Genomic DNA, 72,089 nt, shown 5'->3' with positions numbered 1-72,089 from the left:
TATGGTATAAAATAAAAATACGAATTCATGCATGCACGGCGGAGGTGAAGACAAAATAAAAGCAATTAATGTCGAGAATGAAAACGTTTAGTTTACGACAACAATCCGAATAAAATAAGACTTTCTTGTTTCTTTCTTACGGTGGTAGCTACTTTTATTTTATTTTATTATTATGATTATTATTATAATTATAATTATTATTTTGTCCTGATATGGAATTGTTAAGTTGTGGTGCATATTTTGACTCATTCTTCTTCATCAACCACACCTCTCTTTCTTACCACTTTCTCTTTTCCAATCTCTCTTTATCATTAGCTATTTTGGTTTTAGTTTCTTTTGGCTTTTTATTAGGGTTTAAAGAAGAAAAAAAATCAATTCTCATATTGTTAAAATATTAAATAAGTTTAGTTTATGGTTTTGGACTTATTTAAACTGGTTTCATATAATATTATAAAAACTAATACATGTCAAAAATTTTGGTAAGGAATGATGTGTCATGAGAGTGAATGAAAGTCTTGTTAGATTTTCAATCAACTTATTTATGAATGACATAACCTACTTTACAAAAATTATATTATTACTTTATTATAAATAGCCATGTTAATATTGTTTTCTCTCTTCTACTAACTATTTTATATTTATGTTTTTTTTATTTTTACTAATTAAGAAATCCAAAGAATTATAAAAACAATTGAAAAGAGTGACAAAAGAAAAGATAATGTTGACATGTTGTTAATGTCTTGTGATCACACAAACACAAAATATATGAATTGGATGAACAATTTCCCAATACAATCTTGAAAATTTTGACAAATTACTAAAACTCTTCAAAATCAATCTTGAAAATTTTGACAACCAACTCTTATGAAATAATTTCGCTTCATTGATAAAATTTTACTTGCAATATAATGTCTATTTCGCTTCATTGCTTCATAAATATTTTAATATTTCAATTTAATAGTTAAAAAAAATAATTTTGAAAAACAAGTTAATATATTCTTCTCATATTCTAAAGTATGACATAAACACAACAATTATATATACTCGCATTTCTTATAACCAATTAATCATGTAGGAGTCAAACCGTTTAAACTATTGTCTTGGAGACTGTTTTAACTCGTACAACAATTTCTTTATTAACTCGTACAACAATTTTTTTAACCTGTACACTAGATGTTCATGTCCAAGTTGAGTGAACCCTTTTGGTTGCTTCATGTAAATTTGCTCCTCCAAATCACTATGCAAAAAAAAGTTTTAACATTTATCTACTCTAAGTGCAAACTGGCTACTAGCGCTAGCACTACCCTGATTGAAGTATGTCTAACCACCAAAGAAAGGATTTTATAAAACCCTTTTGTAACAAGTCGAGCCTTGAACTTTTTGTTGAGGTGTTCCTTGTCATTGCGGACGTTTTTAAATTCTGGGTAAATGGGTCAGAGTTTTCTGTTATAAAAACGGGTTAAAGTATAAATATTTTTTTTGGGTATTTTTCTCATAACACGGTAAGGTTAAAAGAGAATAAACAGATCTAGGGTTTTTCTACTTCTTCTTGTTCTTTGGCTGATCCAGAGTGAGAGGTTGGGGGAGCTTTTGATTGTGGAAGATTCCAATCATTCCTAGTGTAATCACTTCTTTCATTTGAGAGAAGGGCATGTTTGATTTCTAAGAAGATCTATAGGCCATGTAAATGATACAACAACTGATCTTAGTGATAATATTGAGGCTGATTTTGAAGTTCAGCAAGAAGATGGAAATCAACAGAATCAACAAACAGAAGTACTTAGGAGGTCTACTAGGGAGAAAAGATTAAGTTCTAAGTACCCTGCTACAGAGTATATTCTTCTAACTGATTGTGGGGAGCTTATATTCTATAAGGAGGATCTTGAGGATGCTCATAAGGAAGAATGACTAGCTACCATGGATGAAGAGATGAAGTCATTGCTGAAAAATGGCACATATGAACTAGTTAAAAGACCAAAGAACATAAGAATATTACAAAATAAATGGGTGTACAAGATCAAGTAAGAAGGTGATGATAGCAAGACAAGATACAAGGCTAGACTGGTTGTCAAAAGTTTTGGCCAGAGGCATGGAATCGATTATGATGAGATTTTCTCACCGGTAGTGAAGATGACTTTTATCCGGGTGGTGTTAAGTCTAGCTGCTTGTATGGATCTTGAGGTTGAACAAATTGATTTCAAGACTGCATTTCTCCATGGTGATTTGGATGAAGATGTTTATATAGAGCAACCTGAAGGTTATAATAAGAAAGGTGAGGAAAACAAGGTGTGCAAACTTGTCAAAAGTCTGTACGGTTTGAAGCAAGCACCAAGGCAGTGGTATCTTATGTTTGAGTCATTCATGACCATCCATGGGTACATGAAGACATCTACAGATCACTGTGTCTTTGTGCAAAAGTTTTCTTCTAATGATTTTATTATACTTCTCCTATATGTTAATAACATGCTGATTGTTGGGAGAGACAAGCTCAAGATTGCCAAGTTGAAAAAGGATTTGGCTAAGTCTTTTGAGATGAAAGAATTGGATCAAACAAGACAAATTCTTGGAATGCAGGTCATTCGTGATCGGGTGAAGAAAAGGCTATGGTTGTCTCAAGAGAGATATATTGATAAGATTCTAAATCGATTCTGTATGGACAAGGCAAAACCAGTTGCTTGTCCATTGGCTACACACTTGAAAATAAACAAGACAATGTTTCCCAAGGATGAAGATGAAAGACAAGAAATGTGCAGTGTTCCATATGCTTCAGCAATAGGTAGTCTGATGTATGCAATGGTCTGTACAAGACCGGATATAGCTCATGCGGTTGGAGTAGTTAGTCGTTTCCTTTCAAATCCCGGTAAGACACACTAGGAAGCGGTTAAGTGACTAATGAGATATCTTCGAGGGACCTTCAAATACGATTTGTGTTATAGTACTGGAAAGCCACATGTTGATGGGTTTTCTGATTCAGATATGAGTAGTGATATTAACATAATGAGATCAACTTTAGGATATTTGTTTACTTTTGGAGGAGGAGTTGTATCATGGCAGTCTCGTCTATAGAAATGTATTGCTTTGTCTACAACAGAAGCTGAATATATTGTCATTACTGAATGTTGTAAGAAAATGAGATGGATGAAAGAATTGTTAAAAGAAATAGGCATTACACAAGACAAGTTTGTGGTGTTTAGTGACTCACAAAGTGTTATACATGTGAACAAGAATCCAAGTTTCCATTCACGTTCAAAACATATCCAAAGAAGGTACCATTGGATCCGTGAAGTGCTCGAGAAGAAGGAGTCATACTTGGAGAAAGTGCATATAGATGAGAACGGGTCAAATATGATGACAAAGGGCTTGCCAAGAGTCAAGCATTAGATATGTTGTGCCAAAGCCCCACATTCAATCTCAAGCATCTTGCCTTCTTATCAATGAATCTATTCATCATTTCTGCTATACCATTTTGTTGTGGTGTCTTACGTACTATAAAGTGTCTCTAAATACCATGTTACTCGTAAAATTTCTTAAACTGTGTGTTTGTGTACTCTATATCATTATCAAGACTCAAATATTTGATTTTTTTTACATGTATGGTTCTCTATCTCTGTTTTCCATAGCTTGAATTTGGCAAACACTTCAGATTTATGTTTAAGAAATAAATCCAAATCTTTCTAAAATAATCATCAGTAAAGGTCACGTAGTACAAAGTTCCACCCAGTGACGATTCTCTTGTAGGACTTCATACGTCGAAATGCACAAAATCAAGAATTCATTCTATATCGTGCTTACCAGTTGCAAAACTAACTGTAGTCTGTTTTCCAAAAATGTAGAATTTGTAAAAGTCTATATTATAGCTTTTAACACATTTCAACATATCTCTTTTATGTAATTCAATCATTCAACGCTCGCTCATATGCTCAAGGCGCATATGTCATAATTTTGTGTTATTATCATTTGATTCAACAAATGGACTCCATCTACAATTGTACTCCCCAACAATGAATATATATTCTCTTTGGTTCTCTTTCCTTTCATAACAATCAATGCATCTTTATGAATCTTAATGGTTTTCCGATCCTTATTCGTTTTATGAGAATGCCCATTTTTATGTAAAGTACCTAACGAGATCTTCATTTCAGGTATATGCTTAACATTACAAAGAGTTCTAATAGTACCATCATACATCTTAATTTTAACTTCACACATGCCAATAATACTACATCATCTATCGTCACCTAAGTGAACAAAACAAAAATTACATAACTTGTATGAACTAAACCACTCTTTATTAGGTGTTATGCGATGAGAACATTTCGAATCAAGGATCCATGCATCCTTGAATCGACTGTTCGTAATTGAAAATACATCACCATCGTTCTACTCTGAGTCGTCTTTCTGGACAACGTTTACCGACTTGAAAGATTCAACATCATAATCGTTTTTAGACAATTTTTCTTTATATGTCTCGACTCTCTACAATTATAACAACAAAACGTAATTTTGCTCATTGACTTTGATCTGAATTTTTTCTTGCAGAACGCTTATTTTCATGTCTTCTTCCACACCCTTGATTTCTCGTAACATATAAATTGTCGAATTGAGAATTTTCCTATACATTTTTTTTTTGTTAGTATATATATATATAAAAGAATATATGGTTTTAATACACTCTTAGTGTATTTAATTTTCTCCCACGTTATATATATGATTTTTCCATACTAGTTAGAATGATAGTTAAATGAAATACTTATATAAAATATATTATTTTCATATAAAATGAATTTATATTCACAAAAGGATAGTATTTAATAAATAAATAAAAATTGAAGAAGAATCCAAATTTTGTTCCCAAACAAGGACTAGACTGATCCGTGTGCATAATGCAATGAACATATTGACCAGTTATAACACGTGGACGTCGTCTAGTGGACCATGCTTCATGCCGACGCACCGTCATACTGTGAACTTTAACGTCTATTCTTTTAACATTTTTTAACCCATCTCAAATTTATTATTATTATTTTATATTCATAATTAAATTTATAAGTCATTTACTCATTTTTATATAATAATACTAGTAAGCTATATATTCAAAATAAGATATAATTAAAGCTTATTTGATTTTTTTTTTTTTGAATTGTATGTGTTGTGGATTTTACTTTATAAAAAAATTAATTTTTTTTAATATATTTTTGTATTATTTAAAATTTAGTAAAACTAAATTATTTGATGATTAGAATAATACTTATAAGATAATATTTTGAAAATTTTAATTCTTTAACGAAGTTCAAGAGACGAAATAAATGGTTTATAATAAATCAAATATTAAGTTTTAATTTACTTTAAGATAAAGTAAAAGTCTAATGAGTTAATCACTTCAAGATAGATTTTAAATCCTTAAAATAAAATGTTTTAAGAGAATTAATTTAATATAACTGGTTTCATGTTAAAAAATTAAAATAAAATATTAAGAATGTCCTTTCATTGTCTACTTTTCAAAATAACGAAACGGGACACTGAAATTTTGGTTTTTGTTTTATATTTTTATTAAGGTATTTGTATTTTTCTTTTGTTAAGGAATATATATTAATTAGTTTTATTAAATTATTTTTAAATATTTTGTTTTTTCATGAACTCATTACAATGAAATCACGTGTTGAAATAGAAATATTAATATAATAATATTCACATGCTAATATATATGGGCGGTTTGTTGATATTATATGATACCAGTTATAATATATATATAAAATCTAGATAAATTTGTTATGTTTTTAGAAAATTATGGTGATCTAAATTAAATTATTATTTTTGATAGGGATTATTATTCAGAAAATTTGATTTAGAAAATAATTTTGCTACATGAAATAAAGTAACAATTTTTCTAGAAAATAAATAATAAAAAGTCCTAAAATTGAATTCAGATCCAATTATTATTGTGAATTATAAATTTTTTTATATCAAACAAAAAATATATTTTTTTGGTTGAAAAGGTGTTTTTTTTTCTTACAAAATATCAAATTTTAAAAAAATGTTAAATAAACTAATTAGCTTTGTAGTGACAAATACATTTAAATAATATTAGAGAAAATAAAACATATTAGTGTACGTATCTTATAAATATAAGAAAATAATAGAAGACAAAAACTGGTTTGTGTTTGTTATGATCATAGGAGACAAAGCACAATTTGTTTTATAAGTACTACCTAACTACCTATATTCCCTAAACAAGAGATTCAATTAACAATAACTATTTTTTATAGCTCGTGTAACACGACAAAACGGAAGTAAATGGAAGAGAAAAAAGACACCGTCAAAATTATATGAAAGTTGAATGTATTTAAAAGTGTATAAAAACCGTTTAATATTTGTAGACATCCAATCCGCAGAATATTAAATCGGATGTAAAATCTTAATATAGTATGTAGAACCAGCATAGGAGAACCATATATAAGTTTATTTAAAAAATTGAGTTGTTATTATACATAATTTGCTTAAATTTTGGCAATTTTGAGTTAACCTAACTTATAGGTAAATTAATGGAGGAATCTTTGTTAATGTGCACATAATTGAAGTTGTCAAGCTTTGCAGAGACATCACTTAATTGTTTGTTTAGGTATCCAAAAGAAACATAATAAATCCAATTTCAGTTAGGCTATTAAATTTTGCCTTTCTTTTTTAATTCTTATGGTCATGAATGTTTTATTTGTTATTATTAATTTTACTTTCTCAATAACTTCTAGTATATTTTAAAATTCAATAGGAAACAAATACAAATTAATTTGAAAATGGTAGTATGTTCGGTTTTAGGTTATTCAAATAACTCAATAAAATCAAATATGATTTCACTCCTCTCTTATCCATCAGTCTTTCTATATGTTAGTCAGGGAAGTTTTCTATACAAGAAACTTAATATATCACTTAATTCATTTACTAAAATATTAAAATAATCACTATTTTAAATTATTATTTTTTTATTTTACTAAGAAAAACCATACTAATCGGTTCGGTTCGACTCGGTTTCAGCGGGGCGGTTTCAAATTGCCACCCCTATTTGTTAATGTGCACATAATTGAAGTTGTCAAGCTTTGCATATATAGACATCACTTGTTTGTTAATTAGTTATCCAAAAGAAAATTAATAAATATAATTTCAATTCGGCTATTAAATTTTGCCTTTCTTTTTTAATTCTCATGGTCATAAATGTTTTATTTGTTATTATTAATTTTACTGTCTCAACAATTTCTAGTATATTTTAAAATTCGATAGGAAACAAATACAAATTATTTGAAAATGGTAGTATGTTCGGTTTTGAGTTATTCAAATAACTCAATAAAATTAAACAACATTTCACTCGTCTCTCATCCATCAGTCCTTCTATATGGTAGTCGGGAAAGTTTTCCTATACAAGAAACTCAATATATCACTTAATTCATTAACTAAAATATTAAAATACTTACCAATTTAAATTATTATTTTTTATTTTATTTATATATATTAATATCATTTAAGTATTTTTATCAAAAATAAATTTTTATTTCTTCAAAATACTCATCATTTCCTCTTCAAGTTATTTAAATAACCGCTACCACCGGAAAAGGTATTGGTGTCAACAAGTATAATTGTTGAAGTTGCAACCAATTTTTCTCTTTGACTATTGCATTGTTTAAAAATATTAAAAAACGAAAAGAATGTTATGAGAAAAGGATTTGTCAAAGCAACAACTAAATCATCGTACACAATATCCTTATTTTAGTGATTACATTTTTGGTGACCCCTATTTTTAAATTTGATTGAGTAGTATGTGTATAACTTAATTATGTCAAATATTATTATAACTTAGTTTTTTTTTAATGATTTTTTACAATTAAACAACATTGAGATAAAGATAGTTGATTAAGAAAAAGTATTTAAAAAAAGTAGTTTTCTAATATATCAATTCCAAATTCAAATAAAAAGTATTTACAAATATTATATCGTGCAATGTTAAAAGTCATATTTTTTACTAAAGTTAAAAGTAATTTCAGATAAGAATTTCAAATTAAAGTTTCTTGGTATAAAGAGAACATTCAGTACATTGTACGGGTGGTGGGTTAGTTTAGGTCTTTTTTAAATATAAGAGATAACCTACAAATAGTCTTTCAACTCATTAATTTATTCAAGAAATTCTTTTGAATTTTTAATGACTTTCAAAAAAAATTTAAATGTGATTTTTTTCTAATTTTTTGAAAAATAAAATAAAATCTTTATTGAATGAGATGTCTAACCGCACCTATTCTATTCCCGATAATAACATTTCATTTCTTATAAAAAAAACGAAAAATCAAACCATTATGTTACGATTATCATAATCATAAACTACGAAGACTTATAATGAAAAATGATAGAAACTCGCATTTTCAAGAAGACACCAATTCAATTTACAATTGTTTTCTAAATTCATTCTAAAGTTTATTTTGATTCAACATATAAATTTAAACAAGTCACGATTGGTGTAATAAGTTATTTTAGTGATGTCAACGAAGGATATACAATTAAACTTATCAAACACACTCAACATTAACGTTTTGAGGTATTTAAACATTTAACGAATAAGCTAGATCAAATAACATATTATATACTAAATCAAACTTGTATGAATGTCAACTTGATTGAGTTTGAAAATTTAAAATGTATGATGGTGGAAAGTGTAAGGTATAATAAACATGAGGGTAAAATGTTGAATAGTAAACGACGATAATTCTGAGGTAAGCCAAAGATTGGCCATAGAATGATATTGGTCCCAACTGATCACTGCCAAATAACCCGTACAATTTTTACTATTTACTGCTACTGCAGTGAATAGTTATTAATTGATATTCGAGCTCTTTCTTCTTTTTAAAATAAATAAATAATCTTTTGAAATAAATTAATAGTTGGTTTAAGATATTAATAGGTCACGAGTTCAATTAATCAATTAATTTGAAAGTTATTTAAATGGAAACGGAGAATTATGGAAACAGGGAGGGAGTTATGGTAGTGTGATGTGATGTTAATTTTCTTAATTTAAAAGTAAAATTTTAAAAATATTATTTTGAAATAAACTATCAATTAGAAAAAAGTGATATTAAATATCTTTGGTTAAATTCTACTTAATAACAAGTTTACAATTATAAATAACCCTAACTCATTCTTATTCATGACATTAATAAACTATAATTGATATATATATATATATATATATATATATATATATATATAATAGTACAAATAATTATATTATTATGTTTTTACAGCCATTAACTTATTGCACCTGCTGGCTGCCACTGCATGGCAATTAATGGGACCATCGATCAAATACATACTGTTCAAATGAGTACAAAATTACGGGATGATAAAGAGAAACAAGATCAGAAGGTTATGATTTTCTTCTGGTTCATTTATTTATTTATTATTATTTTTATTTTATTTTTTTGTAGAAGGGTAGGAAAATAATTATTTACCTGCTATTTTCCTTTTATTTAACTATTGTTTTGTGTTATAATATTTTTTATTTAAAAAAGGTTCATTAATATTAAAATTTAAAAAAATCGTTTAAGAACAACGACAAAATTCCTATGAAAAGAAAAAAAAAATTGTACTTCATAAGTTATTGAGTTCGTAAATCCCTGTGAAGAACGATTAACCTCGACAGACTCAATGTATCTCAAAAAGCGTCATAATAATAACATTATGAATAATACGATTACGATTGAAAGTTCGACGATTTGCTCTCCAACCAGATAATTCACCAATAAATAATTTGAATGGTAACTCAAATATGTAGGTTTATCATATTAGCTGCATCAATCAAAACTTTTCAGCAACTACCTAAATACTCATGCATCACCCAATTAATCCCGGTATTACTCCATAAAAGATTCTAAATACTAATCACCCCTCGACAATATTGTTACAATGTTATTTCTACTCTCTTAAAAACAATTCAATTCATTCAAGTTTAGGTTGAATTCTTTAATTTAAATATTTATTTTTTAAATCAATACTTTTAATATTGTATGTCAATAAATTAAAATAATTGTAGGTAAAGAAACATATTTAAATATGTAATGAAAAACAATTTATTAAGTTATTTTTTCAATATTCTTTAAATATTTTATCTCTTAGTCCTGAATCTAAATTTGGACTTAGATGGAAATGTCTAATGTTGATGGAGTTTAAGTCTTTTAATGTTTAAATAAGCATATGTTCACATTTGTATTCTAATATATCATTTTAATTGTGTTCCAGTCTTTATGATAACAATTTAATATATCATTACTAATGATATATATTTAAATGTTTGGAATTAATTCCAAATAACTTATTAATCCAAAACTTGCATTATAAATAATAAAATATAGGGAAAAAAATACTTTAATAATTAATTCAAACAAAGTCATCATGAGAGTTATTGTAACATTTTTTTCTTAATATTAGTTCTATTAATACACATAATATATATATATTATAAAATAATTAACGATGAACGATCATAGTAATAAATTTTCGGGTAAAAAGACTACAAGAGTATTAATATATATAAATAAAATAAAAATAATAATTTATAATATTTGATATTTTAGTATTTTAATTAATGAATTGAGGGATTTGATTAATGAGAGAGTGTAATAATGTTTGATTTGTTTGGATTATTGAAATAACACAACCACAAATAAGGCCGTTAAAAAAATTGTATATTTGTGGCCATGACAAACAAATATGTTATTTTTATATTTATTTCAATTATATTATTAAATGTTATATATTCAATTCTCACTAATAAATTGAGAATTAAATATAAAAGTGTTGTTTAGATCACCAACCGATTTGATGGGACGTTGAAAGATGGAGATAACATGTTGACCATTTAAATTTGAAAATAAATGATTAATCAAAATGAACTTTATACCGCGTGTGAAATCATGGTGGGTGAATTAGTCATCGGTTGGTTCTTCATCGAGTAATCTTTTTGTGAACTTAAGGAATATGCATAAGCTTATCAAAAGTTTGTTCATGAGAGATCTTGTTTTATTTTGTGCTAAAATCAATGACTTGTGTAATGAAATTGATGTTATTGATGAGGATGAGAAAATTTGTGAACTCTCCGTTGAGGAGGCTAGTTATCGGATTCACATTATTAATGAGTTACTCGATATGTGTAAGGAGAAAGAAATTGGAGCAAATCAGCGAAGTAGAGCTACATGGTTAAAAGTCGAAGATAAAAACATCAAGTTTTTCCATTGAATCTCTAACGCTCAAGCAATAAATAATGTGATTACTTTGATCTCGATCGAGGTGGAAGTTCATGATAGTGAACCTGAAATTTCTACGAGTATTGTCAAATTTTATAAGTGTTTGTTTAAGAATCCATTTAAGGTCAGACCTAATTTGAATGGTATAAATTTTGATTTAATTAGTACAACGCAAAAAGATATGTTGGAGGCTCGTTTTGCGTTGGGGAGGTTGAGGAGGCCATTAAGGAGTGTGGAAGTGATAAAGCGCCAGGATGTGATGAGTTTATTTTGACTTTTTTAAAGAGGTGTGACATTTCCTTAAGACTTGAATTATGAAAGCAATTGATTATTTTTATCGATTTTCATCATTTGATAAGCGTTGGAGCTCTACTTTGATATGTCTCATTCGTAAAGTTCCAAAAACTAATGATATGAAGAATTTTAGGCATATCAGTTTCGTTTCATCATTCTATAAGATTGTCGCAAAATGTTTAGCCAACATGCTACAGAGGGTGCTAGAGACAGTCATATCTAGTAATTAGATGACATTCATTAAAGGTCATCAAATCTATGATGTTGTATTAATAGTCAATGAGTGTATTGGTTTAGCTAATTCAAGAGGTGAAAATAAACTTTTGTAAAGTTAAACATCGAAAATTTTATGATCATGTCAATTGAGAGTTTTTTTTTATGTAATGGACAAAATGAGAATTTGTGCGAAATAGAATTGTTGGATTAGATTTTGCCTCTTGCAGTTAAATTTTATGTCATTGTTAATAGGAGTTCTTAGAGATTTTTTTAGAGCTCTAAAGAGATCAGACATGGTGATCCACTCTCTCATTTTTGTTCTTCATTGTTATGGAAGCTCTCTAAGAAATGATGGCTTTTATAAAAAGCTCGAGACTCATCCGTGGAGAGAGTTGTGGTCAAGAAAATATCCATTTATTTAGCCTGTAAGATCAACAAATTGAAGAATCAAACAAGATTTGAAGCAGATGATCAGATTGAGAATGATTGAAATTGTTTGATACTTTTGGGGCCATGAGATTGCCAAATGGGGATTGGGGATGACAACCGACAAGTTACGCATGTAAAAATCGATGGAGAGTCTTTTGTATCATATTAACTATAATATATATATTACTATTAAAAAAATTGGGCCCCTTGTTAGGCGGGGCCATGAGGCAAGCTCTGGTCGAGGAGTGACTAATATTTTGAGTATTTTGTAGAGTATTACTGGGATTCATTGAGTGATGCCCCGAGTCTTTGGGTAGTTATTAGAAAATTTGGATTCATGTGGTTATATGACAGACCTACATATTTGAGTTATTATTTCAATTTTTTTGGTGGACTATCTGGTTGAAGATAAATCGTCAAATTTTCAATGACCGTAGTCGTCCGATGTGTATCATTCATAATATTATTATTATGGCGTTTTCTGAGATTCATTCAGGAAAGTCGGTAGAACCATCAGGGAGTTAATCGTTCTTATCGAGAATTTACGAGCTCGATAATTTATTGAGTACGTTTTTTCTTATTTGTTCTTTACATGTTATGTTTTGTTGTTTTGCTTAAACAATTTTTATTTTTATTTTTAATATAGTAACCTTTCTTTAAAAAATATCTCACTCAAACAAAATCATATTAATAATAAGAGAAGAGTTATATTTATTTAAAAATAATAATTTAAATTATATATATTTCTTCAATCATACATACATTAGGATTAGGCGGATCCACGTTATTGTGGAACAAGTTTCATCTTGAATCAAATAATTTCAAATTAACATTAGCTAAGATCATTACTATTACTGTTACAGCCTTGAATTGTTTGCCCGTGTGACAATTACCATCCCGAACATTGGTATCCGCGAATCAAATAATTTCAAATTAAAATAATAAAAGTATTTTAATTAATAAATCAATTAATTAAAAAGATAAAATGTTATATGAGAGTAATTATTAGTAAAACAAAACAAAATTCATCATTAAAAGAGGTGATATTAGAATATTGGGAGGATCTCCTCATATCTAGAACATTTAAAAAAAACATTATTTGATCAATATACAATCAATTTGAGTAGATATTGTAGATAATATGAGACATTTAATTTGATAAAAATGTAAATAAGACTAAAAATAAAATTTAGACAAAAGAAATACAAAAAATAAGATAAAAGTCTTCATCCATTCCCCAAAACATGCAAAAGTTATTCTTTTTATATGTATAATGAATAATGATTATGCTAGTTTATCAAATTTTAAGTTAATTAATGTTCAATTATCAAATCACCAACAAGAAACGTCCCTACATAATGATAAACTCAATAAATAATCCTTCAACCACCAAATTGAGGTTAAACATTTTAAGGTATTAATTAACATTTAATGGGTAGTTTAAATAAATACAATCCCCTCCTCTAGCTATATAACTCAAGTGTTAAAAATATTATATAAAAGAGTAAATGTTTCTAGTTAAAAGGTCACCGATTCGATTAATCTAAAAATGCTTTGAGTTGAGGTGGAGGCCACGACGGTAGGTGTCACGAGGACAACGACGCAGCGGAACCGAGGCCAGCTAGTTAGGGTCGTAAGGAGTAATGTTAGTTCTACTTAATTCAAAATAAAATAAATGTTTCAAATAAATGTTTTAGATTCAATTCCTATTAAAATAAATAATAATAATAATAAATAATTTTTAACTCTATCACAATATCAATCAAAACAATTTAACAACCAAATTATAATACTTTAATAAGGATGTTATATTTATTTTAAGTAAGAATTTGTTTAATTATCACCATAGATCAAAACAAAAACTAGAAAAATAGATCACATGGCTGAAATAAAAAGAGACACTAGGAAGATTTCCCAATAACTTAAACTTGAGCTATGAACAAATATGATGGCCAAAATAAACATATTTAATTGCTAAGAAAACAAATAATAATAGTAATAAATTATTGATACTAGACAAAATGGGTTGAAGTATAGATTTGGTCACATATAATGCAAAATTAAGACCAAGTTGAATCAATCTATGTAGACAATGAAGTGGTGATAATCTAGGTAAATGCATGCATGATTAAAGTGTGTACATTTATTTGCCTAAACTTAGTAGAAAATTAGAAATATTCCCACCAAAACTGAGTAAATTAAAATTGGGAGTGTAATTTTAATTTTTTTTAATTTTTAAGTTTAGTAGATAATTTAATATTAAGAATTTGAATTTGAATTTGAATTGAAAATGAAATTAAAATTCGAACGAATTCAAACTAATGTGATTTTATAATTCTCAATTCTATTTTTAGTTCAGAATTATAATTCAAATATTTATTTTTTCTATATTTTTCAAACAAAATATCTTATTATTTTATCATTTAAAATACATATAACGCGTTGAACCCAATTCGTTTTTTGAATTTAAAAAGTTAAAATTTCAAACCTATATATATATTTTTAATTTAATAAGATAACATTTTAAACTATTTTTTTTTAGTTTGTTGAGTTAATATATATATATTTGAATTTAGGAAAATATGATTGCCGAACCAATATTTTTTCTTAATAAAAATCGAGTCATATACAAAATTCTTAATACTTGAGTGGTACCTAATAGGTTGTGTCAACTAATATATTAATAATATAGATTCAAAATGTTTTTATTTTATTATTTTACAAACATAGAAATTAAAATGGTATTACGATTCTACAGTTTTTTCAAACATAAAAAATTAAATTAAAATTTAATGTAATGTCAATTCTTGTGTAATTACAATTAGAATTACTTTGCTAATTTCATTTATTTCAATAACACTTATCCACAAACAGACCTTAATGAAGTAATCAAACAAACAATTTACATGTATTGGCCATGGTAACATTATAATATTTTTTTCATAAACAAGGAGAAGAAACTACGTATAAATTTGATATCATGGGAAGGGATTGAAGATCGTCTTACTACATTTCAAGATAAATGAGAAACAATTAATTGTAGATGTGTTTTTTATAATATGATTGTATGAGAAGTACAATTGAAATGGTTGTTTGATAGTGACTAGTGATCGGTTGTACATTTTTTTCATTAGTTTCGGAAATTGTTTTGAATGTTCTACTAAATAAATGACAATAAAATGTTTGTTATGAGTTACGATGGGAAATGAAGTGGTATATTAAATGTCTTTCATTGAAGAAAATAATCATAATGTTTAGACGGTTGATTTGCTTAATATTGTTAATGTGAACAAAAGAATATTGTAGGATAAAATGATGAATCCTTTATTGATTGATTGGTATATGTTTTCAACAAGTAAATCTTTATTAAAGTTTAAAAGAGAAATAAAATTGAGAGCTATATAAGTATGATTCTAATATTAACAAATCACAAATTTTATTTTAAAATGATGTAATTTATTTCATTAATTCAATTAATTGTGAATCTCAAACGAGTAATAAACTCATAAAAACTAATATTTATCAAAACAAAATACCAACAAACATGATTAAAAAACAACTTAAGAGTACACACCTAAGAATATAATTTTTTTTAGAATTAATTCCCATTAAATCAAATAAAAAGTTACAAATAAACATTTAAATTGCAAATAAAAAAAATAACAATTGTTATATAATACAAATTTACAAATATTAAAATTCTAACAAAAATCATCTAACAATTATTTATTTTTTCAAGGTAACTCTAAAAACGAACTGAAGTGAATTTCATAACAATGAGGGATTGAAAAAGAACAAGCCTACAAACCAATTAAGTGGTGTCTTAAAAATCTCTATCCAAAATTTAGAACGACAGTGAAATTTTGTCTTTGCTCGAGTGTAGATAAATAATGCCAAAATGAGTTTGGTCAAATGATAACTGAACATTTACAAATATGGTCAAAATTGCGAGAAACCCATATAAATTATTAGATGATACATATAAAAGGGCCTCCAGATGAAAGATAAATTTCAAAGACTCTTTATTAGAAAAAAAACAAATCTAAATTCAATAATAACATTTTCTGTAAAAAACAAAATGAGACAGACACGAACTCAATAAATAATCATTAATATGATTGGATGGTATAAACAACAAACGACTCACCCACCAAAGATTGAAAATTATTTTAATTACAATAATCCAAAACAAAAAATCTTATCTGACTAAATAAAATACTGTATTAAACAAAAACACAGCACCAACTTAAATCTAAATGGAGAAAAAAGAAATAAAATATTCTTTGATACTAGAAACACTATTAAAATAATCACCAAGATACTTATTTTTCAAATTTCTAGAATTTTTTAGAATGAGAATTATAAACCTGACAAATTATATATAATATAAATGGAGGGACCGATTTAATCTCAAAAATCGGGAGTGCTTTGGCATTTTCAATCTAGTCAAGTAGATTTATGTGCCGCTTTTACATATGGGTGTTTGATTTTGTGAATTGTAGGCATGTTTGTGTAACAATATTTATAAAAAAAAAAATCATATAAAAGTATCTAAACCAAAATGGATATAAATCACAAAATATTATAAATTTTATTTTAAAGAAATTAATTAATTAATGATCATTAAAGTCATAATAAAATGTCTATTAATATTAACAATTCTAATGAGCTGTTGTATGGATTTGGGAAATATAATTTAATTATAACCCCAATTAATTATTTTACTATTTCCAACCATAGAAATCCCCATGACCCAATATTTAATTTTATTAATTATAAATATTTCCATATTTAAAAAATATAATAAAAATTCAATAATCATCTCTCACTACTATTTCTACTCATCTTCTTCTCCATTCTTCACTAATTCCAAAGTTTTCTCTTCTTCACTTTTGGCCCCCCCTTTTCTCCATTCCATGCTTCAAAAGCATCTCAATTTCAATTCAAACTTTTCATTCTGATTTCTGATCAATGATGATGATGATGATGGCTCAAAAGAATTTGCATGAGTTACTTGAACAAGATCAAGAACCATTTCTTCTCAAAAACTACATCGCCGATCGCCGTTCACTACTCAAAAACCATCTCCGCCGGCGACCCAAAGACGGCGGCGTTCTTCACATCTCTGAACCAACTGCAGCCTTGCTTCTAGAAGCGGCGACGAGGATTCATAACCAATCTACGAAACCCAAATCAAAGGTGGGAATATTTGATTCAATCTTTAAGAGATTTGGAAATAGGAGTCGGAAAGATAGAATCTTTGTGGAGAAATCTAAGGGAAATGCTGCAATTGTTGCCGGAAATAGTACTGTTTGGTCGGAGAAATCTTTGGATTTGGAAACATGTTGTAGTAGTAGTTCTTCATCGTGGAAAGAATCGGGAGAGAATATTCCGGCGACGGCGAGGGAAGGATCTGAAAATTCTATTTCCAGTCCTCAAAGTCCTTTTCGTTTCTCTCTCTTCAATACGCCGGAATTCTCTTCGCCGGAAGTTTCACCTGGCCGGCGCTCAAAACAGGTATCTTTTTCTCATAATTACAATTTTGCCACCACTTTTATTTATTTTATTTTATTTTTCTCTATAAAATCATTTTAAAAATTACCTTTTTATTTTTTATATTTTTATTCCATAAATAATCCCAAACAAATAAAATTTAATTAGTTACCACAATTGGGCAGCAATATTTACTGATTTTATTGTGTTTATTTGACAAATATTAAAAAAATATATTTTTTTTCTAAATTAGAAACTTAACCCATAAATTATAACAATGTTGGAATTATTATTATTGTTATTATTTTTTATATATGTATTAAGATTCTAAGTAAACTGAAAGGTTATTGGTTATTTTATTAGATTTTCAATAAAAACTAAATCTTGAGGTCTTATGGTGAATTATTTATTAAAATAATTGTCATTATCATCATAGATAAATTGAGGTATGCAGAAAAAATGTTCATATTATTGTAATCACTAGTGCTTTCAGTACATATTTAATGGAATGTAATATTTAATTTATTGTTATAATTAATTTTATAAAAAATAAAGTAACTGGGTTCTTATAGTAAAATATTTTATGTGATTTTTATTTTATTTTATAGTTAAATGTAAATGAGTGTCAGAAAAGAGAAAAAGATAAGTTATTGAAATTAAAAATTCTTTTATGGCAAAAAAAATATTAATTGTATTTTGTCATAATCTTTGCCACAATTACAATCTTACTAATAATATGGTGAATTTTAAATTGATTAGATTTGGATTTGTTTTTCTAGATAGAATTTTAACATATATAATCATGAATATAAGTGAATACTATCTTTTTCCAGATAATAACTGGTTTATAATTAAAGAAAATAAACAAATAAATGTAGAATCGATAAGAAAGAAAGAAAGAAGAGAAATTGAGTTAAATTGAATGTCTCCTTTTATTATATCTTGGCTGGTTGGTTTGTAATTGTAATTTGTACTTGAAAAGTAATATTTTGATTAGAAAGAAATATATATTTTGAAAAGGACAAATCATATTTTTGTGTTTTTCAGTTGGACCCCATATCCGACAAACTCTCTCTTACCAAATGAAGTAGTGGTTGAAACACATAATCATTGAAAACATATAATTAATGGATCAAATCCATGATGAACCACTCTATATTTGTATTTACATCTGTAAATATGAACTGAAATTTTGTTTTCAACTACTTTTTTTATGGTGGGTTATTTGAAATGTTATTGGGTTTTAAAAAACAATATTTGTTCAATTGAATATAATGATACAAGTTGAAGGCTTTTGATTAAAAATGAATTTTGAATTTTTTTCAATAGGGAAATGAAATTCATGAAGCAAATACCATAGAAAATTATGATCATCAAGTTCAAGTTCAAGTTGAAGTTGAAGTTCAAGAAGAAGATGAAAAAGAACAATTTAGCCCCGTGTCGGTATTGGAACCTCGTTTTCAAGACGAAGAAGAAGATCAAGAAGAAGATAAGGTCGATGATTATGACCCGGAAATGGAATGCAGTTACGCTATAATGCAAAGTAAGTATAATTATTTAAGTTTTGGGTGATGAGTGGTCATTATCAGCTTTCTGGTTTTTCTATTTATGTTTGGTTATTAAAGTGTTGCTTGTTAAATTAAAAAATGCCATCTTTTGAAAGGTTAAGAGAATGTGAGTCCCACCAAACAAACAAACATTTAGGTGGTGATGATGATCATTAATTGTGTATTGATTAGATCTGAAATTAATATTCATTATTTTGCTCTGCCCCACTAAGAATTTGAAATGCAATTTTACAGAGGCCAAGCATCAACTTTTAGAAAAGTTGAGGAGATTTGAGAGGCTGGCTCAATTGGATCCTTTCGAACTCGACAAGACATTGTTTGACGACGAAGATAATGAAATAAACGACGTGGTGGAAGAAGAAGTAGATGATGAAGATTGTTTCTTTATGGATGTCATAATTGACAAATCGGGCATAGATGGAATCAAGAGGCTCGTGTCTGACCTAATCGTGGAGGAAGAAATGGCAAAAGAAGAAGAGGTGACGAAGAGGGTTTGTATGCGTTTGGAGAAATGGAAAGAGTCGAAACGAGAGAGTATCGACATGATGGTGGAGATGGATTTGAGAATGGATCAAATCGACGGTTGGAAGAAGATCGACGAGAAACAAGTGAAGGAGGTTGAGAAGGAGATTGGGCTTGCAATTCTAGGGGATTTGATAGAGGAATTATTACAAGATCAACTAATTGTTCTATGTTAAGGTTCTATGTTACATATCTCTTTAATTACTATCTTAGTCTAATTTTAAAAATTGAGTATTTTCATGGTAACTTTAAGACCTTTGCAAAAATATGGATCAATAACAATTTTTTTTATTTTTTATTTTTAAGGCTTTTTGAAGAAGGGTCTTATAAAAGTTAAAAGCCTTAATTAAATATGTAAATTTTAATCAAATGAAATAATTGAAGAGTATCTTCATAATATAATAAAGGTAATGGGGACATAATGTAGGGGTGATGAGGCATATAACTTATATTAAAAAAAATGCAAATTAATAAGATAGGGACCATTCCATCTAACATTCTCTAGGTGTCCAATTGATAAAGAAGTCTCCTCTCTTTTTTATTTATTTTTATCAACTCATTAGGCAACAACTAATTATGCATTTTAATAATAGTAAATATTGTCAATAAGTGTAGCTTAGTAAATAAAAACTTAAGTATCTAATTTTTCTTTTGGGTTATGTTTCACTCTTTCAAACAAAATAAGGGTAAATGTTTATAGGATAATAAAGATAATATTATTGAAAATAACTCACCTCCATATAACAATTTTCTCTACATTTAGATATGAAAAACAAATAAAATAATAATTTTTAAATTGTACAAGCATGCCAAATTCTCTACTAATGATCCATTTCAAATATTTCTTTTAATAATTAAAATTTAAAAATATAACATTTAAAAATATGTATAATTCAATTACAATGAAGAGTTAATAACTAATTATTTTTTTATTAAATATTAAAAATAATAATTGTAGAAAGTGTTTTTATTTTCGTATGTTTATGTTAAATTATTTAATATGTAAATATTATTATTATTTTTAATAAACAAATTTTAGGCATACATGTATTGTATTTTTTTTACGAATAACCCACTTAACCACGACCACCAATAAATCAAAATCGACAGTTTGAGTTTTCAACGACTTCAACTATTTGGTTATCATTTCAATTTATAAACCGATCAAACTAAATCACTCTGCCATTCATTTCTTTTATGTAAGCCAAATTAAGATTTGTGTAATTTTATTTGCTACAAAATTGGTGTAATTTTATTTTAGTGGTTGTAACTTGTAACATATTTGTGATCTTTTTCATTTTTTCTATGACCAATATCTGGGCCCAGACCAGGCACAAATTTGTACCCATTTGTTCCCCTTTTAATGGATCGGCCCATTAGCCCTTTTCCATTCATTCATGCCTCCCCATTTATGAAAAATAAATAGGGTTTGAAATCTTATTATACGGGTCTAATTGGAATTCTTATTTTTTCAAGTATTGATTATGGGCCTAATAGTGATTATGGGCCTAATAGTGATTATTGGTCTAATTTTGATTAACAATTTCTTAATATTGAACAAACTAAAAAATTGTCACAGAATTTTAATTTTAAAAAAGTATTATATATTTTTAATTTAAAAAAAGATAAATAAGTATTGATTATGGGCCTAATAGTGATTACTGGTATAATTTTGATTAACAATTTCTTAATTGGAATTCTTATTTTTTCAATGACTCATAGTATTATATATATTTAATTTAAAAAAAGATAAATATATTTTAAAATTTTAATAAATAAAGTATGAAGTAACTTAATCTTAAAACCCATTAAGAAATAAACAATACCTTAACCATATTTTTTATTGAATATTTATATTTTCTTATGATTGTGTTACCATAAGATAATTAAATGTATTTCAAGAGTAATTCAATTGATCGACACGTGTAAAAACTCACATCAAAATATCACGATCAAATTACTATTTCGAAAATAAAAAAAAGTGACAATCCTTGCAAAACAACAAAATAAAGTTGAAAAAATATCTAAATGAAATATGATTAAGCCTTTTTATGTTGACAACTCATGAATAATTAAATATTAAGACAAATTAAAAGGATTGGACAACTTCTAATCACAATCAACGAACAAAACTTGCTTATCCTGGTAGGTACCTTTTCCAATCATCAATCAATGTCCCTCTTGACTAAATTGGATTTTCTTTTTGTTTGCTAACACTTTGGACAAATATTCGAGTTTACGAATAATCTTCGACCACAATAATCAAACCTTTTTACGACAAAGTCTATTGTTTTACGAATTTACTATGTTATATGGTAGTTAGGGACTAATCCTTAAATTATAATTTGAAGGACTCATTAAGCTTATGTTAAAAAAAAATAGATTTCCTAATTAAGGAAATGGTTCTTAGTGGCTTGTTTTAGGGTTTAAAATATATAGGTTTAGTGTATTTAAGTTTTGGTAGAATTTATAAGTTAAATATTGGGATATATTTAACTTATTTGAATAGATAAAGTGAATATGCATAATTATTTTAATTTTAATTATAGTTTAGTTTAGGTTTTTTTTTTAATTTCAAATTATCTAACTTATTTGTTAAATACTCTCATAAAATATTCAATTTTTTTTATTACACTAAACTGATTATACAATTTCTACATATGCTAGCTTATAAGCCAAATACTTTCCTTGTTTTTTCCTACTAAATTAAAAATGAGATAAAAAAATTTTTATGTAATATTTAAGAAAACAAATTTTTTTTTTATTAAATTGTGAATTTTAATCAAAAACTCATCAAGATAGTCCAGTGGTAAATAGAGTCACCCAACACCATTTAAAATAAAGAATTGCGGCCCACCAAATTGAAAAAAAATATACTAACTATTTGGGGTTAGTATTACAAAATATCAACACTTTTAATTTATGATGCAACAATCTCAATATACTTTAGAATATACAACTAGTTAATTAGTATGAAATTTAAAGAAATGAAATCCATTTTTTTCCATTTTTCTTCCTTTTTCAAAACATGAAAAACTACTTCAATAATATTTTATTTTATTTATTCATTATCCCTTTCTTATTCTAAAAATATAATTTATTTTAAAATATATATTTATATATTTTATTATTTGATTTATTCATTCTTACTGTTAGGATCAGTGACAACAATAGAAGAGGGTTGAATATTGTTGTACTAATTATTACTTTCAATTCAATTTTAATCCTATTAGAGATGAAAATTTGTTTCTATTATTCACAAATCATCGCAAACTCTTGAACGAATTTAAGTGCGGAAATGTTTGCTAAATTTGAAGCGACAAATTACGAATGGTTAAATGCAGAAATGAAATAACACAGGAGTTTTATGGATGTTCGGAGATAAAACTCATGCATATCCCCTTCTTCTGTTTCTAGAATGATTTCACTAGAATGTTTGATTTGTATAATGACTACACAAACTCAGTCAGAACTCATGACTTAACAACTGCCTCTTCTAAACTCATAGCTATCACTATGTTGAACAAACAACGTTCTGTTCAACTTACAATACTGAAAATACACTAAACTAGAGATATAAACTATAGTTTAACTTAGTGAATTAAAGAATAATCTTAGAGAGAATAATCAATGAACTAAGTAATTCACAAGTCATTTAATCAAGAAGAGATCTGGTGATCAAGTGAATCAAGAGATTTGTCGTTGTACTCTGCTGCTTTTTTATATTGAAGCGTAGCAACGGTCGAATCTAATTCTTGGATACGTGTCATCTTTCTAATGGATGTACGCCAAATGTACGACAAATATACGAGATCGTACGCAGGAATATATCCGTTAGATCGTGGCGTACGAGATGGTAGTGCGTGGAATATTCGTTGGAACATGGTATACTGGAAGGTATAACGCAAGCTAGTGGAATATTAGTGTACATGGTAGTTGAACATTTGTCGTATTAAGTTGACTTGACAGACTGCTGATAACGAACGATGTTGTTCGTTATGCTGATGAGCTATGCAGATAAGTAAAACGCTTTTTCAGACGGTTGCTGAAACAAGACTATTGCTCGCGCTTCATCAGACGGCTGTTGAAACAAGGCGTCTGCTCGCGCTTCTTCAAAATGTTGTTGAAGCAAGACGTCTGCTCGCGCTTCTTTAGACTTATGCTGAATAGAGACGTCTGCTCGCGTTTCTTAAGTTGTACATGCGCATTAAACATTTGCACAACTTAATTTTATTCACTTGTGAATACATAATTGAAACTATGTCGTATTGATTAAACTTATTTTTATTCATCTAAGTTCATTTTAATCAATTAAAACATTTTTTATTTCAACTTAATTAATTAATTTTATTTTAATTAATTTTCCCTTTTTCTTTATTTAACTTAATCTAACCCTTACTTTTTATTACTTTCCAAAATATATTTACAAATAAATTAATAAATCGGAAAAAATATATAAATTTATTATTATTTTTTTTAAATAAATGAGAGCTAGAATGACACACTTACAACCATGACTCACGCTTAAACTCAAAACGCTTTCAGAATAAATTATATAAATTTATATTTACTAGTTAATAAATAAAGAGAATTTTTTTTTTAATTTCATTTAGTAAGTCATAATCCTTTTTCATACCATTGCAATTTGTTTCGTTCTCACTAATTATTTTCTTAATATATATATATATATATATATATATATAAATTAAATATATAATTATAATATTAAATATATAATTTTTTATAATATATAATATTAATATTATTGAGAAAAATGTTAATTAATTTATAATATATATTTTTTAATTAATTAAATAAAAAATAATATCATATTTTTTAAAAGATCTGGGGCCTTTAAAATTGGGAGACTATGAATTGCATAAGTTGTATTACCTTATGACTGTGTCGGGTGGTAAGAGTCGGTGTATCGTACTACAATACGAGCCTTACAATTAAGCTTTTGGGTGGCCATACCAAGTGATGGGTGATTGATCACCTCTCTCCCTACCTCCCTCTGCTTCTCTTGTTTTCGCTTACGCATCTTTTCGTACTTTTGAAAAAAGAGTTCACTAAACCTCAAGACCAAGGAAAAAAGCAGCGTGATGTTCTGCGTGAATCCACGTTTGAAGGACATCATACCAAAGTAGTACAAGACTTCGATATGGTTTTATTCTATTTACCGTATCAGAGGTTATGTTCTTTTTTGCATTTTTTGGGCTTCTTCTCATTCTTCTTTGGCACTTACGGGAGAGATCGAAAGTATTTGGCCTCCAAAAGGGATTTGAGTTTTCGATCATTCGGAAATCCCTTTTCTTAATACCTTTATTCTCCTTTCATTCGGAGCAGCCGTAACTTGAGCTCATCATGCTATACTCGCGGGGAAGAAAAACGAGCAGTTTATGCTTTAGTAACTACCATTTTACTGGCTCTATTAAGAAATGCCATCATTAGGGCAAATGGGGCAATTGTCTCGGTTAAGGAAAAGCCTAAAATTGTATATCCGAATAATTGTTTAGCTTATAAGGATGGATTTCGCGCTATAGAATGAATAAAAGAGCGGAAGACATGTTCAATCCCGACAACAGCTCATTGGGTATCTTTAGAAGGTCGGAACCACCACCTCTATCTATCAACAAATTCATTAATTTGAACATAATTTATCCTTGCCCACATAATGAAGGAGATATTAATTTGAATAATAATAATTCCATTATCGAAACTAAGAGCTTACCTTAATGCGTGAAAAAGACCTAAGTCCAAAAATAAGAAAAGATGAGAAACTAATATCGAGCGTATTGTTAATTATTACAATGAGTATTATATGACTGTCCAGACCAGAGAGACCAGAGACGGTTTGAAGGAATGACTGATGGGAGATGGGAGGTGTATATGAAGAGATAGGAGAGATTCACTCAAAAAATATAAGGAATATATATTGTATACATCATTAAATTATAAAATATAATCAATGCACAACAAGATTTAGACAAAATAAAAAATCTTAGTTATTAAACCAGTAATATTTTTCAGTAGAAGAAGAATTTACGTATCATATTCCACGTCCTAGTAAAATAATAGCTATACACAAATATGAAAAAACCTTTACATATCATATTATTAACAAAGTTCAGTATACAAAATTAATAAGTCACGGTTCAATTTCAATTGAAAGAGTTTAGTTAAACGGGGACATGAATGTGTGTATCTTTATTAAATAAATAAAATAAATAAAAATAACACTTTGGGTCAACATAATTATTGAGCAATACTAAAGGGTGGATAGCAATCCTCATGCATGGCCATGGGATGGGGTCAGAATTACAATCACGAAAAAAGAAGTGGATCCCATTCATTTCCAACCAAATCATTTAATTCCAGATTTGGTCACAGCCATGAATCAAATTCATTTTCTTCTAATTAATCATCTAATTAATTAAGTGCATTAATTACTCATCTCACCTACAATGATATATATATATATATAAACAATTCAATTATTTATTTTTAAGTTCATTCATAATAACAACTATATATTGGAGAAGTGGTAAATATTTGATTCACTCACAATTGAATAATTCAAACTTTTTTATAACCCAACCCTACCCAACAAATAAACTGACTTAGTACTTGTTTGAGGAAAGTTTTTTTTTTTAGTTTTATTTGAGTTTTATCATAAAAATCTTTGTTTGGTAAAAATTAGAAAAAAAATAGTTTTTAAAATTAGAAGACTAATTTACCTTTTGACTTTAGAGGATATAGTGTAGATGAGAGAATGATGGTTTAAAGATAGAGTATAAAATTAGAAAGTAATTTTAGTATTTAAATAATAAAATTATTTAATTTAATGGTTAATAACATATTTACGTTTTAGAATAAAAACTAGATTTTATCCTAAAACTATTTCATCAAACACAAGCTGAGCTCTTAACTCTTAATGAGGTTTGAGTAGTCATAAAAACTATCAATCCGCCCGACCCATATAAATTTCTTTTATTTTTTTAATAGCTTGTGACAGAGTACTATAATGTTATTTTAACGTTTTACATTGAAAAAATGAATAAAAATAAAAATAAAGTAGAAATGATTATTTTGAATCCACGCTCGCTAGCTTTGAAGTTGCAGGAGAAAGGCAGCACCTGATCAGGAGATTCTGCGCCCATCCCATCCCATCCCATACATCACTCACTTCTGTCTCCTAATAAAAATTATTTATTTACTTTTTAATCATAAATAATTTAATAAATAAATATATATATTAATTTCGTGCATGGACAGGACGTTCTGCACTGTCCTACTTATTAAACTTCATTTCGTACAAGTCCTTGTTTGTTTTTATTATTTTTACAAATGATTTGATTTTATGATTTTCATGGTTGAATAATGTATATATATATATGTTGTGTTTGTTGGTTTATGTGTGAATTTTGGTCTTATAAATTGTTTTGAGTTAGTTATGTGTGCATGTTTATGTAAAACAAAATGAGTAGAGAAGGATTGTGGAGATTCAAAACTAGAGTGTTAAGAACACATAAATTCATATTATCAAAATAATGAGTTTCAATCTTTCTTTATACACGGACCATTTTAAAAAGGAGTAGAGAATGATTCATTGATTTTTGTTGAATATTTCGGGTCTTGGCCGGAATCAATTAATAGTAGTAGTTAGCTAACGACCAAATCTTACATTTGGATAAAACAATTTGTGATGTCTCGTACCGGGAAATCATATTTAAATATGAACTCTTTATAAAAGTGAGTCTAATAACTATTTATAACTTTCATGGTTACTTTTTAAACTTGAATGTGGTGACCCAATTGTTTGTTTGATGGTATTTGTGGCCTATTGTTTTCACGGTAATGTTACTCAAGTTTGGGGCGTTATAGGTTATAGAAGAACCGGCCGGTGGTAGGAACACTTCTTGAATCCCGCGAAAATAAAGTGTCATGTGAGTCACTTCTAAAGTTCTAATCGGTGGAGTCTGGGATTACGACGAGGACGCCGCGTGACAAATTAGGGAGATCTTGTTGTCCCACATTTAAAAATCATATGAACGCTTTATAAAAATAAGTCTAATACCCATATATATATTCATTAGTATCTTTTGAGCTTAAACAATGTTTTCAAATATAGTCAGTGAACTAGTGATTATAGGTTTTGATGGTGCTCTATAGATCCCATTGTTATTAAGAATCGTGAATTTTGCTTCAATTATATTTGAAATCTAAGCAAAATATGCTAAAATTTTAAATATATGTACTTTTCAAACTTATCCATCTCATAAATTATAATAATGACAGCATATAGTTTCATATTATAATATAAATAATAATGTACAAAATATTCTTTGAGTCCTTACCTTTATATCATTAAAAAAATAATAATATAAAAATCAATATGTAGTTTGTAGAAGACAAACACCGACATGTGGAGCCGGAAGTGCATGTGGGTTAATTAATCATAATGGCTAAATCAATATATTATTAAGTTCAATGTAAGTTTTGGTAAAAAAATAAATAAATATCAAAACTTATGCCGACATATTAAAATATCATTACAATCATGAATTATTTAATTTATTAAATAAAATATATTTAATTAATTTTTATTTAAATTTTACATAAAAATAATATTTTAATAACTTATCTTACACAAATTTCAAATTATCTATTTTTATAAACAATCTTTTTTTTTTTAATTCATACAACCCAATGATAAAACAAACACTAAGATGATTGTTGATGGATGCATAAATTCAAATCTTTTATATAAGAGGCTATATATATACAATTTTATCAAGGATAAGAGCTTACATAATTAAATATAACAAAAAAAAGAGAGTTAATTAGTTATTGGATTTTCAAAATAAAATTACAAATTTATAAAAATGTTATAAGTAAGATATGACAAATATTCCAGTATTTATAAGTAGATAATATTTGCGGTATAAAAAGAAATAGAGAAATTACCAAGGTTTTAAAATACGCGGTCCGACCGGTGGTCCAACCGGTCCGACCGTGAAACGGTTTGGTGAGCGGTCTGGGTTTTACCTTCAAAACGGTCACCTTTCGAACCGGTCAAAATCCGGTCCGACCGGCCGGCTTAACCTGAAAAACAAACCGGTTTTTTCCGGTTAGAAAGGTAAATTATATAAATTTTATATAATTATTATTATAATAATATTTTTTTTTTTTGTCTGTACTCAGTACTTTACTAGCTGTGAGTCTGTGAGCCTATATTTATTATTACTTTTTTATTTTGTTTTTGCTTTTGCTTTAACTTATGTTTTGCTTTAACTTATCACAGTAAACACTAAATAGAAACACAGAGAAAGAAAGAAATGACGAAGGAGAAAGGTTGAAGACTAAGGAGAAAGACGATTATCTACTTTAGATCTTCGGGCTGTTCTTCAGATCTACATTTGTTTGTCAAATTTTCGGCTGTTCTTCACATCTTCAGTAAGTATGAATTCTTGTAATATTTCCGATATTATATTGGTTTATCATTGATGAGCAACAAATAATGAATATGCAATTAGGATTCATTGTTTAATTAGGGTTTAGAAGAGAATGTGCAGTAAACAATGAATATGCAATTAGGATTCATTCTTCAATTAGGGTTTTTTAATTTAGGTATTGTAATTAGGGTTCTTCAATGTGATGTGTGGGTTTATTAATTTGCTTATTATTTAATGGATTTGCTGACTGTTGATTGCTTCAATTTAGTTATTGATATTGAATTTGTTGACTGATTGTTGGATGTGGGTAAACTGGTTTTAATTTAATTGACAATTATTAAGTTCAATTAGTATTTATTTGATTATTTTTATATGTCTAACTAATTTATATATATAATTTATGTATTAATATATTTAAATTTATTTAAAAAAAAAAAAATTCGGTTCAACCAGCGGTTTAACCGGTCGGACCGAAGTAAAGCACAAAAATCGGGTTGATGAACGAAATGGTTTTCAAAACCTTGGAAATTACACATGCTAACTAATTTATTTTAAAAAAATAACAGGTATAACTGATAAACATTAATATATATGTAATGTGTTGGGTAATGTCTATGGTGTCAGCAAGTTGCTTGTAGTACACCACATGCCTATACTGATCAATTTAGGAGTTGTTTGTTTTCAAGTTATTTGATATTTTTTTTTTCAAAAATATTAAATTTGTTGAGTAACGTAATGTTAACCGCAAAATAGCCATGAGAACTTTAAATGTGTAACCCAACAGGTACAAAGAAAATGCTAAGTTATTAGTATTAATTATGTTGAAGTAAATTTTATTTTATCAAATATAATGAGCTAGTTTGTATTCATCTTATGTATTTAATGTAGAAAGTTAGTATGATCCGCATTTATAAATCACTCCCCTTTAAGGGGGTTTAATGTAGGAACCAATATTGTAATTTAAATTTCTTTAATGAGTTAATAACATAGAATATACATCATTTCCCTACTTTTGCACACTTTAATTAAATAACTATAAGTCACCCTCTATTAAAACAAATATCACCACCATAACTGTCAATTATGTTTTCAATTGTTCATAATATGCTACAAACCTGATATTAAGTCTTTGAATTAATTTATACATGTGAATTGTGGGCATATGGTCTCAAATTTTTTTAAATAACTTTTTTTCTTTTCAGCCTTCCTTCTCTAATATCGTAAAAAAAAAGAATAATGAAAATACTAACCTCTATTAAGAGTTAACACGAAGAAATTCAAATTGTGCGGGTGTAAATATTTTTGAATTTTAAAATAATTTGACATATAATTCTCATTAATTATAAGCCAAAAGTAAGAGTTTGTTCAAATTGAATTTAATTAATTTTTGGTGATATTGTCACATGAGTTGAGTGTATTGTATTGTAGATAAAAAAAGAGAATTTTATTTGTAATAGGCTTTGAGTGTTAAAACAATTTCTACACTAACCTAGTAGGACTTAAAACTACTAGTTACATTATTTTATTCTTATACATTTTTGTGTGTAACACCTTTTTATACCATTTATGAACCTTGTTCAGCTGTTCAAATTGATATCCAAATTGCACCATTTTAATGAGAGAAAAATATTAGTTTTTGTTTGACCTTTTTGGACCATCTTGTGAAGTATGAACAGACTTTGTTGACTTTTTGTTTCTTTTTGTCTCCTTGCTTTTATTTCTTTTGTTTGTGTATTCAACATCTTAAAAATTATATATAACAATTTGTCCCATAATTAATTATTAGTTTAATTTTACTCCCTTATAAACATTTTCATTTTCTCTAATAAAAGAAAACATATACATTTTCTTATAAAATATCAATAGCAAATCAATCAAATATTATCATTGTTGTACTATATATCCTCAACTTTATTAATCTCAAAAAGTTATTAGAAAACAATTCACTAAAATCAAAAAGTAAATTCTAAGTGGCAGTAACAATAGTAGCTTTATAGTACATACCTGCAATTAAATAATGATTATTTCTGTTTTTCTTCTTTTTATCTCATCTGTACAATTTCTTTCAGAAATTAACTTATCTATTTTTCATGTTGGCTTATCTTTTTACAATCTTTAAATTACTTCATATCTATTGTTTTGATGGACCAATAATTGTCCGGGCTACTATTTTATGACAGGAAAATGCAATTTGGTTTAAAAATGATTGTAATAAAAAATAATAATTCAATAAGAAAAAATAAAAAACAAATTTAAAGAAAGTAAAGAATGAGATGGATAAAAATAAATAAATAAAAACAACCATCCACCTCATGCTTTAATGAGCAAGGTCAAAATATTGAAAGTTAGTTTTTTTTCATTTAATAAAAGTTTATTATTATTATTATATAAATTTAGATAATTTTATAAATCATAATTCAGACTAACATGTGATTTGGTTGTTATTTTGGTATATATAAATTAATTTCATATAATTATTCAAATCAAAATATATTTTATTACGTATTTTTTTCGATTGATTCTCAATTTCGATCTTAAAAACATTTTAAAACCCATTTTCAAATGCGTTCGTGCGATTCGAAATTGGTCGGCCCTACGTCTACCTTCCACACGTGCTCCCGAGGTAGGAGACAATGATTTTATGGTAGGCTCAATTCGTGCACTTTTTTAGAAAAAATGTTTTTAGTTGATTACTTTGTTAAGTCTCGATGCTTACCTTCCTCTCGATGCTCGTAAAACTAAACGAGAGATAACGAATCTCTTGGGACTCGTCTCGTATAAAATTGAGATAAGAAATTGAAAATAGAACTTAGCAATTGTTAGACATACTTTTGACTCTTTTTTAAGAATCTTCACTTAGTTTACTTCGAGAGAAACCAAGAAAAAAAATTAGAAATTCTTTTGGGCTTGGTGTTTGGTTACGTGTGGGAAAAGACTTTTCGCCTCTATGTCCCACATGCTCGTTCAGATGGTCAGTCTCTACTATAAAACAAATTTGGCCTTTTAGTTTTAATCATGATAAGTTACACATATTTTATTTAATTTAAGGGAAATGATACAAAGTTGTAAATTTGGGCGAAATAACGTAGGGAATGACATAACACTAGTTACATGTCAATTTTAATCAGATTCTGTCTTCATCCTCCGTTAATATTTCTCTCTCCTCAACCCGGTTATATCTCATAGACTTTTTCTCCCTGCGCATACAAAGTCATTGCTCAAACCCACAAACTCACTAAAAATCGTTTTTGATTCATTCTTCGTTCGTTCGTTTTGACCTATCTCTGTCGTTTATTCTTTCTCTCCGACTTACGCTTTTGACCTATTGAAAATCTTCATCTACCGATCCTGCCGCTTCTATGTCTTTCTGCGTCGGCCGATCAGAAAGGTAAACTTTTATTTTGTAGATCTATTGTATTTGTGTGGATTTTCTGTATAAATCATTTGTTTTTCTTTGTTTTGTGTAGATTTGAAAAGTGTATCGAATGCATTGATTATCTGAAGTGATTGACTGTAAAGACTTAGCCTCTTCCATTAGAGGGCATTAATGTTTTTTTTAAGAAAACGGTTAAAACCATTTCATTAAAATCCTAAAAGTTGGAGGGTTAGAAATCAAAGCTAGACAGACCCTAACTATGATTAAGGATGACAATCAAAAGACCCTAAAAAACTGATTAGTAACATTCATACATTCTAAAAAAACAAAAATTACAAACATAAAATACTACATTCAAACCTAACCATCCCAACCTAGGATTTTCGCATGTCATCTATCTTCATTGAGATGTCTTCTTCCCCTTTCTCTTCCTCTTCCTATAACGATAAAAAGAGATTGTATTGAAGAGGATGATGAGTATTGTTGTTTCTCATTTTGAATTCTCTCTTTGTACGAGTCTATTCTGATTTGATATAAAGATTTGTTTCTAAGAATTTCAGGGCTTTTACCTTTGTTATCTTAAACTTGAATTTTTATATTCTTGTCTTCCTTATCTTCACCTTCAGCTTCAGACTTCACATCGGTTTTGGAATCTTCTTTATCGGCTTTAGAATTCTTTATTTCAGCTTTGAAATTCTGGGTGTTTTCATTTTGAATTTCCTCAACAACAACTTGAGGTTCATCTTTCATTTTAGGCCCAATTCTTTGCATTATAGAAAATTTTCTTTTCCTCTTCACCTTAATTCCCTTTACTTTCTTAGAGGGAATTAATGTTGATATGTTTGAGAAGATGATACTCCTTCATTTTTAATGTATTGATTGAAAAATATTGTATAAACTTCACCTTAAACCTTGGATATTAGATGAGATTATAATTTAATTTTTCTTCAATAATTATTAACTTGTTTCAGAAAAAATCACAAGAAATTGCAATAATCTTTAATCAAATCTAGTAAAAAGAAAACAAAGAATCATATGAATAAATCGATAAATAAAGCAGGCCTACAAGATTTGAATAATAGAGAAGAAGCCAACATTAAGTAATTCTACGGTCGGTCAATCCGAAGGATTCAATGTAGCTCCGACCAGCAACACAATATCAAGTGTTAAAACTCAATAGAGAGATTAAAGTAAAAAAAAAAGATGAAAAGATACTACTAAAAGGTGGAGCAGTAACAAAATGTTTTTTTAATAATTTGGTTTTGAAATTGATCTCACTTGTTGTTGGTAGAGCTTTTTAGAATCCAATTGATAAATAGCATTGCAAAGTACATGGCCCTTAAGAAGAATACAAGATGGAAGAATCCATATTCATCTTGTATTTGGCATGACTATTAAACGTGGAAAACACTACCTATTATTTGTTCCTTAACCTCAATCTCAACAAACAAATAAACAATTACAAATCTTATGAGAACATTAGTCCAATCAACGCGTTTATTGTTATGTTCTTTCTGAGGGTTGCATTTCTTGCATGAGCCAAGGCTCACTGAAACAACCAATCAACAATTTCATTTAAATACATGTTTAGTATAGTGTTATGTTCCTTTCGAGGGCTGCATTTCTTGCCCACTGGCTCACTAAAATAATCAAACAACAATTTTATTTCAATACATGTTTAGTATAGTGTTTAATTCATTCATGATGGACATTCAATCTTTAGTTGTTCTTTTTTGCTTTTCTATTAGTCTCAAGTGCTTCTCTTTTTGACTCAAGAACTATAACCTTTAGTTGTTCTTTTTTCAATGTCTTCTCTTGCTCCCTCCACTGAAATTGACTTCCACCACGCAAATCTCCTCTAAACTGGGTGGGCCTCACGCCATATCTCATTCCAATGACTCTCTTGTGCCATTGTCGTCCAAAATCGTTCTCGGTCAGCTCATAATTGGACATATTGGGATTTCTTTCGAGCGTCTAACGAAATATGTGAAATATGAAGTACACTTACAGTTTTCTCTTGTATATGGGGATCCACCACACAAGTCGAGTCGTCACATATTCCTTTTTTACTGTATGTCTCGTAGAAAAGGTCAATGTATGATGACGCTATACCCGTAGTCCTCTCCTATAAAGATTAAATGTTAGTATTTTTAATTATCAAAATATAGTTAACATATTATAATTACTCTTGAATAAATATACTTACCATTTTTGCCATCACTTGAGAGAATGACACCCTCCCTACATGATGTGTCATTCAAAGATTCTTCATATTTTGTGAATTCCGCTCACTTCTTACCTATTTTTGAAAACATGAATTAATACTTAGTTACATTATAAACAATGATGTATAAAGTTTATAAATTAAAGACTCACCTAGAAATCGTCTTGGAGAAAGTGACGATACAAAATGTAATCCAATCATCTTCTGTATATTCATTCGGTTTGTGTGCTATGATAACTACTATATCCCCATCGTGAGCTTTCACATGATTCCGGTTGATATCACATCGGTACCTATCCCAAACCACCTTAATATGTTCCATTATCTATTTTCGATAATACTCAATAGGTTTTGGTACTGCTTTAAAACAATTCTACAAAGACACGAGATTAATTGTTATTATGTATTAGAGAATAAAAGTTAATACAATAAGATATTAATACTTATCATTACTGACTTCCAAAGATGCTGTATGTTGGTGGAGCTCAAGTCTGACCAATGCAGCTAACGATGTGATATCATAGTCGGGTCCCGAACCACGATCCCAATATATCTGAACCATGTCGTGTCATTGTCGCAACACACTCTCCCATTTGGCAAGAATTCTATTGTTATTTTCTCACACAGGGTCAACTTCGAGAGGACAATGTTCTTATTTTTTCCCTGACTCTCTCTTTGATGTAGATCCTATAAAAGTATTAGACAACATTAGTAATTGAATTTTTATGTATTCAAAGATTATAACTTATAAATTATTAAGAAAGTAACATCTTGAGTTATAAAAGAATTAATTAAAATATCAAACAAAAAACCTAAATTAGTAACACAATTTAACTAAATAAAATATCTATGGAGAATGAAATAAACATCATTTAACGCATCAATAATGTCAATATCGTGTTACTAGAAAAACATACATCTTATTTAGGCCAAATATCACATAAATAAACATCATCATATCAGATTTATTAATATCTAAAAATCTGGTAGATTTATTACTCTAAAAATATATCATATTCACAACCTTAGATATGTAGTTTGAAACAAACATATACATATAGTTTGAAACAAGCATGTAGCTAGTTTTTGACAAGAAAGTATTTTATTTTCATTTCTTCGATTAACAATATATTTTCTAGTTTGAATATTGAAATACAAACAAATGAATTAAGGTTGGCAAACATTTAATTTCATTTTTGACATATCTAATGAAGACATGCAAACATTTCTAATGCAAATCCCTAAATCAATATAAATCCAACAAGCACACAAACATATCTAATATAAATTCCTAAATCGAATTTGTGTAGAAAATGATTACCTGACGGAATAGAAAGAATAGAACCTGGAATTGACAAGAAGAATAGCAAAAAGTAATTAGCTAATGAAATCGGATCAAAGAATCCAACAACAAAATCCAACAATAAAATCCATAAATTTAGCATCAAAATTCCAAAATAAATATAAACAAATGATTAACAAACAATCCAAAGAATTTGTACAAATAATCTAGCAAACAAACAAATATATATAAACAAGGAAGAAGAAATTGGAGCTATATCTACAACGAAACAAACAAATATATGCAAATTCCCTATATATGTACAAGGAATCGATCTGTAGTGAAATATTAGCTGACAAAATATATATACAAGGAATCGGGGAGTACCTTGTTGTTTCGACCTAGAATCGGGAAGCTAACGAGGACAAGCGCGGAATCGATCTGTGGTCGGAGGAGGGCAGAATCAGATATGTACTAGGCGGAGGACGGAAAATATGTGGGCGGAGAATCGGAAAAAGAAAGAAACGAGAAAGGGAGCAGGAGAAGAAGCGAAAGGAAGAAGAAAAAAAGGAGAAAGGAAGCGACTGGGGTAAAATTAAAACGATTTCACCGAGGGTGTAATCGGTGGCCCTCGGAAATATTATTTCATCGAGAGTTGACACCAAAGGCTTTCGGTAATAAAAACTATTTGCGAGGGAAAACTGATGCTCTCAGTGGTCTTAACTAATATCAGCGAGAGAAGATTGATGCTCTTGGTGAAATAAATATTTCTGAGATTATTCGATCGCTATTAGTGAGAGTCCTCAATAATTATACATTTTTTACTAGTGTTCGATTTGGATGATGTCCCATTTAACTCAAACTATTTTGAGGAGAAAAACGAGTTTTGTTTTTAAGTTTTAACTAAACGTAAGGAATTTTTCAATAACTTTATTATGCTTCATATGGTTGAATGAAACCTAAACATAAACATTGACGATTCATTTTAACCAATTCAAGAACATAAATTTTCATTTTTTATAAAAAAAATAGTTTTGATAAACATGATCGGGATGGCTTGGAACTGGTTTAAATATGTTCCCAACATCCTTAAAAACATGTTAGGAAGCTTTATGGGATGATGTTTTTGAGTGTTAACCCAAAAATAGTAACCCGATTTTGAAAATTTTCAAAATCAAATTTGGATATTTCTGATTTAGATTTATTGATTCAGTTTTCTTTCTTTCTTATAAATGATTCTATGATCGTTTTCCAATCAGAAATCAGATAATTAAGTAGTATATGAAACTAATCAAATTGAAATGTAAAAATTAATTTAAACTGGTAATTCGAATTACAATGTGATTAGAAGCTTACTTGGAGTTAGAGAACACTCCTTATCTCTTTAGGAAGTTTCGTTAATTCCTGGATCAAAACCTTACAACCTTATACGCAATTTTTGAAATTTCAGAAAAAATGAAAATTATCAACGGCGGATTTACGTTCAAGCTTGATTGAGAGGTGCAAAGTGGATCTTTTACCTTCGGTTTGCCTAGAGGAGGCTATTTATAGCCTCCAAAGGTCGGCTCATCAACCAAGTGGATCATATTTAATGAACTTTTTGACTTTATAAAGAATATTATAAACATTTTTATATTCTTTTAATTTTCACAAATATCAATTGTTCTATATTAAGAAAGTTTTTTTATTACACAAATGCCACAGGGCGGATCTCCTATCCCAAAGCATGTCCCAATGGTTGTCTCATTCTTAAAAACACTTTAAAATGATATAGAGAGAATAATTTCTCATCAAGAGAGGGAAGAATTTTGAAGATTCTTGAAGAATGAGAAAGCCATTGGGACATAGTATATCCGACCCCAAATGTTATAAATAAAATTATGTAAATTTTGCATAATGCAGTCCTTATTTGATATAAAAAAAAGGATAATATTGATGGTAAACAATAACAAAACAAGTAATTGTTGGGAAAAAACGTATGTTCTATTCCCTATTTGATGAAAAACTTAGGAGCAAATAAAGCACAAGTAAAAGCGGAAATAAATAACACAATGCACACATGATATTTTTACGTGGAAAACCTCCTCAAATCAAGGAGTAAAACCACAGGACTTTACGTTTAGTTCAAGCTTCACTATAATCAGAGTCGGTAATATAAACAAGGTATAACAACCTTTTAATACCACAAAAAGATAAAAGGGCATAACCAAAAAAGATACAACTTTTGGTCCCAAAAAACAAGTCAAATAAAAAACTCAAATTAGGAAAAACCTTTAAACCCCAGAAAAACTATGTTTGATCTCCGATCGTGAGTTTGATGAACCTGCGCGGCTGTAAACGAAAATCTGCTAAAAGATTTTCTCTTTCTTCCTCTCTTTTAATTTTTGACTTCTGCTTCTTAAACGACTAATTAAGGAGTTTAAAATAAATCAAACAATTATTTAGAAAAAAATATTGTATCCATTTATACGAAAATAATTAAAATAAAGGCCAAACATAAATTAAATAATTATTTTTAAAAAATGTTGTATTAGTTTATTTCAAAATAATTAAAACAAATGTCAAACATAAATTAAATTGTAACCCATGGAAAATCCTTATTCCAGAAAAGTTCGAGGTTCAAGAAAATTCAATCTTATTTGTGTGTCAAGAATCTTTTTAAAATAAATATTATTTAAAAGATTTTAAATAAATCATGACGATTTGAAATTAATTATAAAAATAAATAATTTGGATTCAAATTTAAATAATAAATAAATTTGCAATATTAAATTATAATTTAATTTTTAGAAATCATTTGTTTAAATTAATTTAAAAAATTATCATTTGAAAACAGAGTCGCCAATTAATTTTCGAAAATCAATAAAAAAAAAGTTGTATGTGTACAAACGTAATTTTCACTAGAGATTCGTTTAGTTCGAAGTTTGGTGATATTTGGGAAAATGATTTATCCTCTATACCCGTTTTAAAAACGATTTATACTTCTAAATATGGTTTTTGAAAATCAGCGGTATAACGTTTTATTTTAACAGATTATTTTTCTGGTCCTAGACATGCGTAGGTTTTGCGTATTTAAAAATTGTAACAACAATTATTTAAATGTTGGTACCTATTGTTGCTGATGACCAGGGAGGAAAATACTTGAAAAATATCAGTATTTAAAGGTATTAAGATTTAAACATAAATCTCAAATAGACCTTTATCAAAATAATTTTTGTGGAAATATCCCAAAAATATTTTGAAATCATTTTCTAATTTTTGGGATTTTAAAAATGGTTTGAGGTTCCAAAATTATAAAAATAATTTCGGAATTTGAAAATTGGAACCAAATAGGCTTTAGGACCGGTGTCCTAGGTCCTGGGTTTATTTTTATTGATCGGGGCTAAAAAGTCATCGGTCCTGGTCGAGACTACGTCGATTCGGGTTCAAGATCGTCGCTTGGGGTTCAGAAGTCCATTGGTCGGGGTGTTAAGGCCTCTTGGTCCTTGGCTAGAATTCTCAATTGGATGCCTAAATTTTCGTTCGGATGCCTCTGTCTTAGGTGGAAGTCATTGGTCTTAGGCTCAGGAGTTCTCGGTCGGGAGCGAGACTCCTTAGTCCTAGGTTCGACTTCTCGATTGGATGCCTCAGCCCTGGATGGAAGTCATAAATCATGGGCTCTAGAGTTCTCGGTCGGGTGCGAGACTCTTCAGTCCTAGGTCTGATATCTTAGTCGGATGTAAAATCCTCTATCACACCTCTCTCTCTTGAATGAATAAGATTGGTCGGACCTCTTGGTCCTTCCTGAACAACCTTGGTCGGACCTCTTGTTCTTGGGTGGAAGTCATGGGTCATAAGTTCAGGAGTTCTCGATCGGGTGCGAGACTCCTCGGTCCTCGGTATGACTTCTTGGTTGAATGTAAAAACCAACCAGTAGAAATCATCTGGCTAGGTCTTTCTAGTGTCAACAATGAGATAGAAATGAAAACCAAATGGAAACGACAACTAACTATGGTTCTTGGCCCAGACAATCTTCGGTCGGACCTTTTGGTTCTGGATGAAGAATATCGGTCGGACCCCTCGGTCCTAGATGAAAAGCCTCGGTCGAACTTCTCAGTCTTGACTTAAATTTATCGATCAGACCTCTCGGTCCTGGTCAGACCTATCGGTCCTCAAGAACATTAAAATTTTAGGTTTTGCAATATTTATGGAGTCTTGGATTATTTGATCAAGGCCTAGGTAGCTTCATAAAGCTCCCAAAACATTATTTTGAACATCATCTCAAGGTTCAATTCAACTTGGATGATGTTCAATTTGTTCAAAATAGTTTATGTCCAAAAACCGTGTTTTTAGTTTTAAAATTGTAACGAAGTGTATGGGAATTTCCAATATCTTCCTTATACTTCATATGATTGATTGGTGCCAAAACATGAACACTGATTGTTCATTTGGACCAATTAAAGAACACAAAATTTTCATTTATTTTGAAAATTTTAATTTTGATCAAACATAATTGGGAGGGACAAATATGATTCAAATAGTTATTCAACATCATTTGAAACATGTTGGGAAGCTTTTAAAGTTAGTGTTCTTAAGGATTAGCTCAAGAATAGAAAAGTCCGTTTTCCAACTTCTTAAAATTTATTTTGAGTTATTGTTTAAGATCGATTGATCGATCTTGGCTTTCACAGAAAGCTTATAAATGAATCTATGAATGATTTCCAACAAAAAATCCAACAACCAGACATCATACAAACTTATGAAAACTGAAATATATAAATTTCAATTTTAGAATGAAAGATGAATCCATTTAAGGAAGTTTTGGGGATGATTGGATTCTTACAGAGTGTTGGAGAACACTCCTTAGACCTTAAGGAAGCTTTGGGGATGCCTGAATCCATGCTTCAGGGCCTTACACAAAAATTTCGAAAAATCCGAAGCTTTGAGCTTTAATGGAGGATTTTTTATTTTTCTAATTGAGGGCTAAAGATATTATATCATAGCTTCGGACGAAGTCGGTTGAGGAAGCCAAGTGGCTTGAATTATTCAAATACCAATTAGGGTGTTTTGGTTGTTCTTCTGGCCGATCACCGGAATAAGCATCAATGATGCACCTAGATGTAGTGGAAATGATCACCGAAGTAAAGTGATTATTCCAACTTTTGAACGGAGTCAACCCATCTAGAAATGACAAAATTCCATCTTTTAAAAATGAAAGATGGTTGCAGATGTTTATCCATCCAGCGTTGTAATGAAGAATATCTAGGGACGAAACAACATCATTTCAGGGAGAACGCGGACGCAGAGCGGTACATTAACGTTCTGTCTGGATTCATTGGAGCGTGCATTAACTAATCATGTGCTTCGTGGAGGCGCACTTCTTTCGTTGCAATGGTCTACGCGGGCAACACTAGGGCGTTTGATGAAAATTTAGTGCCTATCTATTGGACGTGATTTCAGCTGTAGCTATTCTCCTGAATTTTGGCTACACTCGATTACAAATTTTATTTTTTATTTAAAACCTTAAGGTTTTGTTTGAAATTGATTTTTCTTTCACCTTTTGTCTTTACTTTTAAATATTTAAAATTATAAAATATTTAAAATAAATATGACAAATATTTTGCCAATTTTTTTATTTTATTTTGTATATTTTTCGGTTAAATAAATAATTTTGCGGGACAAAATGAGTACCACATTTCATCCTAAATTATTTATTTTATTCCTTTTAATTTTTCTCAAATTAATTTGACATAAAATAAGGATAGCATTTATCAGTCAAACACCACTTATAGTTTTTTGTTATTCTTCCGGCCAGTTGCTAGAATAGGCATCAATAACGCACCTAGATGTAGGGGTAATGATCACCGAATTAGGATAACCATTCCAACTTTTGAACGGAGTCAATCCATTCAGAAACGAAGAAATTCTATATTTGAAAAATCAAATATGGTTGCGGATGGTTATCTATCCGGCGTCGCGACGAAGAAGAAAATCTAGGGACGAAACATTGTCGTTTTGGGAGAGAACGCGAACATGGAGAGGACCGTTAGCGTTATGTCTGGATTCTGTCGCATTTTAGCTGATCGTGTTCTTCGCGGATGCGCGCTTCTTTCGTTGCAGCGGGCTATGCGGGCAACGTTGGGGCGTTGGATGAAAATCCAGCGCTTATCTAATGGACGCGGTTTCAGTTGTAGCTATTCTCCCGAATTTCGGCTATGCCCAATTACATATTTTAATTTTTAATTAAAACTTTAAGGATTTGTTTGAAATTGATTTTTCTTTCACTCTTTTGACTTTATTTTTAAATATTTAAAATACAATAAATATTACAAATATTTTACCAATTTTTTTTATATTTTTGGGTTAAATAAATAATTTTTAGGGATAAAATAAGTACCACATTTCATCCTAAATTATATATTTTAATTCCTTTGATTTTTCTAAAGTTAATTTGAGATAAAATGAGTATAATATTGATCCCAAATAATTTAATTTATTTTCTTGGTCATTATCCTTAATTAATTAGGATTTAATTATCACAATAATTAATCTAATTAGTTATTTAATTAGGCTTGGGGCTTGGGATTAATTGTTTTGATTTTATTTGTTTGAAAATAAATCAAAACAATTATTTTAAAATTATAAATATGGTAGGTAGATTTTTAGTGATTACATAAATAATTATCTTAGATAGTTGTATTTTTCATTAAATTTAAAATAATTAAATTAAAAACAATAAATAAATTAAATAATTATATTAGATAAATATTGCACTCATTAAACCAAAAACAATTAAATATCGGTAGAGTTTTGTTAATTGGACCCAAAGTAGAACCAACACCCAGTTTGATTTTCTTTTGTAAAGTTTTGTATTACTTATTCACTCATTCATTTTTTTTTATAGGATTTCTAGTTAGCGAACATGTGATTTTAGCTCTATTTTTATTTTGTGTTGAGGTCATTTTAATTTTAAATGATGAGATTTGATATCAATTATATAATGTTAAATCGGATTGAATTCGAGTTGAGTCGGATCAAACGGGTCAATCGTTTCAGGTTTGAATCAATTATAAATAAATTTGTTAACTTTAGGTTAGAGATTTTGATCTGAATTACTAAATAAGTAATATTTATATTAATATCGCTGAAACCACTAATGTAAACTCGTTTACTCGAACTGAAAACTCAATCTTACTTATGCTAATGCAAGCAAAATTTACAATACATCGAAATTAGACTCTTTAACATTGCATTTGGTATTATCTAAAAAAAAACTCGAGATAATTTTGTTATTTTTGTTTTTGTTAAATTTTATAAATGTTAGTATACTCTTTGGAAGGAGAAGGAGTCAATCTTTTTATTTATTTTTTTTATTTGTAATATAAGAATTTAACTTTATAAATGTCATAATTTAAATATTTAACAAAATTAAACATCATTTCACCCTCTTCTCATTCATTAAAAATATTAAATTTATTAATCAAAATAATAAAAAAAAATCTTTTCTATTTAAAAAAAAATCTTTTATTTATATACATATTAATATTTTTTTAAATTTTTTACCCAAAAAAAATCTGTACTTCTATAAAATCATATAATTCATCATTTTTTTTCTCTTTTTCAGATGATTCAAATAACTCGTATTGAGTATCGAGTGTGACATGGTGAAATATTCAAATATGTGTCCTTTTTTGAGATGTTTGAGGTGCATTAAAGCGGTTAAAATGTGACATCCTAGTTAACTATACTAATAAAGCTACATTATAATAAATAAAAAAGAGCTAGTCTGATTTGGCGTTTATAAGTCGTGTATGGGCGTTTGCGTAATAAGTTTACGCAAAAAATTGTAATCAAACACACTTTTGCGTTTAAACTCAATTTTCTCTCTACCTCCCTCATATCAGCGTTTATGATTATAATCTCAACGTTTTTTTCTCTCATAATTTTTAACTATTTTTTATTCATTCTCTTTAGTCTATTTCATTCATTTCTAATTATTTTATTCAATCTTTCTCATTTATTTAATTTCTTTCTAATCATTTTATTCATTCTTTCTTATTTATCTCATATATTTATAATATTTTTATATATTTATATAAAATTATTATAATAAAAAAATATACATTTAAATATATTTTTATTTATTATTTATAATATATGTATTTTAATAAATAAAATAATTAAAAATATATATAAAATATAAATACACTATAATTTTTTTATTTACTATTATAGTTTAAAAAATCAAACTATCTTTAATTAATTATCTAAAAATATCTATTACAATTGAGATAAATCAAAGATGAGCAAAATAAATAATAACAAAAGTGGGAGAGCTCAAAAATGAATTAACATTTATATCATATTTATATAAATGATGAGCAAAAGATAAACTAAATTAAACTAGTCCAAAGACTCCAAACTCAAATATAAAACAGGGATTAATAGCAAATAAGTTGATTCAAACTAACCCTGCTGCTGCAACTAAAAACAAACTGTACTCACACTCTGCACCTTACTGAAAACCATTTTCAGATATCTAAATTATAGCAGCTAGCTAGCTCATCCTATTTTTTTAAATTTAATACAATAAAAAAACTGTTTTCCAGTAAAGATTTTTTTGAAAAATAAAGTTGAATCATACCAGGCTTCTGAGTGATGGGTCCATCCATCCCTTTCTTCTTCTTCTTCATAAATTAAAAACCTTTTTTCGTAGACGACACGATCCGCTTCTGCTGCTTCTTCATTTCCCCTTTCTTCTTCTTCTCTTTTTCTCTCTCTATAAACTCCACCATCCAAGAACAAATTAATTAAATAATTAATGGAGCAGTACGGAGGAGAAGAAGAAGGATTAATTCCAGAAATGAAGAACTATTCTAGGCCGGCTGATCATTTCCATTTGATTCATCCTCATCCGTTGGATATCTACGCCGACTACCACCGACAACACTACCTAGTTTCCAACATGTTAGCTTCTTCTTCTTCTCTCTCCAACTGCGCCGCCGCCTCCGCCGCCGCCCCAGCTCAAAACGTTGTCGGCGGCGAGGCCACCGCCATCGCCACCGCAAGATGGCCTCGACAAGAAACTCTAACTCTTCTAGAGATCAGATCCAATCTTGATTCTAACTTCAAGATTTCTAATCTTAAAGGCCCATTGTGGGATCAAGTCTCAAGGTACTATATCTATTTATATATATATATAATATTTTCAATAATATAAGCTTTGAATTGATGGAATATAATATAACCACTATTAATTTAATAATGAATGGGTTTACTTAAGTCTAAATATTCAACAATTAAAACTTAATATGTAATTGAGATATATGGTTCAATGTATATATATAATAATGAAATGGTTGGCTTAAAAGGTACAACCATGACCATGAAGCATTGGTTAAAGAGCCAATTTCCCTTTTTACCCAATTGTCTGAGTAATTTCTGTATGGCTCTATTCAGTATGCATTGCACATTTTAGGAATTTTGTACCCTTTTTCTTAGGTTAGCCAATTATTATCCAACCCTTTTCCATATAGCTAGACTTAAAGTGACAAAAAAAATGATCATGATTTAAACTAGGGTTACATTTTTTAATCATGACAACTTTGGATGGTTTTACTTTCAATTTAACTTGTGTCAATTCTATTCTCAATTTGGTTTGTAATTGTAACAAAAAAAGTTTCGATTTTGTAAATTAGGGTTATGATTTCTTTCTTTGTTTTCTATTTCGAGTTGTTTCTTCGCAGGATAATGGCGAGTGAACATGGGTATTATCGAAGTGGGAAGAAGTGTCGAGAGAAATTTGATAACTTGTACAAGTATTATAAGAAGACAAAGGATGGAAAATCCGGTAGGCAAGATGGAAAGCATTATAGATTCTTTCGACAACTCGAGTCTCTCTATGGCGAAACTGACCATCCTCCTCCCCTTTTGGAGACACAATATGATCAACCTTTTCAATTCCCTCAACAAAATATAATCAACAATCAAGATTTTCAAGCCCCCAAGCAGCCCTCGGAACATAATCTCACCCATAATTCAAACTCGTCTGATTTTGAAACATCATCTTATGATGATGATAATGAAGATGAAGATGATGATGATGAATATAGGAGGCATGGTAGTAGATTGGGGTGGAAGGCTAAGATAGAGAGTTTTATTGATTTACAAATGAAGAAGCTAATGGAGAAGCAAGAGGAATGGCTAGAGAAGGTGATGAAGACCATAGAAAGGAAGGAACAAGAGAGGTTGTTGAAGGAAGAGGAATGGAGGAACCAAGAGGTAGCTCGGATCGAAAAGGAACACGAGTTTTGGGCAAAGGAGAGGGCTTGGATCGAAGCAAGGGATGCTTCTATAATGGATTCATTCCAAAAGCTAGTACAAAGAAGAGATCACGCGATATCAATAGAAAATGAAAAGAATGCGAAATTTGATCACCATAATAGTTGGCCAACTTCGAGGCTCGTAAGCTCAAGGCCGGCTAGTAGGGAACCGAGGTGCGAACTATTTACGGGCAAGGAAGAATTTATATGGGAAGGAAATGCAGCCAATTATATGTCCCATTTGGGTTATGAAAGGAGTGGCCAAATGTGGGATAGCATAATTAGTAGCAAAGATCCATATTATAGCAAGAAACACAAAGAAAATCCAAGAAGTGATTTTGGTTTTAGCCAGATGAATGAACAAGCAATCAACCAAGGGGAGAATTACTCGGGCATTTCTGAACAAAGCGAATTTCCGAGATGAAATGTCATCATCTTCGAGAGGATTTGGTCGAGATTACGTACTGGTCTAAGTTTAGGTTTCTTGAATAATTGTTGCTTATGGGGCTCATGAATTGAAGGACGAGATTTATAGCCACCTGATTTCAAATAATGTTGATGGTCTGACTTCATAATGTTCATGTAATATGAGAATTAATCACATGTGATTAAATTAATCCTCCTTTAGAAAAGAAAATTTTAAGTAATTTAAATAAAAGTCATTTCGCAATCTAATCTATATATATATATATATAATGATGCTTAATTTTTAAAGTGTCCGGATTGCCGGGTCGAGAGCTGTGGTTAATTTGGATATTTGGGTCGGATTGTGAGTTGACCCGCCTTTAAATTTAAAACGGTTAAAAATAAAATTAAAAATGCTAGAGGTATGTTTCGAACTTGCAACCTAACAAAACAAGTACAACTCTTTAACCAACTAGGCTACAAAGACTTTATATTTTAATTTCAACACCAAATTTGATAAACGCAGGACGTTTTAATATTAATATAAGTTCAACTTTTTAACTAACTAATCTATATATATAATGATGCTTAATTTTTAAAGTGTCCAGATTGCCGGGTCGAGAGCTGTGGTTAATTTGGATACTTGGGTCGGATTGTGGGTTGACCCGCCTTTAAATTTAAAACGGTTAAAAATAAAATTAAAAATGCTAAATTTATATTATTAATCGTGCAAATGCACGGGCTAAATGCTAGTTTAAATAAGTGATAGTATTAAGTTCGCAGCTAATGAATCAAACCGCTAGTTCAAATTTCGACTTCAACTTGATTTTTAAATATTCGAGCTTATATAATATTTGCACGGTGGTTTGTCGAACTTTTTTTTTAGACCGATAATTTATAATATATTTTTTATTTTACTATTGAAATTTTAAATAATATTTTTTATTCTCTTTCTTTTCAAGATCAAGCACACATAATTATATTAAATTGCCTAAAAATCAAAATAAAACCATAATATAATATATTCTTACAAACCTATCATACACTTCTTCACTGTCTCACTTATTCACAATCACTACTTTTTTATCATTTTTCTCACTTAATCGCAAGCACTTTTTTTGGTTTTCTCACTACATTTCTTCATGATATTTATTTCGAAATTAATAAACTCAAGTTATTCAATCATCTTTTTCGTGCCGAAAATGGATTATTCTCTTTGATAATTGTTATTACGAAGCTTATTTAAGCTCGACTACCAACTTATGCTCGAGTTTGAGAATTTAATTTTTGTTCAAGTTTTTTGAATCGAACCGAACTTATAGGTAAATAGTCGAGTCGAGCTTGAACTCGATCAAATTTATAAACCCATTCGAGCCGAACTAATATATACTAAGTTGAGCCAACTCAGCTTAAATCATTTGCAGCCCTAGCGTCAACCTTGAATCTAACCTTGAATCTATGTAGAGCAATAATAAAAGTTTAAGCTTAAAAAAAATATTTAGTATCTTCTATATCTTTATATGTTGCAATCTTTTTAAATTGGAGATTAAGGATATGACTTTCAGCCATCTAGTTTATATGACAAAAGAAGTCTACATACAAAATTAGCAAAGGACATCATGATTTGTGATGATCTTTACGTTTGTATTACCTTTTATTTTACTTTTTATTTATGATGTTTTTATTTATCTTGTGCACTTGTGAAATCTTAATCGTAACTTGTTTTTTCTTGGCTCTTTGCATATGGATTAATATTTCCCTTAAAAAAAAGACCTATTAAATTAGCCAAATTTTTAATAATTTTAGTAAATTAAAGTGTGTCAATCAGTTACATTAATTGGCCTTTTTTTTTAAGGCCAGTTAAGCCTGAAATTCATATTATTAAGCTAACTTCCATTACTATATATCTAAGTTGTCACTGAGTTTTTACTATATAAACTAAGAAATTTTCATAGATGATGTCTAGATGCTGAAATTATTTAAAATCTCAATTTATGGGGAATTAAACACTAGTTCCAGAACAAAAAACACTTTGGATTGCATTATTGAATTAGAGGGCTCATATTGTTTTAGGTCATATAATTTTACTTTGTTGGCATATAGTTGGATAGTTCAAGAAATAATTGTTTGAATATAATTTTTTTTATTTATAATTTATAAATAGTTAAATATTTTGTTTATAACAATTAATTGGCAGTTAAGTATTGCTAGAACAGTTAATGAGTACCGGTTAAGATCTCAAGAGTTTGGGACAATGCAAATTAAAATTTGGTAGTTTTTTAAAAAAGAAATAGTTAATAATTATAAATTTTATGATTAATATTTATATATAATATAAAATAAGTAATATATTAGAATAAAAAAAAAAATTAAAAAAAAGTTATATATATTCGGTATAATATATATTTAATATTAAAAAAGAAAAAAATAATAAGATTAATAATATAATATATAATTAATAATAGTATTATATGAAAAATTGGGACCCTATAAAAGGGGTCTATGCAACTGTATGAGTTGTCTTATCCTAGGGTCGACCTTAGAGAAGACACAGGTAAAAAAAATTGAATTTTAACGAGGGCAAAAACTCTCGATGAAAGTGTATTTTCCCTTGGTGATAATTTTCACTAAATGCAGCAAATGCTCTCGGAAGGTGTCGGTAATTCAATTGTCGGTGAAGAAAAAATTAGTAACACCGAGAGCATTTACAGCCCTCGGAGATAATATTATTACCGAGAGCAATGAGTGCTCTCGACGATAATTCAATTCTTTTACCGAGAGCATAGTCAATCCTCTCGGTGATAATCTTAAATAATTACCGAAAGCCTTTTGGGGAAAAACAAATATGGTCACGCACATAAACCACAAATACACTTAATCATTTAAGTAGGTGCAAAACTTGTCACCTGACAGAATTGAACTCATGACCACTCAAGGAGACTGGGGATATTCACCTCTTGTTGTTGATAGCTAGAAGAGGGAATAATTACCGAGAGCCTTTCTTTAGCTCTCGTTGATACTCTTAAATAATTACCGAGAGCAGACGTCTATTGCTCTTGGTAATAATGAATTTTTTTTAAAAAAAAATGGTTGTAAACCGATTATTACCTATTTAAACCAAAACAATTTCAGAAATCATACAAGAATTATAACAAAAATATACTAAATTTCATATACCAATAAACTAAAATCCAAATTCATCCAAAAATTCATCATATACCTGTCAAAGTTTTTTAAAAGATAAAATTTAGTTTTAAATAATATCTCATATACCAGATTGATCCGGAAGTGGAGGTGAAAGATATCTCGCCATAAACGCCGCTAGTTGGTTCTGAAATTATTCTCTTTATTTTTTCAATTGTATTTGTGTCTCAAGTGTTTACTACTGAATCATATTTGTTTGTTCTTGTAATCGAAACTCTAGATGTTCTCTTTTCGAAAACTCAACTTGTAACTCACTACTTAAATGCTTAAAGTTTTAGACTAACTGAAAATTAGGAATTTAAAATGCATATATGAGATTTGTGTACTATCTATAAATAGATGAATAAGTCGATGGAAGTAGAGGCATATATGTATGGGATATCATGTAAATTCTCTTTAATTAAAAAATAGCATAAAAAATAGATGAATAAGAGAAATGAAAGTTTATCAAATATTTTTTTCATTTCACTCTCTATCAATTGTTTCTTAGTTCAACTTGATTCAAATAGAATTTGTTCAATAGTCAATTTTTAAGAAAGGAATAAGGGGATACCAATAATGAATCATGAGTATTAGGGATGATTTTATATGAGATATAATTGAGTTTTCACTAAATTTAAATTAATATTTGGTGATAGAATATATCAAATATTTGGTATATTTGTTCAATAAAATAAAAATTGGATTTAATCATAAACATTTAATAGTTCATTTTTGATATTTTAATCAATTTATTATTAATTAAACAAAATATAATTTCAAACCATTTTTAGAATAGGTTTTATATTTGAGTATACTAGCTAATATAACGGTTTGACCTAGCTAAGGTTTTAGCATCCTGTTGTTCTGAGCCCATCTAGTCCGATTCCCAAGCAGGCCCATTAACCTATTAAATATTGTTTTTTTTAAATTAAAACTAAAATTGTCTATTTTTTAAAGATTAGTGTTTTATAAATTATTAATAAAAAACTGATTATTTATGAGAAAAATAATAAAAAAAAATTTTCTAGATTTTTCGGACTGGAACCGCCAAAAAGGCTCTCATGAAAATGAAAGAAGTTTTTTTTTATGTAGTGAAAATAAAAGTGTACAAAATGTGGGAAAAAAATAATTTGTGTGTAATAATTGAGTAAGAAAAATAATGAATTGATGGTAGTCAAAACAAATCTGGAATTTTACAATGAAGTTAAATTTGAATGATTGTGAATTGTGACAAGTCTAGAAAATCTAAATTCAATTGGGGAACCTAAATCTTACTAAACATTGAGTTTGAGCATTAAACTATCTCCATGACCAATTATTTAAGTTGAAAAATGAAATGAAAATAACCAAATTAATTGCAATAAAACCCCAAAAAAACAATTTTCACCCAAAATAAGCATATTATACCTCTAAATAAAAACATTAAGAAAAGCAAGATTTAATCCAAAAACCAACAAAGTTCACTTATTCTCTTCAACTGCCTCATAACATCATAACCTTAAAAACAAAAACCTCCAAATGACCTTTTAAAGTCTTAAAACATAACCAGAAATAATCCAAAGAAGTCGTAAAAGACGTAAAACATCAAAAACGACAAGCATAACACTTCCCTTTTTCCTCAATAGGTGTAGTTCTTAACGTGAAGACTTTCAGAAGTTCCTTCGCTAAGAGAACCACCTCCAAGATAAGTTCCAAGAGTAGCCTCAGAGTTCGCCTTACACCTAGCCAACAAAGCAGCTTGAGCCTTAGGAATGTTCTCCTCTTTCCCAGCCCAAGCCTTAAGGGTACTCTGCTGAAGTGCCCTTCCAAAAGAAAACGTCAAAGTCCATGGCTTATTCGCCTTCAACTTGTTCATCGCATTCAGGTTCAAAGTCGCCTCCTCTTCACTCTGTCCACCAGACAAGAACACCACAGCAGGGACAGCAGCGGGCATGGTCCTCTGCAAAGCCCTCACGGTGTACTCAGCAACAACCTCAGGTGCAACCTTGGCAGAGTCCGAACCAGGTGTAACCATGTTCGGCTTCAACAGAGTACCTTCAAGGCAGACATGGTGGTCGCTCAAGGCCTTGTAGCAAGCAGCTAGGACTCTCTCGGTTATGTCTGCGCACTGGTCGATGGTGTGGGAACCGTCGACTAGGATTTCAGGTTCAACAATTGGGACTAGACCGTTCTCTTGGCAGATGATGGCGTAACGGGCTAGACCGTTGGCGTTTTCGTTGATCGATAGCTGGGATGGCTCGGTTGCGCCGATCTTGAGGACTGCACGCCATTTGGCGAAACGAGCACCGGCAGCATAGTACTTCTCGCAACGTTGGGCTAGGCCGTCTAAACCTTGGGTGGTGGTTTCACCATTGGTTCCGGCTAGATCGACTGTGCCCTTGTCGACTTTGATTCCAGGGAGGACTCCACCTTCCTTTAGGACATCCACGAAAGGCTTGCCTGAATAAAGTTAATTACAGTAACGTTAGGGAAATGAATTGCATGTCTATAGTATCATAGATTCATAAACAAAAGAGTGTAATACCAGCAGCGGTTTTCTGGTAGAGAGTTTCTTCGAAGAGGATGACTCCGCTTAGGTATTGGAGAGCACCTGGAGCGGTGAAGAGGAGTTCACGGAAAACTTGTCTGTTGGATTCGACATTCTCTACATTGATGCTGGCGAACCGCTTTCCAATGGTACCGGTGGATTCATCGGCGGCCAAGATACCTTTTCCAGGTGTACCAATGTACTTAGCATTGGCGATAAGCTCATCTGTAGAGTCCAAAACATTATATTAGATTCAGAAAAGATAGTAGAGTAATGAAATTTCATCTAATGTATCCAAACAGTTAGATCTGAAATCAATTCTGAACAATCTGATTACAGTCATTCGTTACCACACAGTCATAGATAAAGACTAATCAACTTCAATGTCAATCAGAAACTACTCGATTAGATAAAGACTATTAGACTTCAATGTCAATCAGAAACAAGTCGATTAGAAACAAGTCGATTAGAAACAAGTCGATTAGAAACAAGTCGATTAGAAACAAGTCGATTAGAAACAAGTCGATTAGAAACAAGTCGATTAGAAACAAGTCGATTAGAATCAAGTCGATTAGAATCAAGTCGATTAGAATCAAGTCGATTAGAATCAAGTCGATTAGAATCAAGTCGATTAGAATCAAGTCGATTAGAATCAAGTCGATTAGAAACAACTCGATTAGAATCAAGTCGATTAGAAACAACTCGATTAGAAACAACTCGATTAGAAACAACTCGATTAGAAACAACTCGATTAGAAACAACTCGATTAGAAACTACTCGATTAGAAACAACTCGATTAGAAACAATTTCAATCGGAAGTTCTATCTTCAATGTAAATCATAAACTAATCGATTAACAAAATGAAATAGAAGACTGAAATCATATACATTAAACTTCAATCAAAATCCTGATATAAACAGTTCAGAAACAACTTCAATCGGAAGTCATATCTTCAACGTCAATCAGAAACTACTCGATTAACAAAATGAAATCGAAAACTGAAATCATACACATCAAACTTCAATCTAAACCGTTCAGATCTATCAATTTGAGAAGAAAATGAAATCGAAAAGCCTCAGATAGAGAAACGAATGGATTATGGATCTAGTTCAGTTAGATCTTGTACATATCAAGCAATAAAACGTCGAATCTAACGAACTATTAACAAATGAAAGTCGAAAAACTTCATCAATCAATCAGATCTGTACGAAATGAAGACGAAATCACAAGGATCTAAGAACAGAAATGCATAGAACAGTAATGAAAAGGAAGATCCATACCGTAGTACTTTCCCTTGTAGCAAGACATGGCTGCTTAGAAACGATTGCGAAAGAAAGACGAATTACTTGTGAAGAAAGAGAGAGAGTAGGTGAAGACTAACGATGGTTAGGCGGAGATATTTATAGGGGGGAAATAAGAGAAGAAGAGGAACTTCGAGATCGCCGTCGCTTTTATTTTATTTTTTTATTTTCATCATATTTTGCTATTTACGTTTCTATCCCTACTTATTAATTATTAATATATTTTTATAAAAATAGCTTTAAATTAAATTAAAACAATTTTCTTCCAAATCTACTCAGATTTTTTTGCTTTTCTTGATTATGAGGATATTTTGAAAAAAAGGGATTTTCCAAAACTAAATTAATTTATAAATTAAGTAATTTAATAAATAAGTTTCTTTTTTTTTAAATCAAAACACAATATTATTAAAGAACAAAACAATTAACAATACCACTTACCAGTTTGCGCTTCTTGTTTTGCATAAATGAAACAGGAAGCTATTCACATTATATTTATTTTTAAAAATAAAATGTGATTTATTCATGTAAATTTACTAAAATACTTTTAAAAAATATATATATATATTTGTTTAATAATAAAAAATGTGAGTTTGTTTGACTATGAAAAAGTAATTTGATAAAAAAAAATATCTGTTATTTAGAAATTCTTTATTAATTATTATTAAAATATTTTTAATTTTTTAATTAAAAATATATTTAATAAAATAAAGTAAAAAATATTTTAATTTATATATCAAGTAATTTAATAATAAAATAACAGGTAATATAATAAATAATTTCTTTTAAATCAAAACCCAATATTATTAAAGAACAAAAACAAAAACAAAACAAAAAAAAGTTCAAAATACCATTTACCAGCTGCGCTTCTTGTTTTGCCTAAAACCGAAGCTTGTTTCACATAATATATAATTTTAAGTAAAAAATATTAAAATTAATATTTATGAGAGGGTGAATTATTTAAAAATAATAATCTATCTACATTTGGATTAAAAAAATCATAAAATGTTAGTAAAATTAACAACAACAAAATGGTATAAATCTACTGATTATAAAATTAAATTATTAATTTATAAACTCACCATTAAAATAAAATAAAAAATTAAAGAAATTATTATTTGATACCAACAAACACTTGTAAAAAAGGCTTAATGGTTGGTAGACGGCACATAGTAAATATTTGAGTAAAGGCGGTTAGGTTTCACCTTTATATATAAGGGCTTGTTTGATTTCAGCATAACCATTCCAGATTAAAAGTTAATGGAACTGTGACATTTTGCAACAAAGGTTGAACTTAATTTCATTGTTATAGAACTAATTGTTTTCTTTTAAATATTAATGAATACAAGAGAAATGTATATTGTTTGGAAAGTGTTCCCCAAACAGGGCTTAAGACTAATTGTTTGGTTGTTCAAACCAACCCTTCTTTGCTAAGGGTCAATTTCAAATGGTTTTGTTTCTAATAATAAATTAAAATATTTTAAAATGTGAAAAATAAGAAACATGTAAATAATTATTTTAAAAGTATGTGATTTATTTATTTATTTGTCAAGTTAATTTATTATAATTAGTAGTTTTTTCAAATTTAATTTTAAAATATTAATTATATTACCAAATAATCAATTATAAATTATTCACTTGTATAATAGAAGTAAAGACTGCTACCATCTTTTTTATGTGCCTAATCAATATGATTATATATATATTTAACTCTAATAATATTAAAATAATTTATTATAAAAAAATAAAATAAAAATGGAACAATTGATTAAATATATAGCCCCAAACAAAAAAATGAGACAACGGATTAAACATGTAACCCGCAAAGAATTTACCGTCTGACAGGCTTGAACCCAGAACCTTATGGTGAGAATATTCCTCGCTTGTTGCCGGCTAGGATAGAAAATGAATAAAACAGTTTATTATAACTTTGTATGAAGAGGTGTTTTTTTGGAAATTTATTTATTTTGTTTAAATAATACAAAAGATTAAAAGTTAAAGCATGTTATTAAATGACAATTTTATTTTTCTCATTTAATTTTTTAAGATGATATTGCTGGGAAAATGTAGAAATACTTTTTATTAACATTTTTAAAGATTGGTTGATTTTGAATAAAAAAAACATCAATGTATTTTCAAATAAAGATACTTAAATAAGAAGATATATGTCATATGATATTAAAACTCATACATTTATCTATTTAATTTATACATAAATTTAAAATCTATCATTTTCAATATATATATATATATATATATATATATATATATATTTATATATATAAAAGATATCTACTTATGCCTACACTAGTAAAATAATGATCAATGCAACAACAAATTAATATCAATTGCGGATTTAGTTGTTAATAACTCCATTGGTGTAACCAACTAAATTCCGGTTAGTATTAATAACATCAGAGTCTTACAATTGCATTGCAAACAAACTAAAAGAAAATCGAATTATTGAAACATCGAGCTTCACCTTCCAAGTAATAAGATCATTTTAATTAAAGAACTACTCAATAGCCCAACAACATAATTTATAAATTGTTATATGAGGTAAAAGTTGAATAGCAGCTGCATCATGGCCTATCCTTCCAAAAATTATATTTAGCATAAGTTCATAGGCAATTAATCCATTTGAAAGCTAGACTGACCCAACTTTAGAAAGTAGATAAATATAATATAAAAAAAATTCCTTGTAGATTAGTTGTATTGAAATGATTTGATAATTATAGTTTATGTATTTCTTTACGGTTTAGATGAACAATGGAGATATTGTGATTTGATGTAATATAATTGGATTAAAATGACCAGTTCTTATTTGTTGATTCATCTATTATAGTACGCCTGCTTTATTTGATTAATAATATGATTTATAAACTTAGGAAATGAGATATTATTAATAGAGGTGGAGTATTTAGTTAAGAATATCTTAATATTATTTTTTATTATATTTATTTAATTAAAAATATAAAATATGATTATTTTTTACTGCATACATTCTTCAAAATATTTAATTATGTTATAATTTAATAAAATATAAACCCTAATATATCTCATTATACTAATTACATTTTTTCACATAAAAAAATACATATAACTAAAAGAGTTGAATGATTCAAATATTTTACCGATTTATAAATACAAAATTATCGATCATAATTAAACACATTTAGGTTAAATATAACGTTTTACATATGGTATATTTTTTTAATAACAATTTTTATTAATATTTAACTTTTATAATATTTTATATAAAATTATTGCTATATTTTTTATTTTAATTTTAAGTTTTTATATTTTAATTAATTTATTATCATATAAAATATTTAAAATTAATTATATAAAAATGACTATATTATTATTAATTATTGTAATTATTATTAAAATTTTATTCTATTAATTTTTATTTTAAATAGTTCCTTGTTATTATTTAAAAAATTAAAATATTTTTTTAATAAATAAATTTAAAAAATTATTATTATTTTAATTATAAGAAAATGAGTAATATAATTATAATGTATATATATATAAAAATTTAAATATAATTATAAGAGATAAAATTAATTTTATAGAAGAGAAAATACACATTAAGATAGAGAAAATGGACATCACTAACTTCTGGCTCTTCAAGACATATCTTACATAGAGATTTGTTCATCTCAATTTAGAGAGGAATAGATTCTTAGTATCAAATCCATAATCCATGAAAAAAAACATCACAATTTATTCTATTTCTAATTTTTGTAAGTACAAAATTATGTACCAAGCATGCTTAAGTTAAAAAAAACAACTTTAACATTGAAGGCCTAGGCGCATTTCGATCCTATGGACAAGAAAAAGGAAATTATGTTCCCCTCAAGTTGGGTAGACATGATATAGATGCCAAACTTTCCAAATAGAATTTGGTTCAACATGAAAAACCAGTTGGACATTGGAGAGAAACGTGAACAAGGGACGATTTCAAATGGTTCGCATAGTTGGGTCAAAAACAATACGTAGAGTGACAACGGTTCGATTGCGAGAATCTACCAGAACCACAAAACTTGAATATATGCCAAAAATTGCACATGATTAAGTGTTTACAGAATGAAAAGCACCGAAACACCAAGAATGGTGAAAAAAATGATCACAAACGGCACATTCGTTTCCTGACTACGAGAAACAAAATATAACAAACTTTTTTTTAATGAAAATAAAATAACCCTATAGACAACGTGAGTCAAATGCAAACATTTAGTATTACTTAGTGGGGTATAAAGATTATTGATTTGTTGATGAAAGATTAATAAACATCGGTTAAAAATTTAAATTATACCAAGAGAAAGAAGATTGATAAAATTTTATATTAAGAAAAAAAAATTAATTGATATCTTCAAATAATTTGAGAAATATAATAATAATTATACATAAAAATAAAAGAAGTAAATAAGAGGACTAAATCTAAAATTGAAATAACTCTCCAATAATCTACAAATTTTGAAAATAATAATTAAATGATAAAAGTTCTAAAAATAATTCAATATACATATGATATAATTTATTATAAGCAATCTAATATTACTTTACCAACAACCTTATAGTTACAAAAAAATATATATATAAACAACTCAACACCATATAACTATAACTATGGGATTCGGAAAACTAATAAACTGTATAATTCGATATTTCCATTCATCCTCTTAACAAAAACTAATAAAATCAAGTTTAAAGAAGCAAAAACAATCTAAATACATTTATTAGAGGTCGACAGGGAGCCCCAACCAAACGAGCATGCTTAAATGATTTATTTATTAAAAAAAAGGAAAAATAAGAAGAAAACTAGACAAATATTACAGTAGAACCAAACTAGGATTTTATTGGTAGCTAATGGTCAATGTTAACTAATTATCATCATTCTATTAATATAAATATAAATATTTAATCAATCGTACTTTTCTTCTTTTATTAATTAATGAAGAAAAAATATCGTCATTCTTCTTTTAAAACCGTTTATTTTTCAATTAATTAATGAAGGTTGGAGAAATATTAGTTGGCCGTTGACATATTTTATCACAAAAGTTAAAATAGCCACTTGAAGTTAGTACAATATCAAATTTGTCACTAAGATTAAAAAAATTAACCACTTGTTTGGCCATTTACTAATTTTAATTTGGGATTGTTTAATGGAGATTTGCTTCTTTTTTTTAAAATTAATTTGGGATTAGTTAATGAAGATTTTCTTTATAGAATTCCACTCAAAATACAATTTCACATTCGATTATAAACCAACACGGTAAATTAAGAAGATCTTAACAAAATTAAATAAACAAAAACTCACAACAATGATAATTGGAAATACATATAATTCGATAATTTAAATTTTAGTAAGAAAAAAAAATGTATTTATACAAATATAGATACCCCAAAAATAATTAATCATTCCTAATTAGTTTTTATTCTCTTTTAATTGTGTTTAAGACATGAAATGTTATTCAAAATCAATTCAATTATTGGTCCCCCACTATAATTGTGATTAAGTTATTTGATTACAAAATTTGAAACGACGACTTTTGATATTGACATCAAGAATAAAGAAACGTGTCATTTTCACGCCGAAGGGATGTCGTGTTTCCTTGAACCCTTTTGCAAGCTAGTTTAGACTACGTTGGTTTGTAGATTTTACTATATGTTATTTGTTTTCATTCATTTGTTTTTATTTGAATTTTTTTAATTGGTTTTATTATTGTATTGTTAAGATACTGAAATTTAAAGAACCTATTGTAGTTGGACTGTCATCATCCTCACATGATTCATTTGTAAAGCATAAAGAAAAAAGCATGATCAATGACAGGCAAAATGTTGGTTGAACTTTTTGCTTCCTTTTTTTAAAACTTAATCTATGGACATCTACACAACAATGGACCACATTTTATAAGGTAATATTGAAGCACAAATAAAATACCAAGGGAAAGTGCAATATATTATATATGACAAGTTGGACATACAAAAAAAACAAAGATATACCAAACTCCAATATACCCAAAAAAAAAGGTTTATAAAACGTTTGAAGAAGGAATTGATCATAAAGTTTATATATCATAATATATTTTCCTTGTAAACAAACATAAATAACATAATTAATTAATTGCTTTCAATCTGTCCATACGATAATTTGTAATTTTTTTAAAATATTTATTCGTTGAATAACTAACCAGAGTAGTTCAAGAGAAAATAGTATTGTTTAATAAAAATATTAAATTTATTCTTATTAATTACGTCTTAAAGTTTTTGAAGTGAATGTCATGTATATGTAATAATGTTAATTTCTCTTTAAAATAAACTCAAATTATATATATAATTGAACAAACTTTAAGAAATTACATAAATAGGGCAAAAAAAGTCCTAGCAAAAAATTCAAACACAGCATATGATGCAAAGAAAAATTAGTCCAATCTTAGATTTGACTATAGAAGGGTGTAGACAAAATTATAATATAAAGTTTTCTGGAATATCCAAATTGCCTTTTAACTTTCAATTAATAAAAAATTTCATTTGATGAAACTTGTTTAGTTTTGTGGAATATTTTTGTACGAGATATCTCTTAAATTTAAAGTTATGTATTTATTTATTCTTTTTTTAATGAGAGAAGATAGCATTAGACCTCAAATTATAACTTTCATTCTCACTTAAGTTAATTCAAAAGGTTTCTTTGCTATTGATTATTAGATATATTCAGAAATGGTACATTGAATTATTTCTATTATTCATTTTTATGCCTTTTAAAAGTTAATCATTCATTTGGTTTGGTTCATTCTTTGACTGCGGATGTAAGACTTGTCTCCAATCGTCGGATAGTTTGGTCCAGAAAGATACCAGAATTCAATTTTGGGCGTAAAAGTTACTTTAATACGATAATTCTATATGAATGAAACAGCGTCGACGTCATCTGACAGGTTCACAAATATCTAAATTATCTCGTCGGCGTCATCCGACATTCATAACTATCTAAACTATCTCGTTGGATAGAAAATCTTTAACTCTAATCAAAAGTTCATAGACTATTTTATTTATCGTAAGCCTATAAAATTGAAGAGGTGGAAATCGCTGAAATATTGTTTAAAATTTGATTTAATCTTTTTACAAAGATAAAGTAGTTCATAGTTTAGTATTTTCAAGAATGGCTAGTGAATGTCATGTATAGTTAATTAGTAGAATTTATCAATGACTTCTTAATAATGATTATAAAACACTTTATTTAAAAAATATAATATTATAGCAGTAGAGTTGACTTCTAAAACCTGTACAATTACCTCATCTGCGATCATCAACTATTTCTATCATTATTTTTAGTTTAATTTAACCTAATATATATATATATATATATAGGCTGCACATTCACTAGAATCACTACTATATATGAGTTGACTCCAACTGAATTCATGTAATTTGAATTTTGTTTTTTGATTGAGTTATTTAAATATTATTTATTTTACTAATTAATTATATCATTTAAAATATTTTTTAATAAATTATTAATAAGTTTAAAATATTTTACATAAAATAACTCAATTTTTTTCATAATCTCAATTCCAACAAAAAAAAATCTTTAAATAGTTCAATAAATTATTTAAATAATCTCATTCCGAAAAAGACCTAACTATATAATACTTAAGCATTTAAACTTTATTGGGTTAGTATCATAAAACAATAATATTGAAGCTATAAACAACATATAATTTAATAATTGAAGCTAAACAATTTGTTAGGTCATTCTCTCTTTTTCTCTAATATATATGGTCTTATTAATTAATGTCGTTTGTTGGTTCTCATAGGCCAATCAATTCAAATAAATCAATTCAAATAGAGAAAAGGGTATTAATTATTTAATTATTTAATTATGGACATGATATTGACATACTGTTTGCGCATGCTCAAGATTGTTCCTTTCTTGATGACTCCCACTCCATTATCATGCCTATTTCTTAACATTTGATTTTTATACATATTTTTGTTGAAAGAGTACTTAAAGTTCATGTTTAGCTGACTTTTAATAGTTTAAACTATATATTTATATATAATACATTTTGTTAATAGTTAATTACCATCAATTGTCTATTTGTAATTATTCATAAGCAATGTTATTTACTACGGTTACATATTGTTTTTCACCTTATTACTAAAATATATATTATATTCAATTAATATATAAATAATTTACCTATAATTATTGGATAATATTAGCTTGGTCAGGTCATATTTGAAACCTGAACCTAAAATATTTAATAATTCGAGTTAAAATATTTAATTTGAAACTGTTTTTTTTATTTGTAGTTGATCCGAACCTGACCCGATTGACCCGACTCAACTGAAATCAATTTGATATAATTAATATCATATTTTTTTTATTTTAGATTAAAATGATATTAAAAAAAATAATAAAGTTAAATCACAACCTCATTTACAAACTGAGTAGAAAAAAATAAATGTGATTCTAGTGACGTTAACGGCTACAAACGACAAACGACCCCGATGATAGACTAATGAGGTATAATTAGTAGCAACGCTGCAAGATATGAGAAGGAGAGGGGGAGGGAGTCATGGGATGGAAGGCCAATTCCAAAAAGGAAGTGAAACTGAATTTTTGGGACGGTTAGGAACGAATCCATGAATTAGAGTTGGTGTGAGCTTGAAAATAATTTAAAGTGAGTTTAAAGAAGATAAAAAAAAAATAATAATGAATGAAACAATTGGATAAACATGGATTTTTTCATTTTTTAAAAAAAAAATAAAAAAAAAATAGTAAATTAAATTTAAAAAAAAAATAGAAAATTAGGGGCATGTCACATTTTAGCTTATTTTTTAGGTGGTTAAAAAGTCCTAACGTAGATCCCCTTATGAACTGAGTTAGTAAGAGTGAGTAAGCAGAAAAAAATTATTACGAGTTCACATGTCTATTTTGAGTTATATCAAATCGACAATATATTTATTAATCAGGTTAAACGAGTCAATCTGATTTCGACTCGAACTCAAAATTAAATGACCCAAGCATGATTTTTTTTTGTTAAGTTCGGATCGTATTTTTGCATCGGGTCAAAAATTGTCAACCCTAAATAATATGTTATCAAAATATTTTTAGAAGTTAAAACGACCCTCAACAATATGCTTAACTCTCACTCTAACTTAAACGATTTTAATAAAAGTTTAATTTTTTTTGTTTTGTAGACAATATTATTTTCACTTGGTTATTGGATTATATTATATAAATACTAATACATATTTAGTATCATTTTCATACTAGAAACTTTATTTTAATAAGCATAATTCATTAATCTATAATAAATGCTGTAGGGAATTATATCATCAATAAAAACATGTACAATTAACATCTTGATGTGATTGTGAAACTAAAAAAAAGAAAAGAATATTCATCTTATCCAAGGGATTTTGTCGCCAAACCTCGTGAAGGCTCAATAATTTAACTAAAAGTTAACAAAAGTACTCAGGTCCACAAGAAATTGAATTTATTTATCAAAGCTTGCATTTAACCCCTATCTCTTATTGGATTTGTATTTTTTCTTACTTCCATGGTCATCTATGCTTATAGAGCTTGAGCTCTCACAAACCCTAGTTACTTAAATGGGCCTAAGGACATTTAGATTATAAAATTAAAAATAGAAGGATCAAAAAGCAATAGCATTGGAGGATAAGCCCAAGCTTCTAGTCCAATTTCCTTTTTTTTTTCTTTTGGATAGGAATGTATGCACTTTTACTTTTCACTTTTTATCTTCGTCATGTTAATTGCCACTAGTTTATGTTTGACTTTTTTTTTTACAAATTGAGTTTGTGTGGGGTAATGTCAAAACTAATTCAGCGTTTTTTAGAATAATCGACAATTCGATGTCTAGACTATCGTAAAGAGGCGTAAAAAATTGTTTGTAGATTGATGTTCCCTAGATTATCATAGTCAGCAAAGTGTTGCAAAGGTACACAAGTGATTTTTTTTTTTTGCATAAGTGATGTCAAAACATTAGTTATTGATAAGTCAATCGATTGAGTTGTTAAATCTGACCTAACTAGGTTTATGTGAATGAATCATGTATGGTTTGCTTTGAATGACTTTAGTGACAAAGGAAGGCCCAAAGTTGAACATGATCATTTTAGGGCATATGTATGAAGGCTTGTAGGAAATGAGTCTTTTTAGATTTTATTTTTGTGGGTCAAAAACCTACTAAGATTTCAAGTTCTCTAAGTTTGGTTTTGCATTTTTAGAAATTTATGTCCAATTTCAGTATTTTGTTTGGTTTAGTCTTTGATTTGAGAAGATTTTTCACATTTTAAATGTTGTGTCAACTCTTTATTGTAATGATTTATTTCACTGCTATATTTATTATTTATTACTCCTAACTTTAATTCAAGAAGAAAATGGTGTAAGTAGGATGGCTAGTTTGATTCAATTTATTCACTAATAGGTTGTTTTGATAAATTTTTTGAATTGTTAACTATGCGTTTCAATACGTTTGATCAGTTAATTTTAACCTTCTTATTTACTATAAAGTATCTAACTTATTCGCTAAACGTCTAAGTATATTTAATTTTATTAATAAGCGTCAACTTATTCATCAAAACTAATGTAACAACTTATAAAGGAATAACGATTTATTCGCGTTTATCCGAATCAAACCCACCCAATTTATCTTTTATAATCATAACTGAACCGGTTGTATGGCTGGCTGGTTCTAGTCCATTATTCAACTCGTGCAATTTGCGTCGTGTCGAAATTCATTCTCATATGTGTCGTATCATGTCTTGACTCGATAATTCATAGATAGTTCGAGCAAAAATATATCGGATTGCATCGTTTCGTGTACTCGTGGCTAATTCTAAAAAAAAGAAAAAAAGTAAAAAAGGGAAGCTCATGGAAAAAATTGAAGTCTAATATCAAATCACGTAAATAAATAACATTGTTCCGCTTTCTAAAAGAAAAGAAAAAATGTTTCAAAAAATGAGAGATGACTCGAAACTCTAGACTTGAAATAAATAAATAATAATAAATGAGTCAAAGTAGTCTTCAATGTTGAGACATTAAAATCAACATTGCGTGTTCATCTAGACTCTTGTCTTTATTGCCTAAAAGCAAGAACATGAGTGTATCGATTCTGTCAGATATACTCATATTGCTAATAAAGGAAAGAAAAAAAAATCTCCCCTCATGGTTGAGATTTTGAAATTACCACGTAGTGCTCACAGGCTCTCGTCCTGATTGTTAAAAGCAAGAGCATATGTGTACCGATTCTATTAGATATATCGGGTCAGCATAAAAAAATATAATAATACTCAAAATGGATAACACATTGAAATCACCACTCGATGTTATTGAAACTCTCGTCTTGATTTATTTAAAAATAACACGAGTTTTCCGATTTGGCAAATAGTACCCTAAGTACAATAAGAGAGCTCTCTGAAGCCAAGAATGACGAATAATCTCTTCAATAAAATAATATTTAATAAAGGAAATGAGACGAAATTTCAAAGCACGTAGTGCAAAGCTAAAACTTGATTTAAGACGTCATAAATGATGTTTGGGCAATTAAATTCCCTTTCATAAAAAATATATTTTTTTCAAATAATCGCGAGAACACAGATTCGAGTGCATTTTGATGGCCTTCACGTTGAACGAAAAGACAAGGAAAGTCGGCCTCCTTTTAAGACAATCCAAAAGCGACACTCGAAGTGAGACTCCAAACAATTTTTATCTAGGATTCGTTCTAAACTGAGAGATCAATACACGCCTTAACTCGCAAAAAAACAAAAGAGGTGAAAATCCTAGACAAGACATTTTCCAATATATATATATATAAAGAGTGAAAAAATCCCTTAGATGAGTACTTTTCCAAAAATGAAAAGAAATAAAAAAGCCCTCAAGTCATTAAATAGAGCCATTTTCCAAAAGAAATGAGGAGTCAAAGTCTAAAAAAAGGAAAATCTCTATGTCACGCACTAATGGCAATTTCCAAAAAATAAAATAAATAAATAAACGAAACATCGAAGTCTTCAAACAAAAAGAGAAACTAAAATCATGATGAAAAATGTTTTTTCAAAAATAAAAAACCAAAAGTGTTCACGACCCAAAAATTAAAAAATTCCAAAACAAAATGATTTGAGACAATCTTATTAGGATTATACCCTTCGGGTTCTCTATTTCTAGGCATTTGTGAGATTTGTACACCAAACAAGCATCGTAAGATGTCTTTGTATAGAAGCGTCCCACCGAGGCATTGAAGTAGTTGCACATTTTAAGTAGTAAGTCGTTCATTGTGCAAATGACGCAACTCAAACCACCCTTATGTGATCAGGCACTTGGCTCCCCGAACTACTCAATCACAAAGTCAGTAAAATTGTTCAGACATCAATCTACCAAGTTGATACAAACCTCTAGCTATCTCATGAATTTTGTCACGTAACTCGGACTAATTAGACACGTACACTTGGACAAATTAGATACGCACTCGAGACTAGGATCGTGAGGTTAATATGATGTAGTCGCCCACTTGTGGAAGGGCATCAATACACTAGATATCTACATAACTAGTGTACAGACTATAGTTGCGTACGATTAATTTATTTGGTTTTCCACACCGATTTGAAAGACGATGAAAACCCCCTTTGTTATTTCACGCAACTGGTTTATGGACTATAATAGCATGAAAGTAATGTATGTGTAAGATGTCCACCCGCACAAGAACACAAAACTATTCAATTATCTCGCATAGTTAGTGTTTGGACCATAAAAGCTTGAGATCAATACATCGTGTTAATCAATCAACAGAATAATGAAAACCTTTTGGCTATCTCACTTAGTTGGTCTTCATACCATAATAGCTTGAGATTAATACACAGTTTTCATCAGTCCGATGGATGATATAAAACCTCGTACAACTTTTCGTAATGTTTTGATATCAATGCCCGGACAAGACACTTGAGTCACCAGTCAACACCTTGGACAGAGTTAAAAGTCAATCCTACCATATTTCACGGATGAAGCAAGACGAACATCTTTTAAGATCTGAACCCCCCAACAAGGCAACCAACTAATAAGGGTATCATCGATCATGTGATCGCTAGGTTTTATCTAAATAAATAAAAACGAGTCTAAGTAAGGTTATAAATTAGGTTATTTGCAAATGTGGTGTTTATATTGTCAAACTTGACATACGTTTTTTAAAACTCGATCGTAATTTCCAAACTTCGTCCAAGAGGGGCATTCTGTAGATACCCACATTTTACACTATTTATAATTATAACTTGGACTCACTTTTATAAAATAAAATTATACATATTCATTATTGTTATTTTTTTTTACGGATTAAAGAAGAAGAATTAAATTCCTCAAGACAAATGAGACCAATGCAATTAGACAACTACCCAAACCCCTTAAACCAAATAAGGCCCTAGACATAACAGTTGTCTAGACCTCCATCTTCCAAATAGGTCCCTTCACAAGGGGTCGGACCTAAGCTTTTTTTGGCCTAGACCTGAAGAAACAAACATAAAGGAACAAACATAAAGGCAAAGAGAAAGAAATGAGATGGGCGACCCTCTACTGTTTTTTTCGACGATTGAGGGTAGATACTTCTTTGGGCGATTCCTTCGAAGACTCGAGACAAGGACAATGGAGGATTAGACGATTGCTCTTGCAATATCAAGCAAAGAGAAGGGAAATACGTAGAAGATGCGCTCCTTCCCTTTTCATCTTCGCCCGCTCCTTTATCTATCCTAAATGTCTCCAAACACAAAGGACATGAGTCCTCTTTATAAATATCTAATCTTCAGTAATTGATTGTCAAGGACAAGCCCATAGTAGCCCCTATTTAAAATGATTCTCATGAGAAAGAAGGGAGGATAGAAAAAGGAGAAAAACTGAAGAAATGGGGGGATGACTCGACTTTTAGAGAATAAACTCAGGGAGTTTGGGGAGCATATCTCCACTCAAGCGTGAGAAGGGCGATTTCAATTCTTGAAAATCTTAGGAATGATCCAAGTAATAGAGAAGCAAAAATTATATTCTGAAATCACAAGAGATTTATGGTGGGTGTATATGGCCAATCTGCCTTCTTTGAAAAAAATTAAAGAGGGTATCAAAATGATGCTTCATAGATTTTTAACTCAATGCCTCACTCCCATCAGTCAACGCCTTGGACCATTGCACCAAGAGATCTTCTATTTAATAAATATTCCATGAACCATCATTTTATTTTTAGAATTAGGACCCATGATATAGACACGCCCTAAAAACAAAATGATACAAAACTAGACACATGTTTAGGCTTGAATTATCTTTAGATGCATACCAATGTTTGGATTAATAAATAAGGTATAAAATAATATTATTTTAAATGACCAAAAGTTTAAATTAGAGACTGTAATGTGACAGTCACTTGAGACATAGCGCATGAGCATTTTCTTATGTGTAACCAAGCACCGAATCAATAACGGAATCTTTAAAATGTGTTTGAACACGCAAAACATTTTTCTTTTCTAATTTCTTAAGTAGTAAATTAGGTGGCGACTCTAAAAAAGTCAAAACTAGTCTAAATCAATGTTTTAATGCACTCTAGTCAATCCTACTATTTTGGTTCATCGTCTCCGTCGAGACTTGAGAAGAAGGTGAATTGGTGCGACTATCGAGTAACGAAAACCCCTTCCTGGGAAGGGTCATTTTTGGCATTACAAGTGTAAAATATTATTTTTAAAAATGGCCAAAAGTTTATTTCAAGTTAAACATCCATTACTCCCCGACAGAGTCAGCACAAAAGTTGTAACGTAAAAAATTGACCCTTCCCGAAAATGAATTTTCTTTACTCGATAGTCGTGCCCCATAACTCACATTCCTCTTAAGTAAGACGTGAAACCATAATGGAAATCTTGACTAGAGTGAATTTAAAAATATCAATTTAGATTAACTTTTACTTTTTATAGTCACCACCTAATTTACCACTCGAGAAATTAGGAAAAAAAAATATTATGCATGTTCAAACACATTTTAGAGATTTTGTTTTTGGTCGGTGCTTAGTTACACGTTAGAAATGGCTCTCGCACTATGTCTCACATGCCTGTCACATTACAGTCTTTATTTTAAACTTTTAGCCATTTAAAGAATTCTATTTTATACCTTATTTCTGTTGGAATTAAACTAATTCCATTATTTAAATGAAAATGATATTTGGACAAATGAAATTCACATCAAATTCAAATGTGAATTAATGGTGAAATTTAATCCAAATGAAATTTACACCAAATTCAAATGTGAATTAAGGAGAAATTAATCCAAATGAAATACACATCAAATTCATTGTGAATTAAGGTGAATTTTAATCCAAATGAAAATTAATTTTGTTAATTGTTATAATTAACATTAATGTATTGAATGAGGTAATTATTAAATGGTGTTAATTGCTATTGTAACTACAAAATATTTATTGTTGGATGTAACTTGCAAGGATGATGAAAAGGCAAACAAGAGTAATCGTTGGATGGATGGATGATGGATTAGTGTCCGTTGATTAAAGAATTGATTATGAGTTTAATTTTCAACTATAAATATTCCTTCACCTTTTATTCCACTCCACATATTATCTTATCACTTCCCACTCTAAAATTCCAAAAGTTTTATTGTTCTTTGTGAGTGTTCTTTGAGTTTCTTGACTCGACTATTTCTGTACGAAACCCGGTGATTGTGATTCAGATACTTTTGTCTAGTTCGTTGTTGTAGTGATTTTTCTGTGTTAAACTATTGTAGGTTCTGTTGGACTCTAGGAAGCAACCATCGACTAAATTCTTCAGCACAAACGGGAGACGATGAAACTATTTTAAGGGAACTATGAGTTCACAGGCCTCGGAGCAAACGAGAAGACTTTTCTTCATCTCATTAAATAATCTATTGTATATGTTCTATTATCATTGTATTTTATTCATATAATATTTTTGTGTAATTATCACGAGATAAGATTACCAACAAAATCTTAAAACAATATCATATTACTTATCTCATATTTTTACACATTTCTGGTTTTGTTTCAGAATGACTACCGAAACACCTACTTCTAACATGAGAATGACGGTTCTCGTTAACCACCTAGATAAGCCAGAAAAGTTTGATGTCTCAAACATTAAAAGATGGCAACATAAAATGTTCTTCTACCTCACGACCTTGAGTCTTACGCGATTCCTCACGGAGGATCCTCCCATATCTAAAGTTGATGAACCAAATGTGGCTTCATCATTGGATGCAAATGTGCATCTGAAAGTTTATGTGCAAGCGGCTTCGGCCATTGATGCTTGACACCATTCAAATTTCTTAAGTAGAAATTACGTATTGAATGATTTGTCAGATTCATTGTACAATGTGTATAGTGAAAAGAATATGACCAAAGAACTATGCCAATCTCTTGAACGTAAATACAAAACCGAAGATGTGGGTACAAAAAAGTTATGGTCGGTCGATTTTTGGATTACAAAATGGTAGATTCAAGACCGGTCATTAGTTCAAGAGATCCAAATTATTTTGCACGAAATTAATGCTGAGGGAATGAATTTGGGAGAAACTTTCCAAGTTGCGGCTATTATTGAGAAGTTGTCACCGTCTTGGACCAATTTCAAGAACTACCTTAAGCACAAGCGAAAGGAGATGAACGTAAAAGAATTGGTGATTCGTCTACGCATTAAGATGAAAATAAAAACGTCTCAAAGAAATACTTAAGTCAACATGTGGCTAAAGCAAATGTGATTGAGCATTGTAAAGACAAGAAGAATCAAAATTCTTTTGTCAAAATCTGGAACCATAATCCTAAAAGATGAATTTCTAAGAAGTTCACGGAAAAATGTTTCAACTGTAATGGCATGGGCCATAGATCTTCCGATTGTAAGAAGTCGAGAAGAGTTCGAGAGGCTAACTTTTTTTTGTATGGAACATTGTTTTTAATATAAAAAAGACATCCAAATACACTAAGATTAGAATAATCTATTTTTTGTTTAAATGGTTTATGAAAAGAATTATCTCATGTCACGAATGAAGAAAAACAGAGAAGTCGATTTTTCTTCTGGATCGTCGAGTCGTAGCGGCAACGGTGGAGATAACCGAGGTCATGACAAAGAGCGAGATGGAGGTCAAGGTCGTGGAGAATCTAACCTCGACAAGAAGACATCAAACCTCGCAAAGACAAGAGCATAGTGAAGTGTTACGCTTGTCAAAAGTATGGGCACAACGCGTCTTAGTGCCTTAACAAAAGGTCTGACGATGAAGAAAACCTCACTAGCTTTTATGATGAGGAGTCAACATTAATGTTTGTTGAGGTAGTGATGAGATGTTTTGCCCGAAGACGATGAGGAAAACCTCACTAGCTTCTATGATGAGGAGTCAATATTAATATTTATTGAGGAGGTGACAAATATTTTTCCTAGATACGAGGAGACAAACCTTGAAGAGTTTGTGCAAGAATCGTCCAAGGAGGAACCATATGTGATGTTTCTCAATGAAGAGAAATTCACGGAGAAACTCCTCACAAATGGCGATGGGTGTAATCACACCGATGTGTGGTACCTTGACAATAGAGCAAGAAAGCATATGATGAGACATTGAGAGAAGTTCAATGAGCTCGACGAGAAAATTACCGAAAATGTGAAGTTCGAAGACGAAAGCAAGACACGCATGTTTCTTGATCCAGCTTGTGGGAAATTTTGTGTAAGTAGAGATCTCGTGTTCGAGTAGGAGAAGAAGTGGGAGTGGTGCAATGACAACAATAAGATCGTACAAAATTTTATGGAGTTTAGAATCCTATGAAATGTCTATGCGGAGGCACCACTAGTAGTGATGGATCGTGATGAATTATTGTTGCATACCACCGACGAGCCAACAATATATCACGAGGCAACAATCAAAGAGTTGTGGTATGATGCCATGAAGAAAGAGCTCAACTCCATTAGGAAGAACAAGACATGAGAGTTCACCGACTTACCACCTATTCACAAGACCATCGGGTTAGAGTGAGTTTTCAAGTTGAAAAGAGACAGCGAAGGCAACATCCTCAAACATAAAGCGAGATTGATAGCGAAAGACTATGTGTAGAAGCAAGGCGTTGACTTTGAGAAGATCTTTGCACCGGTGGCGAAACTTGACACAATCAGGCTAATTTTTACCATCATAGCTCACCGTGGATGGGAGATCAACCATTTGGATATCAAATCAATATTTTT

The 72,089-nt window shown here is 29.0% G+C and overlaps 3 protein-coding genes across 3 annotated transcripts; 2 read left to right on the top strand and 1 right to left on the bottom strand.

The window, feature by feature from the left end:
- The first annotated feature begins 17,106 nt into the window (after positions 1-17,106).
- Positions 17,107-20,100, top strand: LOC124931520. Its single transcript, XM_047472001.1, has 3 exons — positions 17,107-17,732; positions 19,038-19,251; positions 19,511-20,100. Exons 1-3 carry the CDS (start codon positions 17,187-17,189, stop codon positions 19,972-19,974), a joined length of 1,224 nt encoding a protein of 407 aa, XP_047327957.1. The 5' UTR covers positions 17,107-17,186; the 3' UTR covers positions 19,975-20,100.
- Positions 20,101-44,848: 24,748 nt separating this feature from the next.
- LOC124932374 (trihelix transcription factor PTL-like) lies at positions 44,849-47,098 on the top strand. Its single transcript, XM_047472993.1, has 2 exons — positions 44,849-45,288; positions 45,861-47,098. Exons 1-2 carry the CDS (start codon positions 44,936-44,938, stop codon positions 46,858-46,860), a joined length of 1,353 nt encoding a protein of 450 aa, XP_047328949.1. The 5' UTR covers positions 44,849-44,935; the 3' UTR covers positions 46,861-47,098.
- A 4,373-nt stretch (positions 47,099-51,471) lies between these two features.
- Positions 51,472-53,968, bottom strand: LOC124929526 (fructose-bisphosphate aldolase 6, cytosolic-like). Its single transcript, XM_047469912.1, has 3 exons — positions 53,835-53,968; positions 52,552-52,779; positions 51,472-52,466 (listed from the first exon to the last, which is right to left on the bottom strand). The coding sequence occupies exons 1-3, from the start codon at positions 53,860-53,862 to the stop codon at positions 51,646-51,648; spliced, it is 1,077 nt and encodes a 358-aa protein (XP_047325868.1). The 5' UTR covers positions 53,863-53,968; the 3' UTR covers positions 51,472-51,645.
- Positions 53,969-72,089: the final 18,121 nt, after the last annotated feature.

This window comes from Impatiens glandulifera, chromosome 3 (genome assembly GCF_907164915.1).
Source record: "Impatiens glandulifera chromosome 3, dImpGla2.1, whole genome shotgun sequence".
NCBI classification, from domain to species: Eukaryota; Viridiplantae; Streptophyta; class Magnoliopsida; order Ericales; family Balsaminaceae; genus Impatiens; species Impatiens glandulifera.
This window is presented reverse-complemented; position numbering and strand designations above follow the sequence as displayed.

Bases quoted from the DNA above. Each gene is read 5' to 3' on its own strand.
- LOC124929526 (XM_047469912.1), bottom strand. From the start codon at position 53,862: ATGTCTTGCTACAAGGGAAAGTACTACG. The intron at 52,780-53,834 runs GTATGGATCTTC...TGGACTCTACAG, and splicing joins CTACAAGGGAAAGTACTACG to ATGAGCTTATCGCCAATGCT. The intron at 52,467-52,551 runs GTATTACACTCT...AACTTTATTCAG, and splicing joins CTACCAGAAAACCGCTGCTG to GCAAGCCTTTCGTGGATGTC.
- LOC124931520 (XM_047472001.1), top strand. From the start codon at position 17,187: ATGATGATGATGATGATGGCTCAAAAGAATTTGCATGAGTTACTTGAA. The intron at 17,733-19,037 runs GTATCTTTTTCT...TTTTTTCAATAG, and splicing joins CTGGCCGGCGCTCAAAACAG to GGAAATGAAATTCATGAAGC. The intron at 19,252-19,510 runs GTAAGTATAATT...GCAATTTTACAG, and splicing joins CAGTTACGCTATAATGCAAA to AGGCCAAGCATCAACTTTTA.
- LOC124932374 (XM_047472993.1), top strand. From the start codon at position 44,936: ATGGAGCAGTACGGAGGAGAAGAAGAAGGATTAATTCCAGAAATGAAG. The intron at 45,289-45,860 runs GTACTATATCTA...GTTTCTTCGCAG, and splicing joins TTGTGGGATCAAGTCTCAAG to GATAATGGCGAGTGAACATG.